Source organism: Nuphar pumila, chromosome 6, assembly GCF_984573655.1.
Source record: "Nuphar pumila chromosome 6, dmNupPumi1.hap1.1, whole genome shotgun sequence".
Classification (NCBI taxonomy): domain Eukaryota; kingdom Viridiplantae; phylum Streptophyta; class Magnoliopsida; order Nymphaeales; family Nymphaeaceae; genus Nuphar; species Nuphar pumila.
Window position 1 is genome coordinate 93,613,390 of NC_143254.1, and position 59,968 is coordinate 93,673,357.

Sequence of the window (59,968 nt, forward strand, 5' to 3'; positions counted from 1 at the left end):
ACAATCACTGCTTCACTCCAACTATGCATCATACTTTACATGCATTACCTGTCTCCCATAAAATGGGGTCAGACTCGCTGAAGTCTGATAAAGCAACCCAAACTCAAGCTGGAAGAAAACATATCAAGCTTCTAAAGGTAAAGACATGATATATTATTCATGAATCGTTAAGTGATAGACAAGGAAACAATGTTCTATGAGTGATAAATTTCAAGCATTCAAACATAAAGCATTTAAAAGCATTTCATCACTTAATATTGTATTCAACCTTAACTCACATAATAAAGCAAAATCTATATGCATTCAAGTCACAGAGGTCATCGCATATATATATATATACATCTAAGATATTCAGATCATTGCATCATTTTTATATGCATTTGTAATTCTTATAAACAATATGTCAAATGATATTTGACCATTCCAGCATGAAACACACGTACATACCTTCTAACAAATTTAGTTAGATATTTATAATTCACATCAATCATGATACATAGGTGTGATATATTCACTCAGAAAATCATAACGCTATCATTGACAATGAAACTATATGGGTGTGATGTAGCATTCACTTAATAAGTCAAAACTAGTCATTTGTAGGCATGATGTGTCATTCACTTATACGCTAACATAAACGTCATAATCATAACCTCATATCAAGATATAAAATCAATAAGGATTTGACTCTCACATCTGAGTTGAGTATATAATTCTGCTACAAAGAAAAGTCAAATCTATAGATTCATAATTGTCTATCTCAGTCAACTCAGAAGATCATCACAATTCATCATAACAATTTATTTAATTATATAAATATTCACAAGATCTATGTCGGATCACCTGTTCTAGGAAATATACAACCTCACAAGGAGTTACAGTCCTAGATGAATGGTCTACTTGTTCTTGGACAATGCACTTTATCACAGGAATATATCAAATTCGCGGGCTACCTGTTCTTGGACCATGCACTTCCTCACAGAGACTTACCGCTCTAGCCGGAATATCTGGTCATGTGCACCCTCATAGAGAATCTTGTGGGAACAGTTTCTCAATAGGTACCATATCCAGTAAAAAATATTTTTATACATTCATCAATATAATTAACTACTCTCAAGGTTTATAGCCACCAACAAGGGCACAAACCTGTATACAATCAAAATGCTTCGCATCGCACCGTACATCACTTTATAGGGCATCTAAATTATAAGATCACACATTTAATCCATAAGGTTCTATGAACCATAGTTCACTATTAAACTTCAACATTTATCGCACGTATTCATAATTTTTATATCATGTGGCATTTAAATCATATCATACAGAAGAGTATTATCCTACGCATCATATCATCAGCAGAAGGAATATTGTATTTCATAAATTGAACATCGAAGCATGTGTAAACAAACATAAGTTCTATGCATTCATACGTGAACATGCACATTTCATAATACGAAGGATTCAATGCACACTAGTTTATAGTCGTTTTGATACTTAGCATAAGTATCATGTTTTTGGTATATCCTGCACTCAAATCAGTTAAACATATCGGGCAACATTTGTATACATAAGAACCCTAGATATCGACAACTAGGTACGATGTGTGCGTATAACTTGTATTTGCAATTCATTTAAATATTTAGTGCAACAATATCATACTGACACAATTAATGCCTAAGCATGCTTTCTACGAAGTTCAGTTAAGGTATCTTATGTGAATAGTGTGAAGAACAATAATTCAAAACCTAAATGATAGAAGAGTTTCAAAGTCCGTAAAAACCGCTACCCAAGAAATACAATGAATCCTTTATGTGTGATCGCAAATGCCAAAAACACTAAAAAAGTCAATTATACTAAGATTAGCCAAAAATGACAAATTACCCTATAAACCATTAGCAAGATCCACATAATACACGAATACGGTTTAATAATTTATAAACTCCATCAAAAATATATTTAAATATAATATATATAGTGATTTATAGCTAAAAATAGTTTTATAAATGCAAATTATACCCTGATTGGCCATAAATGAACAAATAAATATGTAATATATCAAAAAATAAAAAGCTAAAAGCTAAAAATACATTTATAATTTGTTGACAAAAAATAAGATATTTATTTATTAATAATCCTTAAAAAATAGGTTTCTCCAATTATCTTCAAAAAATAAAAAAACATCTTCAGTTTTTTCAGATTTGAAACACCCAAGTCTTTTTTGAAAATTATATACATAGAAATCTTTTTCAAGAAGGTACTTCCACCATTAAGTTACCCGATCCTGCCTTAGAGTTTCAAACTAAAAAGATACTTAGGCTCTGGTTGAAAAATGGTTGTTCGAGGAAGTCTATGCATTTGGAAAATTGGTAGCTGCCAAATCCATTGCTTGGTGCAAATATAAAGGAGAGATAGTCTCATTTCTTCTCCCAAATGCAGAAATTCCCATCCCAGCAACGGGTTTCCACACACCCACCACCAAGGTGGTTTGACCATGTATTTACCAAATCCATAAAGTCCCATCCCAGGTGCCACTTACCAAACAGATTAATTTGACTTGCAAATCCTACCCAAAACCATATATGTGATTCTTCAAATTAAACACCCTTGGGTGCCTTTGAGAACCTCCGATCTCTGATCTGATGATCCGATGTAGGGTGAGGAGCAACTGATACGACACGGGGCACATGCTTAGATTTTTGTTTTGTTTTTTTATTTACGGGGAGAAATCACCCCCAGGATGAGAGACCTAGCCGGACTGGCTCTGTCTAGATCATATAGACATATCGAACTCTGGACTAGCTTTGATCGTATTGACTGTTTTTTAACTTCGATTAACTTTGTATTATTTGGCATTCAATACCATCTAGTGGTAGAAAGTTAAACAAAACTTAGGTCAGCTTACGTGACTGGGTTTAGACTCAAAATTGTTGTTTTGTGTTATCGAACTCTTTTTTTATAATAATTTTAGTTCTAATTATTTTATTCTTAAAATGTAAATGACGATTTTTTTTGTGGTGACTAATCATGATTTTTCAAAGAATCTAAATGATGAGGATGGTCGAGGCTGATTAATCACTATTTGCCAATTAAAGCACTTACTGGGGAATTACGGGCCAATTAAATCCAACAACTTCCAAGGTGTCATGGGATCCAGAATGAAGATCCAATCCACGACCCAACCTATAACAAATCGGTTTTCACCTCCTGTCTTTCATATCCAAACAAAGAGAGTCGTCCGTAACAAATGAAAACATCAATTTTTGTGTAAAAAATTCAAATAAGATTAAACGATTTTACAATAAACATATAGAGACTCGAGACAAGTTTGGACACCTGAAGTTTTTGGCGAGGCGATTTTACAATAAACATAAACGATTTTACAATAAACTTATGGGTGTGCATCCATTTTGGCGAGGCGAGAACTGGATGTATTCCCTTGTGGGCAAGAGACACCTGAAGTTTTTTAACACCAGCAAGCTCTAGAGTTGGTACGGTGGGTGTAACGCCTCAAAAAATTTAACCTTAATTATTATTCAAATATTAAAATTTCGAGATCCTTTCTTTTAATAAGTATAAGTAAATCAAATCTTATTAAGCAAAAATAATTTTAAAAATAGTTAAACATTGGACGGAATTATACTAAAGATAATAATCCAATTAAAATGTACGGGATATATACATTTTAAACCATGTACAAAATAGGACTGAAATATGAAGAGTTTTAATTTCATTTCAAATAAGAGTATAAAAACAACAGTTCAATTTCTACATGATTAACTACTTTAAATGAAAAAATCATGTCTACCAAGATCGAAAGGTAAGAGTGGGTCCTCGAGGATGCAACACAATCAGTGCTTCACTCCAACTACGCATCATACTTTACATGCATTACCTGTCTCCCATAAAATGGGGTCAGATTCGCTGAAGTCTGATAAAGCAACCCAAACTCAAACTTAAAGAAAACATATCAAGCTTTTAAAGGTAAAGACATGATATATTATTCATGAATCGTTAAGTGATAGACAAGGAAACAATGTCCTATGAGTGATTCATTTCAAGCATTCAAACATAAAGCATTTAAAAGCATTTCATCACTTAATATTCTATTTAACCTTAACTCACATAATAAAGCAAAATCTATATGCATTCAAGTCATAGAGGTCATCGCATATATATATATATATATATATATATATATATATATATATATATATATATATATATATATATATATATATATATAAGATATTCAGATCATTGCATCATTTTTATATGCATTCGTAATTCTTATAAACAATATGTCAAATGATATTTGACCATTCCAGCATGAAACACACGTACATACCTTCTAACAAATTTAGTTAGATACTTATAATTCTCATCAATCATGATACATAGGTGTGATATATTCACTCAGAAAATCATAACGCTATCATTGACAATGAAACTATATGCGTGTGATGTAGCATTAACTTAATAAGTCAAAACTAGTCATTTGTAGGCATGATGTGTCATTCACTTATATGCTAACATAAACGTCATAATCATAACCTCATATCAAGATATAAAATCAATAAGGATTTGACTCTCACATCTGAGTTGAGTATATAATTATGCTACAAAGAAAATTCAAATCTATAGATTCATAATTGTCTATCTCAGTCAACTTAGAAGATCATCACAATTTATCATAACATTTCATTTAATTATATAAATATTCACAAGGTCTATGTCGGATCACCTGTTCTGGGAAATATACAACCTCACAAGGAGTTACCGTCTTAGATGAATGGTCTACTTGGTCTTGGACAATGCACTTTTTCACATAAAATATTACTTTTTGCTTTATATATAGTTATTTGACTATCACAATGCATAACTATCGAGGGTACAAACATATCTCCTAATGGCATCTGCATTAAGGGATTTTTTAGCCACTCAACTTTGATACAGGCTGATGCTAGTTCTATCAAATATATTTTTATTGTAGAATGTGTTATCAAAATTAGTTTCTTGAATCTCCAAGCAATTACTTTATATTTTTGGGTAAAAATCCAACCACCTGTGGATAATGATTTATTGAAATAAGAAATTCAATTTGTATCATTGTACCGATCGATCAAGTACAATGGGTTCTCTCTCATAAAATCTTTCATATTCTAAAGTTTCTCTTAAGTACTTCAGGACTCGATATATTGCATTTTAATGCGCTTGTCTTGAATTACTAGTATATCAACTCAGCTCACTCATGCTAAATGTTATGTTTTGTTTAGTTCTTAACACTAGGATCCACAACTTGCACATATGAGGCTGCCAATACTACTTGCATAATCTAACTGGGATATACTTTTTTCAGTATTAATCGACAACTTAACACTATGATCAATCAGAGTAGCAACATTATTATAATTATACTGATTATATTTTCTAATTATTTTCTCAAAATAGCGGGATTGAGTTAATCCATAATCATTTTCATGTCTAATAAGTTCAATACTAAGTATAACATCAGCTAAACTCATGTCAAACTTAGATGAAAAAAAAGCTTTGGATATTATTTATGCATTCTACATCATTACTCATGATTAACATACCATCCACATAGAGATAAATAATTATAACATTATTATATTTTATTTTTCTATATATGCATTTATCAAAGTCATGAATTTTAAAACCATATTAAATGATTACTTTATCAAATTTCTCATGTCATTGTTTAAGTGATTGTTTTAAACCATACAATGACCTTAAGAGATTGCAAACTTTCTTTTCTTGATCGGGTGTTATAAACGATTGTTTAGGTGATTATTTTAATCCATACAATGACCTTAAGAGATTGCAAACTTTCATTTTTTGACCTGGTGTTATATAACCTTCCAGTTGTTGCATATAAATTTTGTTCTTCTAAGACACCATTAAAAAAGGTAATTTTGACCTCCATTTGATGAATTTTAGAATTGTAAATTAACGCAAAAACAACCATTATTCTAACTCATGAAATCCTACTTCGAGGGGGTATAGGTGTCAAAATAATCAAATTCAGGTTTATGTTTGAAACCTTTAGCTACAAGTCTAGCATTAAAGTTTTTAATAGAGTCATTAGTTCAAATTTTTCTTTTGAAAATGCATTTGCGTCCCAAGGGTTTAAAACTAGTTGGTAAATCAACCAAAATTTGGGTTTTATCTGAATTAATCATAAATACCTCACTAACTACAGTCACCAAGTCGTCATCGAGTTTACTAGATTTATTCCTATAAAAATCCTTTCGGGGTCGGCATTTTCTTGCATAGTGACCCGATTTTTCATAAGTATATGAGAAAACATTTTTCTCTTTTTAGCATTGAATTTGAATTTCTTGTTCTTATCTCTAAGTCTGAGTTTGAACTTTAGTTGGCATTCAACCATGTTCATCTTAACAACACAACAAAATATGTAAACTGCAGTCTTTTCCCATTAATTTGCGGTAAATATCACAACAAAATCATGATATTTTGCTATGTGATAATATCATGATATTTTGAAAGTATTGTGTGATATTTTGACCATTTAAAATGTCCACCAAAATATGGCTACTTTCTCTGCTACATTTTTGAAGTATTAGGAATATTTGTCACTATGGGAAAACCTGATTTTATATGGTGATACCGGATCTTGTATTGAAAAAGTGATGGAAACAAGCAATTACGTAAAAACCTATGACATGGATAATATTCAATCTAAGAGTTGAATGGAGGTCAAATAAAAGGTTCAACCCAGTGGTACCACTTAAATCTGAACCCAAACTGACTCAACATTCAGTTTTTTTTTACTCAGAAAAACCACCCCAGGCGCATAGACCAAGCTGTGCTGGGTCAGCCTGCCATGCTTTTGGTCGCTGTCCTGCCAGTGTAAAACTAAGGGTTTACCACTCGACTCACAGAGTCGCCAAGCTTCGGCTTCCACAGGGGGTGACACCCATGGGGATTTGAACCTAGGCTGCCCGTCAAACGCAACATTGAGTTTTTATTTGAAGATATGTTTTAGAAAACTACATTAGATTTGGGTCGGATGTCCGACCCAATGCAATCCATCCGCACCTCTAACCTCATGAAAATGATGCAACACCTAAAATGAGCCAAAAAAAAAAAAAACATATCAAATGCAGCTCCATCTGGCAAGCTAAATAGATCTACAATATGACCATCATCTGATCATTGCATTTAACTTGAATTGCATACATCATGGTTCCGGGCAAGGGTTACCCATACGGGCAATACATACCTATCATCGTCATGTTTTTTGATGATGAGGAACGCTTGCCCAAGAGAGGAAAACCATGGGTGGGTGTTTTTGCTCGGTGGTAGAATATGAGACTTCGATTTTAGTCCCATATCGACTAATAGAGCGGAGTGAGAGGGGGTGAAGGGTGTATAAAGTGAGGTCGAGAGGAATGTTGAACTCATACCTTTCTCGGCCTTTTGGCTAAGATCAAGTGTAGTATCTGTTCTTATCAGTTTAATATCTGATATGTGGTCCATGTGACCACACGATATTAAATTAATTTCTTTTGGGGGAAGGTGCCACCACAGTAGCTTGCTACTGGGCCCTTCGAGCGTCGCCCTTGCGTTGCACTACTGCACGGGCCTGGCTCACCCCTACCAATCTCTAATGATGAAATTTTATTAGTTTATCGATTGTGGGGTTTCATTTTCAGTAATGGAAGACGTGAAAACCGGTTGGATTCATGTTGGGTCGTGGATCAGATCTCCACAATTTATTCTATAAAAACTTTGAAGATGTCTTGGATTGGTATGTGTCTTTTAGGATTGTGATATATGATCCTGTGATGGTTTAAACTCTTAAGGACTTCGATGGGAAAATAAAATTTGAAACTTGGTGGAACAACTTGTTCAACACACTTGCTGAAAATATTGACTAAAAGTCTAAAATACACAAAGTCTGATCTGATAAGAATGAATCTGATCCATAGATTGGATCTTGTTGCATGATCTGTATAAGAAATTCAGGCTGGAGGTCCAACCAAACCTGACCCATTCACTACTTGGACTGAAAGGGCTCGGCAATCGGCAAGATCCGCCTCAGCCCAATAAGTCCTGTGCCCAGCTCAAACCCTACAAGAGTCTGGTTGTCTTTTGCGAGGCTGAGACCGGGTCAGGCCTGTCAAGCCATAACAAGGCTTGGTCAAGCTAGGATGGGGTGACCCGATGTCCACCAAAGAATTCCAAGGATCATGTTCAGCAACACTTGAAACATTTATACCAACAGGCTCCGCTTGTCTGGTAGGAGCAACTAGTGCACCTCACCTTGTGTTGGGACGTTGCAGGTTCAAAACCCAATGGTATAATTGTATAACTGGTAGTGGTCTGCCTAACCACCCAGCTTGCCTTTCAAGAATAAAAATGAAACATTTTATGGTAATTTTCATTAAGCCATGTTACATGCATCATTACCGTGTGCATATTAGGTAAAAAAACTGTTTACAAAGTTATGGTGAAGGATATAAAACCAAATCTGTTTGCAACTGATCCGTTTTTGATACCCGGTGCAAACAGTTATACGCAATCTATACCCTAACCAACCAAAACCCAAATCCGATATGCACTTAAGCCCATTTTATACACAGGCAGAAATTATCTTATACAATCTGTACCTCAACCCAAACCTGTTTCATTTCTGACAACCCAGTACTGGACAAGTAAAATTCTGTTTACAAAGTTATTGTGAAAGGTATAGAAGCAAACATGTTTCGACCTGACCGTTTTATTGCCTGGTGCAAACAGTTCAAAGCAATCTATACCCCAAATGACTTAAACTGAAACCAGGTATGTACTTGAATCCAAATCCAAATCCAAATCCAGTCCTGGACATTCTGTAACCCGAACCCAATGCACAACATTTATGATAACTTTAATCATTTCATAGAAATATCATAGCACTAATCCAATTGGCTTCCTTTATGATAACTGGATTACTAGCTCTAAAAAGCAAAAAAAAAAAAAAAGTAATTGCATTAAATTATTGATTTTGATTCTTTCTAAATATGAACCAATATTTACAATATTTTCTTTTTTTTTAAATGGAAAATTTTCGTTTTAAATCGATAATTTGGTTAGTTTTCAATAATATTCTTTTTGTCTTCAATTTTTTTGCATACTTTATAATAGTGATCTTTAATATGCTTTACGAATTACAAGTGTTCATAAATATAATAAAGCTTTTTAATGTATAATCTTGTTTTTTTTAAGAGAATGCATTATCTTGTTAAAGGAGCAGCCAACTAAATTAAGAATGAGCTCGTGACAAACACAACCCATTTATACCCTAACCAGTCTATACTTGAATACATTAACCCCTACCGATCTACAATACTCGATCTTGAACCCAAACCCGAAACAAATGACGGCTAACCTGCTTTGTACTTGAACCGATTAACACATACGGGTCTAATTTTTATACCCAGTTAAAAAATGTGTCTACTTAAGACCTGGCCCATTTGCATCCCAACCCGCTAAAACCCATATGGGTCCACAATTTTCAGCCATACCCACACTGGACGAAAATCAAGCTGGATCGGTTCCAGATGTATTTAGATCCAATTAAAATAGGTTGACGACAGCTGAACTCCAATCCACCCCTTGATTTTTGGATATGGTCCAATAAATAATCGGTCTTGATATTCGTCTTGGCCAACCGTATTTTCAGATCATGCTGGATGGGTACAAGGATCTAATTAAGGCAGTATGTTCCAGTAGGATCCAGTTCCGGGTCCAGATGAAGGTAGCCCTGTTCATGAACTTGGCCTAGTTCCTGTTCGGACCTACTTACACCTTGAGTGCCGCACCTACTTGCTCCCCTATGTAAGGCATCAAGCCCTTGGGCTGCTCACGATGCCCAAACAAGCAGACCTCGAACATGTAAAACTAAAGACTGGGCTGTCCCAGTTTTAGGAGTAAACCTAGAAAGTGGAGCATGACCCGAACCATAGAAGCTCAGTTTCAGGTCCAAACCGAGCTCAACGATAGAGGCTCTGTTCCTGAGACCAATGTTACGCGGCTTAGACGAGCAACAGAGATGAAACCGCATACGAGGGAACGTTGTAGTCTGTTCTGTTGGGTGGTTTCAACAAATGAATGTGTTAGTCCCATATCGATCAGCGAGAGATGTTGGTGGCCAAGTCTCTTGTATATAAAGGGGTGGCATGCAACCGTTTACAATCACGCAGCCGCGTGGTGAGCACAGAGCGAACTATTCTTTCGCCTTTTACTAAAGAATACCGTGTGCTCGCCACTTAAAAACGGCATACGCCTATTTTTGGAGGGCGTTTCCCTCAAGGGAAAACCCTAGCAATGTTCTTGATTTAAATTCTTTGCTTCGATGGGGCTATGGTTTTTTGTCATGTTTTATCGTGTCCAAACTTGTCTCGAGTCTCTATATGTTTATTGTAAAATCGTTTAATCTTATTTGAATTTTTTACACAAAAATTAATGTTTTCATTTGTTACGGACGACTCTCTTTGTTTGGATATGAAAGACAGGAGGTGAAAACCGATTTGTTATAGGTTGGGTCGTGGATTGGATCTTCATTCTGGATCCCATGACACCTTGGAAGTTGTTGGATTTAATTGGCCCGTAATTCCCCAGTAAGTGCTTTAATTGGCAAATAGTGATTAATCAGCCTCGACCATCCTCATCATTTAGATTCTTTGAAAAATCATGATTAGTCACCACAAAAAAAATCGTCATTTACATTTTAAGAATAAAATAATTAGAACTAAAATTATTATAAAAAAAGAGTTCGATAACACAAAACAACAATTTTGAGTCTAAACCCAGTCACGTAAGCTGACCTAAGTTTTGTTTAACTTTCTACCACTAGATGGTATTGAATGCCAAATAATACAAAGTTAATCGAAGTTAAAAAACAGTCAATACGATCAAAGCTAGTCCAGAGTTCGATATGTCTATATGATCTAGACAGAGCCAGTCCGGCTAGGTCTCTCATCCTGGGGGTGATTTCTCCCCGTAAATAAAAAAACAAAACAAAAATCTAAGCATGTGCCCCGTGTCGTATCAGTTGCTCCTCACCCTACATCGGATCATCAGATCAGAGATCGGAGGTTCTCAAAGGCACCCAAGGGTGTTTAATTTGAAGAATCACATATATGGTTTTGGGTAGGATTTGCAAGTCAAATTAATCTGTTTGGTAAGTGGCACCTGGGATGGGACTTTATGGATTTGGTAAATACATGGTCAAACCACCTTGGTGGTGGGTGTGTGGAAACCCGTTGCTGGGATGGGAATTTCTGCATTTGGGAGAAGAAATGAGACTATCTCTCCTTTATATTTGCACCAAGCAATGGATTTGGCAGCTACCAATTTTCCAAATGCATAGACTTCCTCGAACAACCATTTTTCAACCAGAGCCTAAGTATCTTTTTAGTTTGAAACTCTAAGGCAGGATCGGGTAACTTAATGGTGGAAGTACCTTCTTGAAAAAGATTTCTATGTATATAATTTTCAAAAAAGACTTGGGTGTTTCAAATCTGAAAAAACTGAAGATGTTTTTTTATTTTTTGAAGATAATTGGAGAAACCTATTTTTTAAGGATTATTAATAAATAAATATCTTATTTTTTGTCAACAAATTATAAATGTATTTTTAGCTTTTAGCTTTTTATTTTTTGATATATTACATATTTATTTGTTCATTTATGGCCAATCAGGGTATAATTTGCATTTATAAAACTATTTTTAGCTATAAATCACTATATTTATTATATTTAAATATATTTTTGATGGTGTTTATAAATTATTAAACCGTATTCGTGTATTATGTGGATCTTGCTAATGGTTTATAGGGTAATTTGTCATTTTTGGCTAATCTTAGCATAATTGACTTTTTTAGTGTTTTTGGCATTTGCGATCACACATAAAGGATTCATTGTATTTCTTGGGTAGCGGTTTTTACGGACTTTGAAACTCTTCTATCATTTAGGTTTTGAATTATTGTTCTTCACACTATTCACATAAGATACCTTAACTGAACTTCGTAGAAAGCATGCTTAGGCATTAATTGTGTCAGTATGATATTGTTGCACTAAATATTTAAATGAATTGCAAATACAAGTTATACACACACATCGTACCTAGTTGTCGATATCTAGGGTTCTTATGTATACAAATGTTGCCCGATATGTTTAACTGATTTGAGTGCAGGATATACCAAAAACATGATACTTATGCTAAGTATCAAAACGACTATAAACTAGTGTGCATTGAATCCTTCGTATTATGAAATGTGCATGTTCACGTATGAATGCATAGAACTTATGTTTGTTTACACATGCTTCGATGTTCAATTTATGAAATACAATATTCCTTCTGCTGATGATATGATGCGTAGGATAATACTCTTCTGTATGATATGATTTAAATGCCACATGATATAAAAATTATGAATACGTGCGATAAATGTTGAAGTTTAATAGTGAACTATGGTTCATAGAACCTTATGGATTAAATGTGTGATCTTATAATTTAGATGCCCTATAAAGTGATGTACGGTGCGATGCGAAGCATTTTGATTGTATACAGGTTTGTGCCCTTGTTGGTGGCTATAAACCTTGAGAGTAGTTAATTATATTGATGAATGTATAAAAATATTTTTTACTGGATATGGTACCTATTGAGAAACTGTTCCCACAAGATTCTCTATGAGGGTGCACATGACCAGATATTCCGGCTAGAGCGGTAAGTCTCTGTGAGGAAGTGCATGGTCCAAGAACAGGTAGCCCGCGAATTTGATATATTCCTGTGATAAAGTGCATTGTCCAAGAACAAGTAGACCATTCATCTAGGACTGTAACTCCTTGTGAGGTTGTATATTTCCTAGAACAGGTGATCCGACATAGATCTTGTGAATATTTATATAATTAAATGAATTGTTATGATGAATTGTGATGATCTTCTTAGTTGAATGAGATAGACAATTATGAATCTATAGATTTGACTTTTCTTTGTAGCAGAATTATATACTCAACTCAGATGTGAGAGTCAAATCCTTATTGATTTTATATCTTGATATGAGGTTATGATTATGACGTTTATGTTAGCGTATAAGTGAATGACACATCATGCCTACAAATGACTAGTTTTGACTTATTAAGTGAATGCTACATCACACCCATATAGTTTCATTGTCAATGATAGCGTTATGATTTTCTGAGTGAATATATCACACCTATGTATCATGATTGATGTGAATTATAAATATCTAACTAAATTTGTTAGAAGGTATGTACGTGTGTTTCATGCTGGAATGGTCAAATATCATTTGACATATTGTTTATAAGAATTACAAATGCATATAAAAATGATGCAATGATCTGAATATCTTAGATGTATATATATATATATATATATGCGATGACCTCTGTGACTTGAATGCGTATAGATTTTGCTTTATTATGTGAGTTAAGGTTGAATACAATATTAAGTGATGAAATGCTTTTAAATGCTTTATGTTTGAATGCTTGAAATTTATCACTCATAGAACATTGTTTCCTTGTCTATCACTTAACGATTCATGAATAATATATCATGTCTTTACCTTTAGAAGCTTGATATGTTTTCTTCCAGCTTGAGTTTGGGTTGCTTTATCAGACTTCAGCGAGTCTGACCCCATTTTATGGGAGACAGGTAATGCATGTAAAGTATGATGCATAGTTGGAGTGAAGCAGTGATTGTGTTGCATCCTCGAGGACCCACCCTTACCTTTCGATCTTGGTAGACACGATCTTTTCATTTAAAGTAGTTAATCATGTAGAAATTGAACTGTTGTTTTTATACTCTTATTTGAAATGAAATTAAAACTCTTCATATTTCAGTCCTATATTGTACATGGTTTAAAATGTATATATCCCGTACATTTTAATTTGATTGTTATCTTTAGTATAATTTCGTCCAATGTTTAACTATTTTTAAAATTATTTTCGCTTAATAAGATTTGATTTACTTATACTTATAAAAAAAAGGATCTCAAAATTTTAATATTTGAATAATAATTAAGGTTAAAAATTTTGAGGCGTTACACCCACCGTACCAACTCTGGAGCTTGCTGGTGTAAAAAAACTTTAGGTGTCTCTTGCCCACAAGGGAATACATCCAGTTCTCGCCTCGCCAAAAAGGATACACACCCATAAGTTTCAAACTCGTGATGTCCTTTCAACTTGGACTTGTTCAAGAGTCACCCCTACCAAATGAGTGGAACCCTCATGAGTGCCTTCTCAACAAAATAAAGAACGATAAGTTTGTCTCTTGAATATGGGGCCTAGTCCGCTAGGGAGTCAGTTTCAGTTCAAATCTTATGGGCGTCACTCTTTGCGCAAGCTAAAGCGTGACAACTCTCTTGGGGGCGAGGGGTAAGCCCTCCCATGGAGTTTTACGTTGCTAAGATAGCGACTGTAAGTATGGCAGGCAAAGTTAATGCAGCTAAGTCTTTGTTCTAGAGGATGGTTACGAGGTGTAAATTTCAAAAAAACCTTGTGAGATAGACAAAATTGTTGGATAGATAAAGATGTCTGTAAAAAATTGGCCCCTTACCAAAAGCCTTTACCCTTAAATTTTTTCATGGTTCATGCCTACATATATGTATATATTAGACAACGAGAGCATTCTCTTTCAATGGTTAATCTTTAATGTAAACTTTAGAAAAATTTGCAAAAATACACCTAACTCTTGGCCTATTTACAAACACATGTTTAACTTTTGAAATATTACAACTACATGTAAAACTTTTGAGATTTGCTTTTTTTAACTCAGCATGTATTTATAATATTTCAAAAGATAAGCGTGTTCAAAATAAGCCAAAAATTAGACTTTTTTTATAATTTTCCTATAATTTATTAGGTCTGTATTTTAGATTTGCTTTCAGTAACCTCCGCCCCCTTTTAGAACATATCAGGTCCAAGTGACCTTGTACGGAAAACCATTCATGACACCTTGGATGCCCTCCATCAAGAAAATGAACAGAACTCAAAAATGCACTAACTCCTCTTTTTTTTTATGAATTTTAGCCCTTCATTTTAGTGTACTCCATGGCATTCATCTATGAAATGAATGGCACCAAAAATTTTTGTGTGGACCATCCATATGAACACCATCTTATTTGATGAGTTTTGGGTACTGTTCTTCATTTTGATGGACAACATCTAAGGTTCCTTGGACGATTTTCTGTCAAGGGCCCTTTGGACCTGATATGCTCTCGCCCTTTTTTTTATTTCTAACGTGTATATTTTGGGTGAGTTGTCATTTCTTCAAGATTTAAACTTTTTTTGATATATACATGCATAAATCGTCGTCATGATCAGAGACTTAGTCACATTGGTTTTGCCTATCGTACTTACTATTGTTGTCCTCTGAGAGTAAAAAACTGTGGGCTTACCAGTCTTTTCTTCAAGCTTCTAGCTTAGTAGGCCATTGTAATTGGAGTAAGTACGTACAATCCTAACAAAATGTTAGGAAGGGTAGTTATGCCATTCTCATCCTAGATAAGAAAATGAGGCAACAAGTGAGGGTATGCCCTATATTAGCCATAAGGAAAGGTTGTTTGATTTGAACTGTCCTCACTAAATTATCATGTTTCACGTACAAGGTTCTTTCTTTTGTGTGCATAGGATTTTACTTGGGTCGGGTTTACCCGGACCCAATCCGTGCCAAACCCTATAAAATCCGGTATGGTGATAAATAAGACGGCCTAATTAAGACTCAGGTCTGGACCCGAAAGTCCAATTAATACATGGATCTGGGTATCGAGGATTAAGACCCTTAATTTTTCAATGTAAAAATGATAAAAAATAGTATTTTATTGGGTATGGCTTGGGTCTGGTTCATGTAGTTTTTATCGGGTCCATGTATGGTTTCTCTTACGGTGAGTCTGACGGGTGTGAACACAATATCATACTTGAAAATCGAGGCAAAGTCTGGTTTCACCGGGGTTTGAACCAACCCGATCTATTGACACTCCTAAGTACGAGGATCCTTGTGAGTTGAGTGAGGTGCCTACAAAGTTTTACGTTGCCAAACAATGACCTGACACACACTCCAGCTTAGGGGCGTGAATCATTATGGGCTTCTTGTAAGCATTATGGAACATCGATTCTGCAATTATTACCAACGGGGGGCTATGCTTGTTTGGCAAGACCAGTTAGTGCACTTTACCTTGTGTTGGGACATTTAAAATCCCCTTATGTAGGGACGTTGCAAGTGTTGAAGCTTATGGAAAGTTATCTCAAGCATATCGTATGATCTGTTATGAGATCACGATAATCAAGGAAGATGATATTCTGTAAATCTTACCAAGGATATCATATATTCTATTGTGAGAAACAACGATAATCAAAGTCGCCATTTGAATATATCGTGAATCAGATGCAGAGATTTAAGGAAATATTTTGAATGTTATCGATGATCTTTATCCAGAATCTGCCTTTGTACAAGTATATATATTAGCTTTGTAAACGTATTTTATTTATTCAATACACAAAATTCTTTTTTCTTCCTCTGCGTACTCTACATGGTATCAGAGCAGTCAACTTGGGTTTATATCTTTAGTGCATATCAAAATTAAAGCATGTCTGCAAGGCCTTTTGAATTTGTTCATTTTTTTAATAGGCTCATCTTCTGTGGGATTTGGTCAGCACGTCTCCTATTTTTTTGCCTGCTGACGCTCTCTGTTGCTCACCAATACTCACCATTTTTTTGGTCTAGCAGAGCAATTTTGTCCCACCTGTTGTCCGAACAGGTTAGCTGCAAATTTTTTTTTATCACCGTATGATACTGTCACCTACATCAAGACTATGTCATCATCTGAAGCACATCATGTTACTGGTAGCATCATGTCAACTGATGCTAACACAAACAGTCCTTACTACCTTCACCACTCCGACAATCCGAGACTTGTATTGGTTTCAAATCTCCTTACAGGAGATAACCATGCTTCCTGGACTCGGGCTATGACGATTGCCCTCACTGCCAAAAACAAAATGGCATTTGTTGATGGAAGTCTTCCTGCACCAGATGCGTCTTCCCCAAATGCCATGGCATGGGTTAGATGTAATAACATGGTTCTATCTTGGCTTTTCAATTCTCTCACCAAGGAGGGCGCAGATAGTGTTCTGTATGCTCAAACGGCAGCTGAAGTTTGGTGTGAACTTCATGCGTGCTTTGCCCAAGTTAGTGGACCCTATATATTTCAATTGCAAAGGTCCATCATAACGTTCCATCAAGATAACTTATCAGTTTCTGCATATTATACAAAACTGAAAATGTATTGGGACGAGCTTAATGCTCAACTTGCCTTGCCGTCTTGTTCGTGTGGGGTGGCTAAAGCATTGTTTGATTATAGGCAAAACGAAAAGTTAATTCAATTTCTCATGGGATTGAATGAGTCATATGCGGGGGTTAGAACCAATATTCTTGTTATGGATCCTCTATCGACAATTAACAAAGCCTATAATCTTCTTTTTCAAGAAGAGCATCAAAGAGATGTTCGTATCCCCTCATTTATGGAAGGAAACATTGTTGCGTTTGCTAAAAGAAATATTAGATTTCAAAAAGGTCAGTATGAGAGTAGATTCAAAGGAAAAGAGAGGCCAAAATGTGATCATTGTGACAAAATGGGACACATGAAAGACAAATGTTACAATTTGCATGGGTTCCCACCACGCCTTAATAATCAGCTTGCCGCCAAATGCATCTCTTACGAATTCATCCACAAAGGAATCCATGCCTGTTTCTCCTCAGTTAACCATGGATCAGTACAACCAACTTTTATATCTTCTGACGACAGGTAAAGAAAGTCTGATGGTGAACATGACAGGTAATGACGTCTCATGCTTTTCTTCCTTTTATTCTACTAGTTGGATTTTGGATACTGAAGCAACCAATCATATGTGTTGCTCTTTATCTTTGATGACTAATGTCAAAAAGTATACTGATTTCAAGCCCATTAAACTTCTAAATGGAACGACCGCCTCCATATCTCACATTGGTCAAGTCATGTTGTCCTCAAAACTTACTCTTTATAATGTATTGTTTGTTCCATCCTTCAAGTTAAATCTCATATCTGTATCTAAACTCTCTCAATTTTACAACTATAATGTCTTTTTCTCCCCTTCTTCATGCCAAATACAGGATCTGGAGACGTAGGAGACGATTGGATCAGGTAGAAAGTGCATGGGACTTTATATTCTTGATGATGGTGGAAGTATGGTCGTTGCCACCTTCATGAATAAAGATCAGATGAACATTTAGAACATGCATTTGGGTCATGCTTCTGATTTACGTTTAAAATATTTATTTCAAAATTTTGGTTTGATACAAAATAAACAAACTCTACGTGAAATTTGTCCCCTTGCCAAATTCACACGGTTGCCCTTTCCTATTAGTGCAAGTCAATCTCAAGGTCTTTTTGCACTTGTTTATTTTGATATTTGGGGAGCTTATAATGCGACATCTTTTACTGGAGTTCATTTTTTTCTAACCGTTGTTGATGATTTTAGCAAAGCAACATGGATTTATTTAATGAGATATAAATCCCAGACACAAGAAATCTTGAGAAATTTCATTAAAATGGTCAAAATTCAATTTAACAAACGTGTGAAACAAATTCGATCCGACAATGGAGCAAATTTTTTTTCACATGAAATTCAAAATTTCTTGCAAGCAAATGGGATTTTACATCAACGCTCTAGCGTCAGGACTCCCCAACAAAATGACATTGTTGAAAGAAAGCACCGACACTTATTAGAAGTCGCCCGCGCAATTAAATTTCAAGCCAACATGCCAACAAAATTTTGGGGAGAATGTATTCTCACCACTGCATATTTAATCAATCGAACTCCCACCATTACCTCTTCTAACAACCACATACCACATGAACTTCTTTATGGCATCAAAGGAAAATATGACCATCTCAAGGTTTTTGGTTGTCTTTGTTTTGCGTGTTATAGTTCTAAAAATAAATTTGATACTCGTGCCAAGAAATGTGTTTTTGTAGGATATCCTTTTAGACAAAAAGGGTACAAGGTGTTCGATTTGGAAACAAACACTATTTTTGTTATCCAGGACATAGTATTTCATGAAACCATATTTCCCTTTAGGGAAGCACACTTTTTTGAAACATTCTCCAAACAGTTCTCTGAAGTCATTTTACCCAATCCCGTTGCGTACATGTTCCATTCAAACTGTCCTCTTGAAAATGTTTTTCAAAATCAGCATTCATGCCCAATCTCAAGTGACAATAGTCATCCAGATCCTAATTCTAATTTGGATATTCGCTGGCCTGAATGGATCCGATCCAGACCCACTTATCTATCAGATTATGAATGTTACCAAGCACTTTTTTATGGCCATTCGTCACCTACCTCCAAAACATCTACTTCTCATCCCATGTCCTCTTGTCTAGATTTTTCCAAACTCTCCAATTCCTATCGTGTTTTCTTGACCTCCATTTCTACCCATGAAGAACCTAAGGACTATCTTATTGCCATGAGGGATGAAAGTTGGAAGGCTGCCATGGATGCTGAGGTACGGACCCTTAAAGCAAATAACACATGGACCCTTATGACTTTACTCCCAAGGAAGCATGCTATAGGGTCAAAATGGGTCTACAAGATTAAATACAAATCAGATTGGAGTATAGAGCATTACAAGGCTCGATTAGCGACGCAAGGTTATACTCAACAAGATGGATTGGATTATAATGACACATTTGCTCAAGTTGCCAAGTTAGTTACTATGGGATGCCTTTTATCCATTATCGCCCACCACAATTGGTCCCTTCATCAATTAGATGTTAATAATGCATTTTTGCATGGGAACCTTGACGAAGAAATTTATATGCAGTTGCCACCCGGGTATCATCGACAGGGGGAAAGCCGAGTATGTCGACTTAACAAATCTCTATATGGGCTCAAACAAGCTTCCAGACAATGGTTTACAAAGTTTTCCAATACTCTCATCAAGTTCGGTTTCACACAATCTCAAGCAGATTACTCACTCTTTTTTAAGAGACAAGTTGGACATGAAATATTTATTTTGGTTTATGTAGATGATGTTATTATAACAGGCAACGATGATGTGGCCATTGAGAAGCTAAAAGAGCTTCTTGACAAAACATTTCACATCAAAAATATGGGAAAATTAAGATACTTTCTAGGTATAGATGTGGCACGATCAAGACAAGGGATATTTCTTAATAAAAAAAGTACGTTCTAGATTTATTAAAGGAAGTAGGATTTCTAGGATCAAAACCATCAGCTATACCCATGGAGTCTCAAAAGAAATTTGATCATAGTGGAAACATGGTCACAAATGCAGCCGGTTTTAGGAGGTTAATTGGTAGACTCATTTATCTGACCATTACAAGGCCGGATATCACATTCACCGTGCATATTCTCAGTCAATTCATGCATGAACCACAAGAACAACATTGGGAGGCAGCCACCAAATTATTGAGATATCTAAAGGGAACACCTGGGCATGGTATCATGTTAAAAGCAAATAATGAACTCAAATTAAGTTGTTATGTGGACTTTGACTGGGCAAGTTGTCCAATAACAAAAAGGTCTACATCGGGTTATTGTACCTTTCTAGGTGACAATATCATATCTTGGAAAACGAAGAAACAGGCAGTTGTTTCTAGATCATCAGCAGAAGCTGAATTTAGAAGTATGGCGACAGGAACAAGTGAAGTTGCATGGTTAACATATCTTCTTGAAGACCTTGGTTATAAGCAAGATCGCCCAGCAGTCTTATTCTGTGACAAACAAGCCGCAATGCATATAGCGGCTAATCTGGTGTTCCACGAACGAACAAGACATATTGAGTTAGATTGTTACTTTGTTCGAGAAAAAATAGAGGCAGGAGTAATTCGTACCGTGTACTTTCGAAGTAAAGATCAAAGAGCGGACATACTAAACAAAGCATTAAGTAAAGAAAGTTTCAGGTATCTGGTGAACAAGTTGAACCTGCTAAACATAGAGGCACCAACTTGAGGGGGAATGTTAAAGCTTATGGAAAGTTATCCCAAGCATATCGTATGATCTGTTATGAGATCACGATAATCAAGGAAGAGGATATCTTGTAAATCTTACCAAGGATATCATATATTCTATTGTGAGAAACAACGATAATCAAGGTCGCCATTTGAATATATCGTGAATCAGATACAGAGATTTAAGAAAATATTTTAAATGTTATTGATGATCTTTATCCAGAATCTGCCATTGTACAAGTATATATATTAGCTTTGTAAATGTATTGTATTCATTCAATACACAAAATTCTTTTCTCTTCCTCTGCGTACTTTAGAGCAAGTTTGAATCCCAATGGTATATGGTTATATAACCAGTAGGGGTCCGTCTAACTTTAGCTTTCTCTGTCCCCCCCCCCCCGCTACCCCAAAAAAAAAAAAGATTCTGCACAATCATTGCTACTAGTTGGGGCCAATACTTTATGTTCACTACACGCACCTTTTAGCGGTTGCAAATATTTTTTTAGCAAGAATGTAAGGATTGCAGGCCAATCAAATTCTAAAAAAGGTATTTGATGCCTAAACAATATAATAAACAACGAATCTCATAATTATCATAAAAATAGGAAACAATTCAAGACAAATTTCAATGGTGAAGCTGAGCCACTTGGATACCTAGTTACATACATACATATTTAAAAAAATATGTAATTTTCAAATTTCTCCCAAAGGGTCACTGCTCCGCTTGTTATGCATTGAACAGTGGATCTAAGGATCGATGTATTCATGTAGAGCCTTACTAAATCCAGAACATTTCATGCCCAGATATTTGTATCTTTGTGAGGTCTGTCAGCATGATTGCTTTTTATTGCACTCTGGATTTGAAGATGCAAATCATATAGTGCCTTGCTAAATCCAAAACGTTCCATATCTAGATCCGAGCAATGCAGGTCCAATCCATTTTCAGCCTTTTGTTCAAAAATTTGTATATCTTTTCTTTGCTTCCTTCTCTCTCTAATTTCATTATTTTCTCTCCCACTTAAATTCGGTAATATCTCTAAGACTATTCAGCCTATCCTCAATCCTTGATCACTGCAGTTGTCAGTCCAAATTCCATGAAAACATTGCCAAGCACAAAAATAGAGATGTGGACACGACTTGACTTATGACTCGAGTTTGATATACCATTTAGCAAATTTTCTGAAATATAGGATAAGGTGATACATGCTTTAAATGTTTTATTATGAAAAAAAGTTATTTTTTGGTAAGAAAATATTTAATCATTTGTTTTTATTGAAATATAACTAAAAGTTAAAATAGTGTTTAACAAATTAACTAAAATAATGTCCATACATGTTGGAGTCATGTCCTCACTCATGACGCAACATATAAATGGTGTGTCCCAGTGACATGGATCGACATAGTCCCAAAAATAAATAAACAAATTGTATTTTATTACTAATAAAACAAGAACTTAAAGGCTGTGTTTGAATGCATCGGCTCTTAGGATTTGAAATCCTCAGATTTGAGAACCATGGATCTCTAACCCAACCATACAAAGGGGGCCCACACACCTCGCTAGGTGGGTCAGCTTAAGGCTTTCAAGTTGAAGGAGGTGGATCAACTTAAGGCTTTCAATGTTTGTCATTAACTGCTGGGAATTTGGTTTATTAACCAAACCGTTGTACCAAAGCTTCTACCCAATATATTACAGGGACCTTAGAGTGAAAAATAATTAATATTCCCAACTCTACTACGGTCCTCTGTCTTCTCTCAGTTAGCCCATTTTGCTCAAGGGTATTAGGGCATGAAATATTATGCTTGATTTCATTCTGTTTTAGAAACAATTTTAGTAGACATATTCCTCGCCACCATCTGATTGAATAACCTTTATTTTCTTTCCAATGTAGGTTTTAATAAAATTATGAAAAATCTCAAAACATTCCACCAACTCTGATAGTTGCTTCCAAGGTAGAACTAAGTATAACAGGAGTGATCATCCAAAAAAAAATACACAATAGTGAAACCCTTGATTAGAAATTATAGGAGACGGACCCATAAATCTTAATGAACCTTATCAAAAGGCTTATTATATGAATAACCAGAATCATAAAATGACACTCGACACTATTTGGTCATTGCACAACTGGTGCAACTTTTATTCAACTTATGCAAAAAACTATTAATTATCATTTTTATTCTTCTTCAAGAAATTCACAACCTCCATTTGTGGGTGCTTGAGCCTTTGATGCCAAATGTTGTCGTGCACTACTCAATAACGAGTAGCAAAGCGAGTTTTATTCTATTCTTTCTTGGATCAAGAAAATAGAGATCTCCACTTCTATGCCCCACTGCTACTCCCGACTTGCTTGCCCTGTCCTTTAAGATAAACCCATCAAAGTAAAATTTGACAACCAGTGGTTGTTCCAAAGTCAATTGACTAACATAAATTAAATTTCTTCTTATTTTTGGAGTGAGCAAAACATTGTCAGGACATCCGATCGACCATAATCTTCCCAGATGCTTCATACTTAACTAAGTTGTGAAGTTTACCTGAATCAAAAGACATATGAGACAATGCACTAGTGTCAGAGAACTAGGCATGATCCTAGTTTTTCCAAATTGTCATAACAGGTACGTATTACTAAATGTCTTTTGCTTGATATGTTTGATTTAAACAATGCCAGCATTTGAGAGTCATGTGGTTTGGCTTGAAGCAAATCTGGCATAGCCCATCGGTTTTTGTGCTTGATGTTTGATTTTGAGTTTGGCCTCCTTGCTATAGCTGATTATTATTTTGTTCACCTCTTCTATTTGAACCTTGATTATTGGCCTCCTTGATCTATTGGCTGACTCTTGGGCGAATTCTCTCCTCTTTGATGTGAAATTTCCAGGACTTCTCCCTTACATAGTGACAAAAGTTAAATTGAAACGGCAAATCATTGGCAACTAAAAATTTGTAAGAGTTTTTTTTTTTGAAAATCTCACATTTTTGGCAAAATTATGACAATAAAAAATTAAAATATAAATTTTATAAGAAAATATACATAAAAATATTTAAAATTAAAAATACATATTTTTTCATGATAAATAGATGTTTAAAACATAAATATCATGTTTAAAATACGATATTTATGTTTTTGATGAAAAACTCATGAGAAATTGAAAATATCTTGAGAATTTACTCATTTTAATTTTTGGATAATTTCTCACAATAATTTTGTGAGATTTTCATAAATCTCAGAAGATTTGTCACTATGCTCCGTTGAGGGTGACCAAAGAAGGCAACATTGTAATTGACAAGGATTGATAGTTTGCCTACATGAAAGCTCTTTATAGTTAATGTCCTTGAAGCATTGGGACAATCTCTTTGAACGTTTAAGTAGGAGGTTTTGACATTGTTGCCACTAAGTACTCATATCTAGGTCTGAGTCTGTTCAACAACATAGAAACCTTGGTATGAACGTTGATTGGTTTCTCGATTGCTGCCAAATCATCACAAACATTTTTAAAATTAAGATAATCAAACACAAACAACTTTCTTTTGTGAATCATTTGCAACTCTAGCAAGAGATGGCACTCTCTTTCTTGAGAGTCCAATGTGAATGTTACTGAAACTTTTAAGACTAAATCATCGTAAACGTGTTGTTTTTTAAGCAATAGTTGCTCTACTTAGAATCAAGTCATCAGAGTAATGAGTACTCGTGTAACTATGCTCTCAAGATACAACCGAGCTTTTGAATGATCGGACCATGCCCTACATTGGGTGAGCCCAACAACCTCGACACAGACCCCCCTTGAACAACCTATTGACTAATGTTGAATCAGGTATAGATTTTGAGTATGGATATGAGTATGAATCTGGATCCTATAACAACTTGGCTATGGATCACAACTGGATCTAGGCTAACTCGATTAGGACAAAAAGAATTTGGGCTAACTGAATCTAGGTTAACCGGATCGAGATAGAAATTGAACCTGGATTCGAATAGTAACTGAATCCAAACTTCGAACTTTGAAAACCAAAAGAGGAAAGAGAAAGAAAAACTCAAGGAGAATATAGTGAGCAGAGTGCACTCGTGAGAGAAAGAGGAGAGAAGAGAATGAGATGCTTAGAATGGGAGAGGGTTGGGGTTTATATAGGCCCTAGCCCAACAATTAACAATTAAGGTCATAAAGGGCTTTGAATAGGCCCAAACGATCAGAAATAAATGAACCACGGTCGGCTAAACGGTGAGCCATGAATGCCCAAATGGCTGGAAAGAGAGGGCACCCATTTTGGGTCCAAAATAATCATGGAAGTGTCAAAGTCAACAAATACTGGGTCAATAATAGAAGGTCAATAAGTTTGGATGGCTATGGACCGTTTGGACCTTTAATGCCCATGCAAAAATGTTGGGCAAGGCCCAAACAGATTCTGGTCAGTGTCCAAAAAGATTCAAATAGTTTTAATGGAAAGTCAAAATCGATTTAATGGTTGGTCAAAGGTGACAAATATACTTGAGGATTAAAATAGTCGTAAGTACTAAAAAAAAGTCAAAGACGAAACCAAACCGAGTCAGGTCGAGTCTAGGTCTGTAATCCACAAACCCAAATCTAAATCTAAATCTAAATCTACATATATATTATTTATGATCCAAGATCCAATTGTGGGTTTATAGGTTTGTTCAAGCCCAAAATCTAATGCCCTTGAGGGCAATGCACTCTAAGGCACCACCCTTCTATACAAAGTCAATGAAAGTTCCTACGACTTCCAAGACCAAACTTTTGTAGAAAACTCAAAACCCACAGCTTAATCAAATAAAGAAAAATAAGTAGGAAACTTAGGTAGTTTTAAGATATAATCCCAATAATCCCCATGTGGATTAAAACTATAAGAAGAGATCTCAAGAGGCAATTCGCAAAGTGTATAATTGAGGGTACCTTTTGGATTTAAACCCCTATGTTAGTGTTACTTAGTTTGAGATCTCAATGACGTTAGTTTTGAATTGAGAATCCTAATTGACTTTCTAGACACTGTAACAAACACTTTCACTTTAGGTGGTCAAAAGTGTGTTTATCAATATATAAAAGCCGCACATTAAGGGTCATGTGTTGTATCCCAGTTTTATGAGTGCTTTAAAGACAAAGTTCAAAGTCTCATATTAGGCAACCCCCACCTTTATACTCACATAGATAAGTCCATCAAGGGTGTAAACTTGTTCGAAACAAACCCAACTATAAGGCATATGGATCTTATTAAGAGTTCAACACGAATCAAGCTATGTACGCAAGTTTCAAGCACTTGACATCAAGAATGAAAAAATTATTAAGTGTTCAATTTAGTTACTAAGAGACTTGTTCTTTCATTAAACCACTCGACATATTTTGACCATTATCATGTGGTTGTGTTCCTATCAATGATGGTTGCCTTTATAGACTTTAGCGCAATTTTTCTTGATGTCTTAAATACAATATCTCGAGAAAATTATTTTGTCGACGGATCTGATAAGTTTTTACAAGATTTTACATATTCAATTGAGAATACTTTTTGCTTGAGTAAATTATTCACATAATTATGCTTTAGACTTATATGCCTAACTTTTTCACATAAAATAGTACTTTTTGCTTTATATATAGTTGTTTGACTATCACAATGCATAACTATCGAGGGTACAAACTTATCTCCTAATGGCATCTTCATTAAGGGATTTTTTAGCCACTCAGCTTTGATACAGGCTGATGCTAGTTCTATCAATTCTATTTTCATTGTACAATGTGTTATCAAAATTAGTTTCTTGAATCTCCAAGCAATTACTTTATATTTTTGGGTAAAAATCCAACCACCTGTGGATAATGATTTATTGAAATAAGAAATTCAATTTGTATCATTGTACCGATCGATCAAGTACAATGGGTTCTCTCTCATAAAATCTTTCATATTCTAAAGTTTCTCTTAAGTACTTCAGGACTCGATATATTGCATTTCAATGCGCTTGTCCTGAATTACTAGTATATCAACTCAGCTCACTCATGCTAAATGTTATGTTTTGTTTAGTTCTTAACACTAGGATCCACAACTTGCACATATGAGGCTGCCAATAATACTTGCATAATCTAACTGGGATATACTTTTTTCAGTATTAATCGACAACTTAACACTATGATCAATCGGAGTAGCAACATTATTATAATTATACTGATTATATTTTCTAATTATTTTCTCAAAATAGCGGGATTGAGTTAATCCATAATCATTTTCATGTCTAATAAGTTCAATACCAAGTATAACATCAGCTAAACTCATGTCGAACTTAGATGAAATAAAGCTTTGGATATTATTTATGCATTCTACATCATTACTCATGATTAACATACCATCCACATAGAGATAAATAATTATAACATTATTATCTTTTATTTTGCTATATATGCATTTATTAAAGTCATGAATTTTAAAACCATATTAAATGATTACTTTATCAAATTTCTCATGTCATTGTTTAAGTGATTGTTTTAAACCATACAATGACCTTAAGAGATTGCAAACTTTCTTTTCTTGATCAGGTGTTATAAACGATTGTTTAGGTGATTATTTTAATCCATACAATGACCTTAAGAGATTGCAAACTTTCATTTTTTGACCTGGTGTTATATAACCTTCCAGTTGTTGCATATAAATTTTGTTCTTCTAAGACACCATTAAAAAAGGTAATTTTGACCTCCATTTGATGAATTTTAGAATTGTAAATTAATGCAAAAACAACCATTATTCTAACTCATGAAATCCTACTTCGAGGGGGTATAGGTGTCAAAATAATCAAATTCAGGTTTATGTTTGAAACCTTTAGCTACAAGTCTAGCATTAAAGTTTTTAATAGAGTCATTAGTTCAAATTTTTCTTTTGAAAATGCATTTGCGTCCCAAGGGTTTAAAACTAGTTGGTAAATCAACCAAAATTTGGGTTTTATCTGAATTAATCATAAATACCTCACTAACTACAGTCACCAAGTCGTCATCGAGTTTACTAGATTTATTGCTATAAAAATCCTTTCGGGGTCGGCATTTTCTTGCATAGTGACCCGATTTTTCATAAGTATAGGAGAAAACATTTTTCTCTTTTTAGCATTGAATTTGAATTTCTTGTTCTTATCTCTAAGTCTGAGTTTGAACTTTAGTTGGCATTCAACCATGTTCATCTTAACATCACAACAAAATATGTAAACTGCAGTCTTTTCCCATTAATTTGCGGTAAATATCACAACAAAATCATGATATTTTGCTATGTGATAATATCATGATATTTTGAAAGTATTGTGTGATATTTTGACCATTTAAAATGTCCACCAAAATATGGCTACTTTCTCTGCTACATTTTTGAAGTATTAGGAATATTTGTCACTATGGGAAAACCTGATTTTATATGGTGATACCGGATCTTGTATTGAAAAAGTGATGGAAACAAGCAATTACGTAAAAACCTATGACATGGATAATATTCAATCTAAGAGTTGAATGGAGGTCAAATAAAAGGTTCAACCCAGTGGTACCACTTAAATCTGAACCCAAACTGACTCAACATTCAGTTTTTTTTTACTCAGAAAAACCACCCCAGGCGCATAGACCAAGCTGTGCTGGGTCAGCCTGCCATGCTTTTGGTCGCTGTCCTGCCAGTGTAAAACTAAGGGTTTACCACTCGACTCACAGAGTCGCCAAGCTTCGGCTTCCACAGGGGGTGACACCCATGGGGATTTGAACCTAGGCTGCCCGTCAAACGCAACATTGAGTTTTTATTTGAAGATATGTTTTAGAAAACTACATTAGATTTGGGTCGGATGTCCGACCCAATGCAATCCATCCGCACCTCTAACCTCATGAAAATGATGCAACACCTAAAATGAGCCAAAAAAAAAAAAAAACATATCAAATGCAGCTCCATCTGGCAAGCTAAATAGATCTACAATATGACCATCATCTGATCATTGCATTTAACTTGAATTGCATACATCATGGTTCCGGGCAAGGGTTACCCATACGGGCAATACATACCTATCATCGTCATGTTTTTTGATGATGAGGAACGCTTGCCCAAGAGAGGAAAACCATGGGTGGGTGTTTTTGCTCGGTGGTAGAATATGAGACTTCGATTTTAGTCCCATATCGACTAATAGAGCGGAGTGAGAGGGGGTGAAGGGTGTATAAAGTGAGGTCGAGAGGAATGTTGAACTCATGCCTTTCTCGGCCTTTTGGCTAAGATCAAGTGTAGTATCTGTTCTTATCAGTTTAATATCTGATATGTGGTCCATGTGACCACACGATATTAAATTAATTTCTTTTGGGGGAAGGTGCCACCACAGTAGCTTGCTACTGGGCCCTTCGAGCGTTGCACTACTGCACGGGCCTGGCGCACCCCTACCAATCTCTAATGATGAAATTTTATTAGTTTATCGATTGTGGGGTTTCATTTTCAGTAATGGAAGACGTGAAAACCGGTTGGATTCATGCTGGGTCGTGGATCAGATCTCCACAATTTATTCTATAAAAACTTTGAAGATGTCTTGGATTGGTATGTGTCTTTTAGGATTGTGATATATGATCCTGTGATGGTTTAAACTCTTAAGGACTTCGATGGGAAAATAAAATTTGAAACTTGGTGGAACAACTTGTTCAACACACTTGCTGAAAATATTGACTAAAAGTCTAAAATACACAAAGTCTGATCTGATAAGAATGAATCTGATCCATAGATTGGATCTTGTTGCATGATCTGTATAAGAAATTCAGGCTGGAGGTCCAACCAAACCTGACCCATTCACTACTTGGACTGAAAGGGCTCGGCAATCGGCAAGATCCGCCTCAGCCCAATAAGTCCTGTGCCCAGCTCAAACCCTACAAGAGTCTGGTTGTCTTTTGCGAGGCTGAGACCGGGTCAGGCCTGTCAAGCCATAACAAGGCTTGGTCAAGCTAGGATGGGGTGACCCGATGTCCACCAAAGAATTCCAAGGATCATGTTCAGCAACACTTGAAACATTTATACCAACAGGCTCCGCTTGTCTGGTAGGAGCAACTAGTGCACCTCACCTTGTGTTGGGACGTTGCAGGTTCAAAACCCAATGGTATAATTGTATAACTGGTAGTGGTCTACCTAACCACCCAGCTTGCCTTTCAAGAATAAAAATGAAACATTTTATGGTAATTTTCATTAAGCCATGTTACATGCATCATTACCGTGTGCATATTAGGTAAAAAAACTGTTTACAAAGTTATGGTGAAGGATATAAAACCAAATCTGTTTGCAACTGATCCGTTTTTGATACCCGGTGCAAACAGTTATACGCAATCTATACCCTAACCAACCAAAACCCAAATCCGATATGCACTTAAGCCCATTTTATACACAGGCAGAAATTATCTTATACAATCTGTACCTCAACCCAAACCTGTTTCATTTCTGACAACCCAGTACTGGACAAGTAAAATTCTGTTTACAAAGTTATTGTGAAAGGTATAGAAGCAAACATGTTTCGACCTGACCGTTTTATTGCCTGGTGCAAACAGTTCAAAGCAATCTATACCCCAAATGACTTAAACTGAAACCAGGTATGTACTTGAATCCAAATCCAAATCCAAATCCAGTCCTGGACATTCTGTAACCCGAACCCAATGCACAACATTTATGATAACTTTAATCATTTCATAGAAATATCATAGCACTAATCCAATTGGCTTCCTTTATGATAACTGGATTACTAGCTCTAAAAAGCAAAAAAAAAAAAAAAAGTAATTGCATTAAATTATTGATTTTGATTCTTTCTAAATATGAACCAATATTTACAATATTTTCTTTTTTTTTAAATGGAAAATTTTCGTTTTAAATCGATAATTTGGTTAGTTTTCAATAATATTCTTTTTGTCTTCAATTTTTTTGCATACTTTATAATAGTGATCTTTAATATGCTTTACGAATTACAAGTGTTCATAAATATAATAAAGCTTTTTAATGTATAATCTTGTTTTTTTTAAGAGAATGCATTATCTTGTTAAAGGAGCAGCCAACTAAATTAAGAATGAGCTCGTGACAAACACAACCCATTTATACCCTAACCAGTCTATACTTGAATACATTAACCCCTACCGATCTACAATACTCGATCTTGAACCCAAACCCGAAACAAATGACGGCTAACCTGCTTTGTACTTGAACCGATTAACACATACGGGTCTAATTTTTATACCCAGTTAAAAAATGTGTCTACTTAAGACCTGGCCCATTTGCATCCCAACCCGCTAAAACCCATATGGGTCCACAATTTTCAGCCATACCCACACTGGACGAAAATCAAGCTGGATCGGTTCCAGATGTATTTAGATCCAATTAAAATAGGTTGACGACAGCTGAACTCCAATCCACCCCTTGATTTTTGGATATGGTCCAATAAATAATCGGTCTTGATATTCGTCTTGGCCAACCGTATTTTCAGATCATGCTGGATGGGTACAAGGATCTAATTAAGGCAGTATGTTCCAGTAGGATCCAGTTCCGGGTCCAGATGAAGGTAGCCCTGTTCATGAACTTGGCCTAGTTCCTGTTCGGACCTACTTACACCTTGAGTGCCGCACCTACTTGCTCCCCTATGTAAGGCATCAAGCCCTTGGGCTGCTCACGATGCCCAAACAAGCAGACCTCGAACATGTAAAACTAAAGACTGGGCTGTCCCAGTTTTAGGAGTAAACCTAGAAAGTGGAGCATGACCCGAACCATAGAAGCTCAGTTTCAGGTCCAAACCGAGCTCAACGATAGAGGCTCTGTTCCTGAGACCAATGTTACGCGGCTTAGACGAGCAACAGAGATGAAACCGCATACGAGGGAACGTTGTAGTCTGTTCTGTTGGGTGGTTTCAACAAATGAATGTGTTAGTCCCATATCGATCAGCGAGAGATGTTGGTGGCCAAGTCTCTTGTATATAAAGGGGTGGCATGCAACCGTTTACAATCACGCAGCCGCGTGGTGAGCACAGAGCGAACTATTCTTTCGCCTTTTACTAAAGAATACCGTGTGCTCGCCACTTAAAAACGGCATACGCCTATTTTTGGAGGGCGTTTCCCTCAAGGGAAAACCCTAGCAATGTTCTTGATTTAAATTCTTTGCTTCGATGGGGCTATGGTTTTTTGTCATGTTTTATCGTGTCCAAACTTGTCTCGAGTCTCTATATGTTTATTGTAAAATCGTTTAATCTTATTTGAATTTTTTACACAAAAATTAATGTTTTCATTTGTTACGGACGACTCTCTTTGTTTGGATATGAAAGACAGGAGGTGAAAACCGATTTGTTATAGGTTGGGTCGTGGATTGGATCTTCATTCTGGATCCCATGACACCTTGGAAGTTGTTGGATTTAATTGGCCCGTAATTCCCCAGTAAGTGCTTTAATTGGCAAATAGTGATTAATCAGCCTCGACCATCCTCATCATTTAGATTCTTTGAAAAATCATGATTAGTCACCACAAAAAAAATCGTCATTTACATTTTAAGAATAAAATAATTAGAACTAAAATTATTATAAAAAAAGAGTTCGATAACACAAAACAACAATTTTGAGTCTAAACCCAGTCACGTAAGCTGACCTAAGTTTTGTTTAACTTTCTACCACTAGATGGTATTGAATGCCAAATAATACAAAGTTAATCGAAGTTAAAAAACAGTCAATACGATCAAAGCTAGTCCAGAGTTCGATATGTCTATATGATCTAGGCTGAGCCAGTCCGGCTAGGTCTCTCATCCTGGGGGTGATTTCTCCCCGTAAATAAAAAAACAAAACAAAAATCTAAGCATGTGCCCCGTGTCGTATCAGTTGCTCCTCACCCTACATCGGATCATCAGATCAGAGATCGGAGGTTCTCAATGGCACCCAAGGGTGTATCCTGTTTAATTTGAAGAATCACATAACATAGCTTGATTCGAGTTGAACTCTTAAGAAGATCCATATGCCTTATAGTTGGGTTTGTTTCGAACAAGTTTACACACTTGATGGACTTATCTATGTGAGTATAAAGGTGGGGGTTGCCTAATATGAGACTTTGAACTTTGTCTTTAAAGCACTCATAAAACTGGGATACAACACATGATCCTTAATGTGCGGCTTTTATATATTGATAGACACACTTTTGACCACCTAAAGTGAAAGTGTTTGTTACAGTGTTTAGAAAGTCAATTAGGATTCTCAATTCAAAACTAACGTCATTGAGATCTCAAACTAAGTAACACTAACATAGGGGTTTAAATCCAAAAGGTACCCTCAATTACACACTTTGCGAATTGCCTCTTGAGATCTCTTCTTATAGTTTTAATCCACATGGGGATTATTGGGATTATATCTTAAAACTACCTAAGTTTCCTACTTATTTTTCTTCATTTGCTTAAGTTGTGGGTTTTGAGTTTTCTACAAAAGTTTGATCTTGGAAGGCGTAGGAACCTTCATTGACTTTGTATAGAAGGGTGGTGCTTTAGAGTGCATTGCCCTCAAGGGCATTGAACAAACCTATAAACCCACAATTGGATCTTGGATCATAAATAATATATATTTAGATTTAGATTTAGATTTGGGTTTGTGGATTACAGAACTAGACTCGACCTGACTCAGTTTGGTTTCGTCTTTGACTTTTTTTTAGTACTTATGACTATTTTAATCCTCAAGTATATTTTTCACCTTTGACCAACCATTAAATCGATTTTGACTTTCCATTAAAACTATTTGAATCTTTTTGGACACTGACCAAAATCCGTTTGGGCCTTGCCCAACATTTTTGCATGAGCATTAATGGTCCTAACGGTCCATAGCCATCCAGACATATTAACCTTCTATTATTTACCCAATATTGGTTGACTTTGACCCTTCCATGATTATTTTGGACCCAAAATTGGTGCCCTCTCTTTCCAGCTATTTGGGCATTCATGGCTGACCGTTTAGCCGACCGTGGTCCATTTATTTCTGATCGTTTGGGCCTATTCAAAGCCCTTTATGACCTTAATTGATAATTGTTGGGCTAGGGCCTATATAAACCCCAACCTTCTCCAATTCGAAGCATTTCATTCTCTTCTCTCCTTTTTCTCTCATGAGTGCACTATGCTCACTATATTCTCCTTGAGTTTTGCTTTCTCTTTCCTCTTTTGGTTTTCAAAGTTTGAAGTTCGGATTCAGTTACTATTCGAATCCAGGTTCAATTGCTATCTCGATCCGGTTAACCCAGATTCAGTTAGCCCAAATTCTTTTGGTCCTAATCGAGTTAGCCTAGATCCAGTTGTGATCCATAGCCAAGTTGTTATAGGATCCAGATTCATACTCGTATCCATACTCAGAATCTATACCCGATTCAACACTAGTCAATAGGTTGTTCAAGGGGGGGGTCTGTGTCGAGGTTGTTGGGCTCACCCAGTGTTGGGCATGGTCTGATCACTCAAAAAGCTTGGTTGTATCTTGAGAGCATAGTTACACGAGTACTCATTACTCTGATGACTTGATTCTAAGTAGAGCAACTATTGCTTAAAAAACAACACGTTTACGATGATTCAGTCTTAAAAGTTTCAATAGCATTCACATTGGACTCTCAAGAAAGAGAGTGTCATATCTTGCTAAAGTTGCAAATGATTCACAAAAGAAAGTTGTTTGTGTTCAATTATCTTAATTTTAAAACTATTTGAATCTTTTTGGACACTGACCAAAATCCGTTTGGGCCTTGCCCAACATTTTTGCATGGGCATTAATGGTCCTAACGGTCCATAGCCATCCAGACATATTAACCTTCTATTATTTACCCAATATTGGTTGACTTTGACCCTTCCATGATTATTTTGGACCCAAAATTGGTGCCCTCTCTTTCCAGCTATTTGGGCATTCATGGCTGACCGTTTAGCCGACCGTGGTCCATTTATTTCTGATCGTTTGGGCCTATTCAAAGCCCTTTATGACCTTAATTGATAATTGTTGGGCTAGGGCCTATATAAACCCCAACCTTCTCCAATTCGAAGCATTTCATTCTCTTCTCTCCTTTTTCTCTCATGAGTGCACTATGCTCACTATATTCTCCTTGAGTTTTGCTTTCTCTTTCCTCTTTTGGTTTTCAAAGTTTGAAGTTCGGATTCAGTTACTATTCGAATCCAGGTTCAATTGCTATCTCGATCCGGTTAACCCAGATTCAGTTAGCCCAAATTCTTTTGGTCCTAATCGAGTTAGCCTAGATCCAGTTGTGATCCATAGCCAAGTTGTTATAGGATCCAGATTCATACTCGTATCCATACTCAGAATCTATACCCGATTCAACACTAGTCAATAGGTTGTTCAAGGGGGGGGTCTGTGTCGAGGTTGTTGGGCTCACCCAGTGTTGGGCATGGTCTGATCACTCAAAAAGCTTGGTTGTATCTTGAGAGCATAGTTACACGAGTACTCATTACTCTGATGACTTGATTCTAAGTAGAGCAACTATTGCTTAAAAAACAACACGTTTACGATGATTCAGTCTTAAAAGTTTCAATAGCATTCACATTGGACTCTCAAGAAAGAGAGTGTCATATCTTGCTAAAGTTGCAAATGATTCACAAAAGAAAGTTGTTTGTGTTCAATTATCTTAATTTTAAAACTATTTGAATCTTTTTGGACACTGACCAAAATCCGTTTGGGCCTTGCCCAACATTTTTGCATGGGCATTAATGGTCCTAACGGTCCATAGCCATCCAGACATATTAACCTTCTATTATTTACCCAATATTGGTTGACTTTGACCCTTCCATGATTATTTTGGACCCAAAATTGGTGCCCTCTCTTTCCAGCTATTTGGGCATTCATGGCTGACCGTTTAGCCGACCGTGGTCCATTTATTTCTGATTGTTTGGGCCTATTCAAAGCCCTTTATGACCTTAATTGATAATTGTTGGGCTAGGGCCTATATAAACCCCAACCTTCTCCAATTCGAAGCATTTCATTCTCTTCTCTCCTTTTTCTCTCATGAGTGCACTATGCTCACTATATTCTCCTTGAGTTTTGCTTTCTCTTTCCTCTTTTGGTTTTCAAAGTTTGAAGTTCGGATTCAGTTACTATTCGAATCCAGGTTCAATTGCTATCTCGATCCGGTTAACCCAGATTCAGTTAGCCCAAATTCTTTTGGTCCTAATCGAGTTAGCCTAGATCCAGTTGTGATCCATAGCCAAGTTGTTATAGGATCCAGATTCATACTCGTATCCATACTCAGAATCTATACCCGATTCAACACTAGTCAATAGGTTGTTCAAGGGGGGGGTCTGTGTCGAGGTTGTTGGGCTCACCCAGTGTTGGGCATGGTCTGATCACTCAAAAAGCTTGGTTGTATCTTGAGAGCATAGTTACACGAGTACTCATTACTCTGATGACTTGATTCTAAGTAGAGCAACTATTGCTTAAAAAACAACACGTTTACGATGATTCAGTCTTAAAAGTTTCAATAGCATTCACATTGGACTCTCAAGAAAGAGAGTGTCATATCTTGCTAAAGTTGCAAATGATTCACAAAAGAAAGTTGTTTGTGTTCAATTATCTTAATTTTAAAACTATTTGAATCTTTTTGGACACTGACCAAAATCCGTTTGGGCCTTGCCCAACATTTTTGCATGGGCATTAATGGTCCTAACGGTCCATAGCCATCCAGACATATTAACCTTCTATTATTTACCCAATATTGGTTGACTTTGACCCTTCCATGATTATTTTGGACCCAAAATTGGTGCCCTCTCTTTCCAGCTATTTGGGCATTCATGGCTGACCGTTTAGCCGACCGTGGTCCATTTATTTCTGATCGTTTGGGCCTATTCAAAGCCCTTTATGACCTTAATTGATAATTGTTGGGCTAGGGCCTATATAAACCCCAACCTTCTCCGATTCGAAGCATTTCATTCTCTTCTCTCCTTTTTCTCTCATGAGTGCACTATGCTCACTATATTCTCCTTGAGTTTTGCTTTCTCTTTCCTCTTTTGGTTTTCAAAGTTTGAAGTTCGGATTCAGTTACTATTCGAATCCAGGTTCAATTGCTATCTCGATCCGGTTAACCCAGATTCAGTTAGCCCAAATTCTTTTGGTCCTAATCGAGTTAGCCTAGATCCAGTTGTGATCCATAGCCAAGTTGTTATAGGATCCAGATTCATACTCGTATCCATACTCAGAATCTATACCCGATTCAACACTAGTCAATAGGTTGTTCAAGGGGGGGGTCTATGTCGAGGTTGTTGGGCTCACCCAGTGTTGGGCATGGTCTGATCACTCAAAAAGCTTGGTTGTATCTTGAGAGCATAGTTACACGAGTACTCATTACTCTGATGACTTGATTCTAAGTAGAGCAACTATTGCTTAAAAAACAACACGTTTACGATGATTCAGTCTTAAAAGTTTCAATAGCATTCACATTGGACTCTCAAGAAAGAGAGTGTCATATCTTGCTAAAGTTGCAAATGATTCACAAAAGAAAGTTGTTTGTGTTCAATTATCTCAATTTTAAAACTATTTGAATCTTTTTGGACACTGACCAAAATCCGTTTGGGCCTTGCCCAACATTTTTGCATGGGCATTAATGGTCCTAACGGTCCATAGCCATCCAGACATATTAACCTTCTATTATTTACCCAATATTGGTTGACTTTGACCCTTCCATGATTATTTTGGACCCAAAATTGGTGCCCTCTCTTTCCAGCTATTTGGGCATTCATGGCTGACCGTTTAGCCGACCGTGGTCCATTTATTTCTGATCGTTTGGGCCTATTCAAAGCCCTTTATGACCTTAATTGATAATTGTTGGGCTAGGGCCTATATAAACCCCAACCTTCTCCAATTCGAAGCATTTCATTCTCTTCTCTCCTTTTTCTCTCATGAGTGCACTATGCTCACTATATTCTCCTTGAGTTTTGCTTTCTCTTTCCTCTTTTGGTTTTCAAAGTTTGAAGTTCGGATTCAGTTACTATTCGAATCCAGGTTCAATTGCTATCTCGATCCGGTTAACCCAGATTCAGTTAGCCCAAATTCTTTTGGTCCTAATCGAGTTAGCCTAGATCCAGTTGTGATCCATAGCCAAGTTGTTATAGGATCCAGATTCATACTCGTATCCATACTCAGAATCTATACCCGATTCAACACTAGTCAATAGGTTGTTCAAGGGGGGGGTCTGTGTCGAGGTTGTTGGGCTCACCCAGTGTTGGGCATGGTCTGATCACTCAAAAAGCTTGGTTGTATCTTGAGAGCATAGTTACACGAGTACTCATTACTCTGATGACTTGATTCTAAGTAGAGCAACTATTGCTTAAAAAACAACACGTTTACGATGATTCAGTCTTAAAAGTTTCAATAGCATTCACATTGGACTCTCAAGAAAGAGAGTGTCATATCTTGCTAAAGTTGCAAATGATTCACAAAAGAAAGTTGTTTGTGTTCAATTATCTTAATTTTAAAAATGTTTGTGATGAATTGGCAGCAATCGAGAAACCAATCAATGTTCATACCAAGGTTTCTATGTTGTTGAACAGACTCAGACCTAGATATGAGTACTTAGTGGCAACAATGTCAAAACCTCCTACTTTGACGTTCAAAGAGATTGTCTCAATGCTTCAAGGACATTAAACTATGAAGAGCTTTCATGTAGGCAAACTATCAATCCTTGTCAATTACAATGTTGCCTTCTTTGGCCACCCTCAACAGAGCATAGTGACAAATCTCCTGAGATTTATGAAAATCTCACAAAATTATCGTGAGAAATTATCCAAAAATGAAAATGAGTTAATTCTCAAGATATTTTCAATTTCTCATGAGTTTTTCATCAAAAACATAAATATCGTATTTTAAACATGATATTTTTAATTTTAAATATTTTTATGTATATTTTCTTATAAAAAATATATTTTAATTTTTTATTGTCATAATTTTGCCAAAAATGTGAGATTTTAAAAAAAAACCTCTCACAAATTTTTAGATGCCAATGATTTGCCGTTTCAATTTAACTTTCGTCACTATGTAAGGGAGAAGTCCTGGAAATTTCACATCAAAGACGGAGAGGATTCTTCCAAGAGTCAGCCAATAGATCAAGGAGGCCAATAATCAAGGTTCAAATAGAAGAGGTGAACAAAATAATAATCAGCTATTGCAAGGAGGCCAAACTCAAAATCAGACATCAAGCGCAAAAACCGATGGGCTATGCCAGATCTGCTTCAAGCCAAACCACATGACTCTCAAATGCTGGAATTGTTTAAATCAAACATATCAAGCGAAAGACATTTAGTAATACGTCCTGTTATGACAATTTGGAACTAGGATCATGCCTAGTTCTCTGACACTAGTGCATTGTCTCATATGTCTTTTGATTCAGGTAAACTTCACAACTTAGTTAAGTATGAAGCACCTGGGAAGATTATGGTCGATCGGATGTCCTGACAATGTTTTACTCACTCCAAAAATAAGAAGAAATTTAATTTATGTTAGCCAATTGACTTTGGAACAACCACTGGCTGTCAAATTTTACTCTGATGGGTTTATCTTAAAGGATAGAGCAAGCAAGTCGGGAGTAGCAGTGGGGCATAGAAGTGGAGATCTCTATATTCTTGATCCAAGAAAGAATAGAATAAAACTCGCTTTGCTACTCGTTATTGAGTAGTGCATGACAACATTTGGCATCAAAGGCTCAGGCACCCACAAATGGAGGTCGTGAATTTCTTGAAGAAGAATAAAAATGATTATCTAATAGTTTTTTGCATAAGTTGAATAAAAGTTGCACCAGTTGTGCAATGACCAAGTAGTGTCGAGTGTCGTTTTATGATTCTGGTTATTCATATAATAAGCCTTTTGATAAGGTTCATTAAGATTTATGGGTTCGTCTCCTATAACTTCTAATCAAGGGTTTCACTATTGTGTATTTTTTTTTTGGATGATCACTCTCGTTATACTTAGTTCTACCTTTGAAGCAACTATCAGAGTTGGTGGAATGTTTTGAGATTTTTCATAATTTTATTAAAACCCAAATTGGAAATAAAATAAAGGTTATTCAATCAGATGGTGGCGGGGAATACGTCTACTAAAATTATTTCTAAAACAGAATGAAATCAAGCATAATATTTCATGCCCTAAGACCCTTGAGCAAAATGGGCTAGCTGAGAGAAGACAAAGGACCATAGTAGAGTTGGGAATATTAATTATTTTTCACTCTAAGGTCTCTGTAATATATTGGGTAGAAGCTTTGGTACAACGGTTTGGTTAATAAACCAAATTCCCAGCAGTCAATGACAAACATTGAAAGCCTTAAGCTGATCCACCTCCTTCAACTTGAAAGCCTTAAGCTGACCCACCTAGCGAGGTGTGTGGGCCCCCTCTGTATGGTTGGGTTAGAGATCCATGGTTCTCAAATATGAGGATTTCAAATCCCAAGAGCCGATGCATTCAAACACAACCTTTAAGTTCTTGTTTTATTAGTAATAAAATACAATTTGTTTATTTATTTTTGGGACTATGTCGATCCATGTTACTGGGACACACCATTTATATGTTGCGTCATGAGTGAGGACATGACTCCAACATGTATGGACATTATTTTATTTAATTTGTTAAACACTATTTTAACTTTTAGTAATATTTCAATAAAAACAAATGATTATATATTTTCATACTAAAAAAAACAAATGATTATATATCACACCTATGTATCATGATTGATGTGAATTATAAATATCTAACTAAATTTGTTAGAAGGTATGTGCGTGTGTTTCATGCTGGAATGGTCAAATATCATTTGACATATTGTTTATAAGAATTACGAATGCATATAAAAATGATGCAATGATCTGAATATCTTAGATGTATCTATATATATATATATATATATATATATATATATATATATATATATATGCGATGACCTCTATGACTTGAATGCATATAGATTTTGCTTTATTATGTGAGTTAAGGTTGAATAGAATATTAAGTGATGAAATGTTTTTAAATGCTTTATGTTTGAATGCTTGAAATGAATCACTCATAGGACATTGTTTTCTTGTCTATCACTTAACGATTCATGAATAATATATCATGTCTTTACCTTTAGAAGCTTGATATGTTTTCTTTAAGTTTGAGTTGGTTTATCAGACTTCAACGAGTTTGACCCCATTTTATGGGAGACAGATAATGCATGTAAAGTATGATGCGTAGTTGGAGTGAAGCACTGATTGTGTTGCATCCTCGGGGACCCACTCTTACCTTTCGATCTTGGTAGACACGATCTTTTCATTTAAAGTAGTTAATCATGTAGAAATTGAACTGTTGTTTTTATACTCTTATTTGAAATGAAATTAAAACTCTTCATATTTCAGTTCTATATTATATATGGTTTAAAATGTATATATCCCGTACATTTTAATTTGATTATTATCTTTAGTATAATTTCGTCCAATGTTTAACTATTTTTAAAATTATTTTCGCTTAATAAGATTTGATTTACTTATACTTATAAAAAAAAGGATCTCAAAATTTTAATATTTGAATAATATTTAAGGTTAAAATTTTTTATTTACATCTTCAAATCCAGAGTTCAATAAAAAGCAATCATGCTGACAGACCTCACAAAGATACAAATATTTGGGCATGAAATGTTCTAGATTTAGTAAGGCTCTACATGAATACATCGATCCTTAGATCCACTGTTCAATGCACATCAAGCAGAGTAGTGACCCTCTGGGAGAAATTTGAAAATTACATATTTTTTTAAATATGTATGTATGTAACTAGGCATCCCAGTGGCTCAACTTCACCAATTAAAAATTGTCCTGAATTGTTTCCTATTTTTATGATAATTATGAAATTTGTTGTTTATTATATTGTTTAGGCATCAAATACCTTTTTTAGAATTTGATTGGCCTGCAATCCTTACATTCATGCTAAAAAAATATTTGCAACCACTAAAAGGTACGTGTAGTGAACATAAAGTATTGGCCCCAACTAGTAGCAATGATTGTGCAGAATCTTTTTTTTGGGGGAGTGGGGTGGGGGTAGGGGGGGGGGGAGAAAGCTGGAGTTAGACGGACCCCTACTGGTTATACAACCATATACCATTGGGATTCAAACTTGCTCTAAAGTACGCAGAGGAAGAGAAAAGAATTTTTTTTATTGAATAAATACAATACGTTTACAAAGCTAATATATATACTTGTACAATGGCAGATTTTGGATAAAGATCATCAATAACATTTAAAATATTTTCTTAAATCTCTACATCTGATTCACGATATATTAATATGGCGACCTTGATTATCGTTGTTTCTCATAATAGAATATATGATATCCTTGGTAAGATTTACAGGATATCCTCTTCCTTGTTTATCATGATCTCATAACAGATCATACGATATGCTTGGGATAACTTTCCATAAGCTTTAACATTCCCCCTCAAGTTGGTGCCTCTATGTTTAGCAGACCCAACTTGTTCACCAGATACCTCAAACTTTCTTTACTTAATGCTTTGGTAAGTATGTCCGCTCTTTGATCTCTACTTCAAACGTACTCGGTACGAATTACTCCTGCCTCTATTTTTTCTTGAACAAAGTAACAATCTAACTCAATATGTTTTGTTCGTTCGTGGAACACCGGATTAGTCGGTATATGCATTGCGGCTTGGTTGTCACAGAATAAGACTGTTGGGCTATCTTGCTTACAACCAAGGTCTTCAAGAAGATATGTTAACCATGCAACTTCACTTATTCCTGTCGCCATGCTTCTAAATTCAGCTTCTGCTGATGATCTAGAAACAACTATTTGTTTCTTCGTTTTCCAAGATATGATATTGTCACCTAGAAAGGTACAATAACCCGATGTAGACCTTTTTGTTATTGGACAACTTGCCCAGTCAAAGTCCACATAACAACTCAATTTGAGTTCATTATTTGCTTTTAGCATGATACCTCGCCCAGGTGTTCCCTTTAGATATCTCAATAATTTGGTGGCAGCCTCCCAATGTTGTTCTCGTGTTTCATGCATGAATTGGCTGAGAATATGCACGGTGAATGTGATATCCGGCCTTGTAATGGTCAGATAAATGAGTCGACCAATTAACCTCCTAAAATCGGCTGCATTTGTGACCATGTTTCCACTATGATCAAATTTCTTTTGAGACTCCATGTGTATAGCTGATGGTTTTGATCCTAGAAATCCTACTTCCTTTAATAAATCTAGAACGTACTTTTTATATTAAGAAATATCCCTTGTCTTGATCGTGCCACATCTATACCTAGAAAGTATCTTAATTTTCCCAGATTTTTGATGTGAAATGTTTTGTCAAGAAGCTCTTTTAGCTTCTCAATGGTCACATCATCGTTGCCTGTTATAATAACATCATCTACATAAACCAAAATAAATATTTCATGTCCAACTTGTCTCTTAAAAAAGAGTGAGTAATCTTCTCGAGATTGTGTGAAACCGAACTTGATGAGAGTATTGGAAAACTTTGTAAACCATTGTCTGGAAGCTTGTTTGAGCCCATATAGAGATTTGTTAAGTCGACATACTCGGCTTTCCCCCTGTCGACAATACCCGGGTGGCAACTGCATATAAATTTCTTCGTCAAGGTCCCCATGCAAAAATGCATTATTAACATCTAATTGATGAAGGGACCAATTGTGGTGGGCGACAATGGATAATAGGCATCTCATAGTAACTAACTTGGCAACTGGAGAAAATGTGTCATGATAATCCAATTCATCTTGTTGAGTATAATCTTGTGTCGCTAATCGAGCCTTGTAACGCTCTATACTCCCATCTGATTTGTATTTAATCTTATAGACCCATTTTGACCCTATAGCATGCTTCCCAGGGGGTAAAGTCATAAGGGTCCATGTGTTATTTGCTTTAAGGGCCCGTACCTCAGCATCCATGGCAGCCTTCCAACTTTCATCTCTCATGGCAGTAAGATAGTCCTTAGGTTCTTCATGGGCAGAAATTGAGGCCAAGAAAACACGATAGGAATTGGGGAGTTTGGAAAAATCTAGACAAGAGGACATGGGATGAGAAGTAGATGTTTTGAAGGTAGGTGACGAATGGCCATAAAGAAGTGCTTGGTTAACATTCATAATCTGATAGATAACTGGGTCTGGATCGGATCCATTCAGGCCAGCGAATATCCAAATTAGAATTAGGATCTGGATGACTATTGTCACATGAGATTGGGCATGAATGCTGATTTTGAAAAACATTTTCAAGAGGACAGTTTGAATGGAACATGTACGCAACGGGATTGGGTAAAATGACTTCAGAGAACTGTTTGGAGAATGTTTCAAAAAAGTGTGCTTCCCTAAAGGGAAATATGGTTTCATGAAATACTATGTCCTGGATAACAAAAATAGTGTTTGTTTCCAAATCGAACACCTTGTACCCTTTTTGTCTAAAAGGATATCCTACAAAAACACATTTCTTGGCACGAGTATCAAATTTATTTTTAGAACTATAACACGCAAAACAAAGACAACCAAAAACCTTGAGATGGTCATATTTTCCTTTGATGCCATAAAGAAGTTCATGTGGTATGTGGTTGTTAGAAGAGGTAATGGTGGGAGTTCGATTGATTAAATATGCAGTGGTGAGAATACATTCTCCCCAAAATTTTGTTGGCATGTTGGCTTGAAATTTAATTGCGCGGGCGACTTCTAATAAGTGTCGGTGCTTTCTTTCAACAATGTCATTTTGTTGGGGAGTCCTGACACTAGAGCGTTGATGTAAAATCCCATTTGCTTGCAAGAAATTTTGAATTTCATGTGAAAAAAAATTTGCTCCATTGTCGGATCGAATTTGTTTCACACGTTTGTTAAATTGAATTTTGACCATTTTAATGAAATTTCTCAAGATTTCTTGTGTCTGGGATTTATATCTCATTAAATAAATCCATGTTGCTTTGCTAAAATCATCAACAACGGTTAGAAAAAAATGAACTCCAGTAAAAGATGTCGCATTATAAGCTCCCCAAATATCAAAATAAACAAGTGCAAAAAGACCTTGAGATTGACTTGCACTAATAGGAAAGGGCAACCGTGTGAATTTGGCAAGGGGACAAATTTCACGTAGAGTTTGTTTATTTTGTATCAAACCAAAATTTTGAAATAAGTATTTTAAACGTAAATCAGAAGCATGATCCAAATGCATGTTCTAAATGTTCATCTGATCTTTATTCATGAAGATGGCAATGACCATACTTCCACCATCATCAAGAATATAAAGTCCCATGCACTCTCTACCTTATCCAATCGTCTTCTACGTCTCCAGGTCCTGTATTTGGCATGAAGAATGGGAGAAAATGACATTATAGTTGTAAAATTGAGAGAGTTTAGATACAGATATGAGATTTAACTTGAAGGATGGAACAAACAATACATTATAAAGAGTAAGTTTTGGGGACAACATGACTTGACCAATGTGAGATATGGAGGTGGTCGTTCCATTTAGAAGTTTAATGAGCTTGAAATCGGTATACTTTTTGACATTAGTCATCAAAGATAAAGAGCAACACACACACACATATATATATATATATATATATAGAGAGAGAGAGAGAGAGAGAGATTCACCACAGGCTAGGAGCAGCAAACCATGCAGGATGGGGAGCAGAATTAGGCTTCTAAGGCCCTGTTTGGAATCTGGTAGCTGGGATGGGTGTTTATGCATTTGGTGTTTTGGGGTAAAATCATGGTCAAACTACCTTGGTGGTCCCATTTGAAATCTGGTAGTTGGGATGGACGTTTAGACATTTGGGATGGTGAGGCCCTTTGGCCTTTGTATTTACATTAAAAAATGGATTTGGCAGCTACCACCAAAGATTTGGCAGCTGCCACTTCTTCAAATGCATAAAGGCACATGATTGCACCCCATCTACCAGATTCCTTGAAGATGCATATAGGAAGAGAAAATGATTCACTCGGATCCAATAGAGATATTTAACTCGGTCATTCAAGGCGAGCTGGAGTTAGGCATACCCCTACTAGTTTATTGAGAGCGTATGTTTAAGTGTAAAATTAACTATTATGTAGGAAGCCAATCGAGGGGTTGGTTAACTCATTGGCGTTCCTCACCCGCAAGTGCAAGGTGAGCTAACATGTGAGCCATGTAATTTACATGACCATGAACAAAGCTAATCTTAATGCCTTGATTTTCCTGAGCAAGGCTAATAATTTTAGGGCCTATGTCATCACTGTGACCCCGGCCCTCCAATTATCTCTTTAGGTCGCGATTGGATGCTATTGAATATGAGGTTTTTATGTGAAAACCTTTGGAAATGTTAGCTTAACTATCATTTAGGTTTTGAATTATTGTTCTTCACACTATTCACATAAGCTACCTTAACTGAACTTCGTAGAAAGCATGCTTAGGCATTAATTGTGTCAGTATGATATTGTTGCACTAAATATTTAAATGAATTGCAAATACAAGTTATACGCACACATCGTACCTAGTTGTCGATATCTAGGGTTCTTATGTATACAAATGTTGCCCGATATGTTTAACTGATTTGAGTGCAGGATATACCAAAAACATGATACTTATGCTAAGTATCAAAACGACTATAAACTAGTGTGCATTGAATCCTTCGTATTATGAAATGTGCATGTTCACGTATGAATGCATAGAACTTATGTTTGTTTACACATGCTTCGATGTTCAATTTATGAAATACAATATTCCTTCTGCTGATGATATGATGCGTAGGATAATACTCTTTTGTATGATATGATTTAAATGCCACATGATATAAAAATTATGAATACGTGCGATAAATGTTGAAGTTTAATAGTGAACTATGGTTCATAGAACCTTATGGATTAAATGTGTGATCTTATAATTTAGATGCCCTATAAAGTGATGTACGGTGCGATGCGAAGCATTTTGATTGTATACAGGTTTGTGCCCTTGTTGGTGGCTATAAACCTTGAGAGTAGTTAATTATATTGATGAATGTATAAAAATAATTTTTACTGGATATGGTACCTATTGAGAAACTGTTCCCACAAGATTCTCTATGAGGGTGCACATGACCAGATATTCCGGCTAGAGCGGTAAGTCTCTGTGAGGAAGTGCATGGTCCAAGAATAGGTAGCCCGCGAATTTGATATATTCCTGTGATAAAGTGCATTGTCCAAGAACAAGTAGACCATTCATCTAGGACTGTAACTCCTTGTGAGGCTGTATATTTCCTAGAACAGGTGATCCGACATAGATCTTGTGAATATTTATATAATTAAACGAATTGTTATGATGAATTGTGATGATCTTCTGAGTTGACTGAGATAGACAATTATGAATCTATAGATTTGACTTTTCTTTGTAGCATAATTATATACTCAACTCAGATGTGAGAGTCAAATCCTTATTGATTTTATATCTTAATATGAGGTTATGATTATGACGTTTATGTTAGCGTATAAGTGAATGACACATCATGCCTACAAATGACTAGTTTTGACTTATTAAGTGAATGCTACATCACACCCATATAGTTTCATTGTCAATGATAGCGTTATGATTTTCTGAGTGAATATATCACACCTATGTATCATGATTGATGTGAATTATAAATATCTAACTAAATTTGTTAGAAGGTATGTACGTGTGTTTCATGCTGGAATGGTCAAATATCATTTGACATATTGTTTATAAGAATTACAAATGCATATAAAAATGATGCAATGATCTGAATATCTTAGATGTGTATATATATATATATATATATATATATATATATATATATATATATATATATATATATATGCGATGACCTCTGTGACTTGAATGCATATAGATTTTGCTTTATTATGTGAGTTAAGGTTGAATACAATATTAAGTGATGAAATGCTTTTAAATGCTTTATGTTTGAATGCTTGAAATTTATCACTCATAGAACATTGTTTCCTTGTCTATCACTTAACGATTCATGAATAATATATCATGTCTTTACCTTTAGAAGCTTGATATGTTTTCTTCCAGTTTGAGTTTGGGTTGCTTTATCAGACTTCAGCGAGTCTGACCCCATTTTATGGGAGACAGGTAATGCATGTAAAGTATGATGCATAGTTGGAGTGAAGCAGTGATTGTGTTGCATCCTCGAGGACCCACTCTTACCTTTCGATCTTGGTAGACACGATCTTTTCATTTAAAGTAGTTAATCATGTAGAAATTGAACTGTTGTTTTTATACTCTTATTTGAAATGAAATTAAAACTCTTCATATTTCAGTCCTATATTGTACATGGTTTAAAATGTATATATCCCGTACATTTTAATTTGATTGTTATCTTTAGTATAATTTCGTCCAATGTTTAACTATTTTTAAAATTATTTTCGCTTAATAAGATTTGATTTACTTATACTTATAAAAAAAAGGATCTCAAAATTTTAATATTTGAATAATAATTAAGGTTAAAAATTTTGAGGCGTTACACCCACCGTACCAACTCTGGAGCTTGCTGGTGTAAAAAAACTTTAGGTGTCTCTTGCCCACAAGGGAATACATCCAGTTCTCGCCTCGCCAAAAAGGATACACACCCATAAGTTTCAAACTCGTGATGTCCTTTCAACTTGGACTTGTTCAAGAGTCACCCCTACCAAATGAGTGGAACCCTCATGAGTGCCTTCTCAACAAAATAAAGAACGATAAGTTTGTCTCTTGAATATGGGACCTAGGTCTCTAGGGAGCCAGTGTCAGGTCAATTCTTATGGGCGTCACTCTTTGCACAAGCTAAAGCGTGACAACTCTCTTGGGGGCGAGGGGTAAGCCCTCCCATGGAGTTTTACGTTGCTAAGATAGTGACTGTAAGTATGGCAGGCAAAGTTAATGCAGCTAAGTCTCTGTTCTAGAGGATGGTTACGAGAAGTAAATTTCAAAAAAAGCTTGTGACATAGACAAAATTGTTGGATAGATAAAGATGTCTGTAAAAAATTGGCCCCTTACCAAAAGCCTTTACCCTTAAATTTTTTTATGGTTCATGCCTATATATATGTATATATTACAGAGTGAGAGCATTCTCTTTCAATGGTTAATCTTCAATGTAAACTTTAGAAAAATTTAGAAAAATACACCTAACTCATGGCCTATTTACAAATACATGTTTAACTTTTGAAATATTACAACTGCATGTAAAACTTTTGAGATTTGATTTTTTTAACTTAGCATGTATTTGTAATATTTCAAAAGATAAGCGTGTTCAAAATAAGCCAAAAAATAGACTTTTTTTTTTATAATTTTCCTATAATTTATTAGGTTTGTATTTTAGATTTTCTTTCAGTAACCTCCTTCCCCTTTTAGAACATATCAGATCCAAGTGACCTTGTACAAAAAACTATTCATGACACCTTGGATGCCCTCCATCAAGAAAATGAACAGAACCCATCCCAGCTACCAGATTCCAAACAGGGCCTTAGAAGCCTAATTCTGCTCCCCATCCTGCATGGTTTGCTGCTCCCCACAATTGGTCCCTTTATCATTTAGATGTTAATAATGCATTTTTGCATGGGGACCTTGACGAAAAAATTTATATGCAGTTGCCACCCGGGTATCGTCAATAGGGAGAAAGCCGAGTATGTCGACTTAACAAATCTCTATATGGGCTCAAACAAGCTTCCAGACAATGGTTTACAAAGTTTTCCAATACTGTCATCAAGTTCGGTTTCACACAATCTCGAGCAGATTACTCACTCTTTTTTAAGAGACATGTTGGACACAAAATATTTATTTTGGTTTATGTAGATGATGTTATTATAACAGGCAACGATGATGTGGCCATTGAGAAGCTAAAAGAGCTTCTTGACAAAACATTTCACATCAAAAATCTGGGAAAATTAAGATACTTTCTAGGTATAGATGTGGCACGATCAAGACAAGGGATATTTCTTAATCAAAGAAAGTACATTCTTGATTTATTAAAGGAAGTAGGATTTCTAGGATCAAAACCATCAGCTATACTCATGGAGTCTCAAAAGAAATTTGATCATAGTGGAAACATGGTCACAAATGCAGCCGGTTTTAGGAGGTTAATTGGTAGACTCATTTATCTGACCATTACAAGGCCGGATATCACATTCACCATGCATATTCTCAGCCAATTTATGCATGAACCACGAGAACAACATTGGGAGGCAGCCACCAAATTATTGAGATATCTAAACGGAACACCTGTGTGAGGTATCATGTTAAAAGAAAATAATGAACTCAAATTAAGTTGTTATGTGGACTTTGACTGGGCAAGTTGTCCAATAACAAAAAGGTCTACATCGGGTTATTGTACCTTTCTAGGTGATAATATCATATCTTGGAAAACGAAGAAACAGACAGTTGTTTCTAGATCATCAGCAGAAGCTGAATTTAGAAGCATGGCGACAGGAACAAGTAAAGTTGCATGGTTAACATATCTTCTTGAAGACCTTGGTTGTAAGCAAGATAGCCCAGCAGTCTTATTCTTTGACAACCAAGCCACAATGCATATAGCGGCTAATCTGGTGTTCCACGAATGAATTCTTCTGATTAAATACCGCTAACACTCAGGCAATCATAACGCTATCATTGACATTGAAACTATATGGGTGTGATGTAGCATTCACTTAATAAGTCAAAACTAGTTATTTGTAGGCATGATGTGTCATTCACTTATACGCTAACATAAACGTCATAAGAAAAATTAGACCTATATGTGTTAATCGGTTCAAGTACAAAGCAGATTAGCCATCATTTGTTTCGGGTTTGGGTTCAAGATCGAGTATTGTAGATCAGTAGGGGTTAATGTATTCAAGTATAGACTGGTTAGGGTATAAATGGGTTGTGTTTGTCACCAGCTCATTCTTAATTTAGTTGGTTGCTTCTTTAACAAGATAATGCATTCTCTTAAAAAAAACAAGATTATACATTAAAAAGCCTTATTATATTTATGAACACTTGTAATTCGTAAAGCATATTAAAGATCACTATTATAAAGTATGCTTAAAAATTGAAGACAAAAAGAATATTATTGAAAACTAACCAAATTATCGATTTAAAACGAAAATTTTCCATTTAAAAAAAGAAAATATTGTAAATATTAGTTCATATTTAGAAAGAATCAAAATCAATAATTTAATGCAATTACTTTTTTTTTTGCTTTTTAGAGCTAGTAATCCAGTTATCATAAAGGAAGCCAATTGGATTAGTGCTATGATATTTCTATAAAATGATTAAAGTTATCATAAATGTTGTGCATTGGGTTCGGGTTACATAATGTCCAGGACTGGATTTGGATCAGGTTCGGGTTCAAGTACATACCTGGTTTCAGTTGAAGTCATTTGAGGTATAGATTGCTTTGAACTGTTTGCACCAGGCAATAAAACGGTCAGGTCGAAACATGTTTGCTTCTATACCTTTCACAATAACTTTGTAAACAGAATTTTACTTGTCCAGTACTGGGTCGTTAGAAATGAAACAGGTTTGGGTTGAGGTACAGATTGTATAAAATAATTTTTGTATGTGTATAAAATGGGCTTAAGTGCATATCGGATTTGGGTTTTGGTTGGTTAGGGTATAGATTGTTTATAATTGTTTGCACCGGGTATCAAAAACAGATTTGGTTTTATATCCTTCACCATAACTTTGTAAATAGTTTTTTTACCTGATATGCACACGGTAATGATGCATCACTACAAGAAAACTCTAAATAGCGACGGATATTGGTGATGAATTTTTTCCGTCGCCCATTAGCGACGACTTAGCGAGAGCAAAATATCTGTCGCTACCATTCGAATTATTTATGAAATTAGCGATAAAAATTAGTTTGATGCTCATCTGTTTCTACGTAACAACGGATTAACGACATACAAATTTTGTCGCTACTCCATCACACAGTTGCTACGGAATAGGCGATGGCATTTGGCCATCGCTAATCCATCGCTAAATTTCCCCTAAATCCCTAATTTGAGCCACTTTTTCCTTTCTTTTCTTTGTTGTCGGTCGTCGAGCTCCCGTCGCCCGTCCGCCCACCCGTCGGTTGTCCGCCGCTCCGCATCCTCTCGTCGCCCACGCGCCTGCCGTCATCCTCTCATCCGACAACCAGAGGTGACCCCACACCCCTCTTCTTCACCTTCTTCTTGGTCCCGCCCCCCTCACTCTCTTTCAGGTTGTCAGAGGGCCAGCAACCCTTGTCGTGCCCTCCCCTCTCTCTGTTTTGGGTTGTCGAAGGGCCGACAACCCCTGTTGTGCCCTCCCCTCTCTCTGTTTCATTGTCGGGAGGCCAACAGGAAACCGGTGGCCCCCTGTTGCATCTCTCGCCACCCTTTCTCTCTTTCGGGTTTTCAGATGGCCAGCAACCCCTGTCGTGCCCTGCTCTCTCTTCTTTTTGGGTTGTCGTAGGGCCGACAACCCCTATCGTGCCCTCCCATCTCTATGTTTCATTATTAGGAGGCCGGCATGAGGCCGGTGAACCCCTTCCACGTCTCTCGACCCCCTCTCTCTCTCTTTCGGGTTTTCGGAGGGGCGACAACCCCTGTCATGCCCTACCCTCTCTCTGTTTGGGGTTACCGGAGGGCCGGCAACCCTTGTTGTGCCCTCCCCTCTCTCTGTTTCAGATTGTCGGCCCTCCGACAACCCCTGTCGTGCCCTTCCCCCTCTTTGTTTCGTTGTCGGGAGGCCAACAGGAGGTCGGTGGCCTCTTGCCGCGTCTCTCGCCCCCCTCTCTCTCTTTCGGGTTTTCGGAGGGCCGACAACCCATGTCATGTTCTCCTTTCTCTCTGTTTCGGGATGCCGGAGGGCCGGCAACCCATGTGGTGCCCTCCCCTTTCTCTGTTTTGGGTTGCCGGAGGGCCCACAATCCCTGTTGTGCCCTCCCCTCTCTCTGTTTTGTTGCCGGGAGGCCGGCAAGAGGTCGGTGGCCCCTTGTCGCATCTCTCTCCCCCTCTCTCTCTTTCAGATTCTGGGAGGCCGACAGGAGGTAGGAGGCAGAAGGCCACTTGGCCCCCTCTTTTTCTTTTTCTTTTTTGCAAGGGAGGGGTCAAGCCTCCTCCCTGTTATTTTTTTTTGCCATGGAGGGGTCGAACATCCTCCCTGTATTGTTTTGTATATTTGTTCTTTGCAGGTACGTTGCTGAGCAAATTGTGCGATGCTTATTGCTTAGCATCACATGCTGTAAAAAATACAATGCAAAAAGAAATAAGAAAAAAATTGAAAGGCAAAAGCAATTCAAATCGGGTAAATACCTGTGGTGAGTAAGTGATGAAAGTGCATCACATGTTATTTTTTTTTTTATGCAACACTTTTTTGTTCACATACTTACTTAGTTGTTGATATCTAAGACTATTTTGATGGAGTTTGGAGATCATGCTGAGCATGATTTTAATATATGTGAATAGAAGTGCTCTTATTTTTGGAGTACGGATTTCATGCTAAGTATGGTAGTAGTTAGCAGGATAATGGAGTGTGTTTGTTGCAGGTACATGTTTGACTTTTTTTATATAAATGATTTGGATGTATTGCAGTGTTTAATGTGATTGTATCCATGCTTGCATGTAGTTACTTTCAATTTGATTATAACTTTCATGTGAAATTGTATAATGAAAGCATGCTTCAAATAAATGTATCATATTATGAATAGTTTGCATATGAAAATATTAAGTTATCAATGCATGCATCATAGTCCTTGTGATTGCATAACATTATATATATATATATATATATATATATATATATATGTGTGTGTGTGTGTGTGTGTGAGTGTGATATATATCAAATATATAACATGCATCATATATTGCATGATAAATTTGATATTTTCTTCACCATAGCATTCTGATGATTCTCTTTTAATTAGTTAGGATACTATTCGTAACTTCATACGATAAAATGACTACAAACTGTGAATGGATGTATCATAGGAAAGTTGGCAATGATGTATCGCATGAATATATAGATGGTGTTGAAAGTTTTATTGAATTTGCAACAACAAGTGTCAATACCGTGGATCCCACAGGTCGGATTAGGTGTCCCTGTAAGATTTGTAAGAACAATCAATTTGTAGAACCTCTTGACGTTAGACATCACCTATACATGAAGAGTTTTGTGAGTGATTATCAGAATTTAACATTTTATGGTAAAGAATTTAGGAACAATTTTGATGCACGGGTGGATGTGGTGCATGATAATACATATATGGATTTGATGTTTGATACCGCAAGAATAGAACTAAGTTCTACTATGGGTTCTAATGATATAACAATTGGGGTAGAGGAAGAAGCACCAAACGATGCAGCTAGTAGATTTTATAATTTACTTAGAGATACTGATGAACCACTTTGGAATGGTTGCGAGAGTCACACTATCTTGTTTGCAGTTCTTCAACTACTGAATTTGAAGTCCGAGTGTAATTTGAGTCAATCATGTTTTAACCGTTTGTGCATGATAGTGAAGAGTATGTTGCCCAAAGATGAGAAATTACCAAAAAATTTCTATCGTGGGAAGGTTATGGTCAACGCTCTAGGTATAAGGTATCAAAAGACAGATGCTTGTCCAAATTACTACATGTTTATTTTAAGGATCTGAAAAACAACATATCATGCCCATCATGTGGGCATCCTCGGTTCAAGCCAAAGACAATAGGCAATGGTAGCACGAGATCAAAAGAAGTTTCATACAAGTCGCTCTGCTACTTTCCTATCACCCCTAGATTGCAACGATTGTATATGTCTTCAAGGACAGCTAAACACATGAGATGACATGCAAATAAAGTTCGACATGATGAAGACAATATCACGGATTCTGTTGACACGAAAGCTTAGAAGCACTTTGATCGTACTCAACAAAACTTCGCAATGGAAGTGAAAAATGTTAGACTCAGTCTATGTACAGATAGATTTAATCCATTTAGGGGTAGATCAACTCTATACTTATGTCGGCCAGTATTTGTAACTCCATACAACCTTCCACCAAGTTGGTGTATGAAGTGTCAGAATCTTTTCTTGTCTCTATTGATCCCTGGTCCGACCTCACCTGGCCAAAATCTTGTTGTATATTTAAGGCCATTAATTGATGAACTAAAAGTATTGTGGGATGATAGTGTTATCACGTACGATGCCCACAAAAAATAAAATTTTAATATGAAGGTCATTGTTTCATGAACAATCAATGACTTCCTTACATATGGTATGTTATCTGATTGGAGCACACATGGGAGGTTGGCATGTCCGCATTGTATGGAGGATATAAAATCATTTAGATTGACGCATGGAAGAAAGCAGTGCCGGTTTGAGTGTCATCATCGATTTATATCCAGCGACCATCTGTTCCGAAGACAAAATAAAATATTTCGAGCAGGCATAACTGAAATGGAAGGTCCACTGACAAGATTGTCTGACATAGAGATTTTAAGAAGATTGTGATACTTTCCAGATGTATTAACAGATGCTCGTAGTTCGATGCCCTTCCTTGGATTTGGGAAGAATCACAATTGGACAAAGAACTCTATATTTTTAGAACTACCATATTGGCCGAACTTATTGATACGACATAATTTGGATGTGATGCATGTGAAGAAAAATATGTTTGATAATTTGTTCAATACAATAATGAATGTTAAAGGAAAAATGAAGGATAATTTGAAGGCCCTTATGGATTTAAAAGTAATATGTAAAAGACCAAAATTTTAACTCAAAGAGTATAATGACAAAATACTGAAACCAAAGGCAAGATATGTGCTTCGATCTGATCAAATAAAGCAGGTATGTCAATGATTGAGACAGTTGAAATTTCCAGATGGATACGTCTCTAACATTGCTCGGGTTGTAAAGATCGGCGATGAACAGTTATATGGGTTGAAGAGCCATGATTGTCATATTTTTATGCAACGATTGATACCCCTAGCATTCCATGATATGTTAGACAAACCTATATGGGGAGTATTATCTGAGTTGAGTAGATTTTTTAGAACATTGTGTGCATCGAAAGTCAAAGTATCTGAGTTAAAGAATCTCGAGAATTCTGTCGTCACTACTATTTGTCATCTAGAGAAGATATTTCCGTCATCATTTTTTGATGTTATAGAACATTTGATCATACATTTGCCATATGAATTAAGGGTTGGTGGTCCTGTGCAATATCGGTGGATGTATCCATTTGAAAGGTATATTTTTTCTTATATTTTTGTCTTCAATGACAGATATTTCAAATTTAAGATGTATATTTTTGACAGATGCATGTTTGACCTCAAAAAAAAAAGGTTCGGAATAAAGCAAGAGTAGAAGGTTCTATTTGTGAGGCGTACACTTTAGAAGAGATTTTAAATTCCTCATCTATGTACTTTGAACCTCACATTTCAACACGTTATACATGCTTACCTCGTAACGATGATGGAGAACAATTTACTATAGCTGACAAACTGTCGATATTTCAACCACTTGGGCATGCATTTGGTAGTTGCTGATCAAAACTCTTGGCAGATAGAGAGCAAGACGCAGCACAAATCTATATTCTTTTTAATTGCTCAATGATCGACCCATACATTGAGTAAGTACATGTACATACAAAACAAATCTAAATCCTTTTATGTTCTATATGTGCATACATGGTTCGGTAATATAAGTATTTGTTATGTACAAACGATTTGATCTGGAGTTGCGAAGAGAAGTTTCGCATCTCACTGATGCAGAAGTGCAAAAAGAACGTGAAACTAAGTTTATGAAGTGGTTGAAAGAGTTGGTAAGGACGATGACATAAATTGTCTATGTGTAAACAACACTAAGTTACTTAATCGGTTGTGATCATAAATTGTCTTCTTCATTATTTATGTTTGTAGGTTCGTCGTGGTGATGTTAAAGATCAAGGAATATGTGATTTACAAAATGGTCTGACCAAAGTTGTGCAATGTTACAACGGGTACATCGTAAATGGTTATCGATTCCATACAAAAGACTACGGTATAAATAAATCAATGATGAATAGTGGTTTGTGTGTCAAGGGTAGCAGTTACGGTAAAAATAAACATGATTACTATAATGTTATAGAGGAAATAATGGAGTTGACTTAGGCATAAATAATAGGGTAATTTTATTCAAGTGTCATTGGTTTGATCCAACTGCAACAAGAGTTGACAAAGCCTTAGGCATTGTGGAGGTGAATCATAAATCAAGGTTTGAAACATGTGAACCATTCATATTAGCCTCGTAAGCTCAACAAGTTTACTATACTTCATGTCCGAGTACAAAGAAGTCAGATAGAAATGAATGGTGGGCAGTTTGCAAGTTGAAGTCCAAACTATACCCTGAGTATGATCAGTTACAGGAAGACAAGTTAACTGAAGAGAGTGATTACTATCAAATAGATGATATCTATTACTTTTCTTATGGTAACGATGTCGCGCATGATATGATGTCATATCTCCATTGGTCGATACTCCATTCATGAAAGATTGTGATCCAAATGATATACCAAGTGAATGGGCATACAATGAAGAAGAAGATGAAGAAGAAGAAGAATATGAAAGTCAAACAAGTAATGAAGAAGAATTCTCGAGCTAGTGAGCAAAATCTTATAATACAAACCTCTATTGAATGTATTGTAACGTGTTTGAATGATTTGAATGTATTGCAATACTTGATGTGAATAATTTGAATAATTTGAATGTATTGAAATGTATTGCAATGATGTGAATGATTTGAAGGTATTCCAATGTTTGAATGTAATACAAAATCATTTTTTATTTTTTGATTATGTATCTTCGATATGTATTGAGTTATGATTTGAATGTATTGTAACGTGTTTGAATGATTTTAATGTATTGCAATACTTGATGTGAATGATTTTAAATTATTTGAATGTATTGCATGACATTTTTTATTTGTTAGAATATGGTTCGTGGAGGTTACAGTGGTCGTTTATCCAGTGTTAGCCAGTCTCAGCCTTCATCTTCATGGGCTGCTTTGATAGGTATATCATTTAACTAATTGTATACTTGATTAGTTTAAATGCGTATTCTGAGAATTTATAATGCATTTTTCTACAAATGATGTTTCGCCTATACATGACCCACCTATACCAGTTGTTCATACAAGTCACGAAACAACGTAGGATGCAGAGTCTTTTCAGTCTGACACAAAAAGACTCATTCAAATAGTGTATATCGATAATCGACCATAAGTATTTCATTTTCACTTATTACTTATCTTATAAATATTGTATATTGATAGTTAATGTGTACCAATTCATGTGCAGCGCAAGGTTTGAGCCACAAGAAGTAATACGAGATGTTAGAAATTCACTACTTCAACATCTACCAGAATTAGACTCTCAATGGAAAGAGTACCCAAATGAGGTGTTGGACAGATTGTGGTCCTTATTCACGGTATATAATTGTTTCTTATAGTTAATGTGTTTCATATTTAATTTTTTGTTATAGTCATGTCTACTAACTTTCTGAAAATATTTGTAGGCTTCGAATCACTTCGCGACTACGATGGAGGAACATGATGCAAGAAAGGTGTGGCAGAAGGTGGTTGCCAATCGATTTGCAGATATGTTGCACAATATGAAGACTGCAGCAAGAAAAACATCTGGTAGGATAAATGATCCACTGCAATTGAAGGGCCATGGACCTCTTACTATTAAGTCAGTTGTTTGGGATGCAATGTGCAACAAGTGAGCGGGGCATGAATTTCGAAACTGCTCAGCGAAGGCTGCACAAAACCGAGCGACAATGCCTGATGTCCATCTACACATAGGTGGATTTAGGATTTTTGGGAGCTACCAGAAGAAAATGGTAATTCATCAATATATATAATGTCAATTTTATAAGTATTGTTGCAAACCTGTTAAATAATTCTTTTATCATTTAACTTCACAGGAAGCAGAAAAAGGATGCATTATGTCATACAAGGATGTGTTTGTAGAAACACATAAATGTAAGACCGCGAGAGAGTTCGTATCAGAGAAGGCGAGAACGACAACGATATGTATTTATTGTATTAATAATCATTGTAATATATAAGTTATCATAAACATTGCAATTCTTAATTATTAATTCATATTGTAATCATTACTTTGTAAGAGTCCTATGAGCAACAGATGGTAGAGCGATATGGCCATGACTTCACTCAGCATCCACATTTTGATCCTACAGCATGGGTGACTGCAACAGGTGACCCCAAAAAGGGTCGTGTGTTTGGGTTTGGGAGTAATATAAACACTTTACTAGTCGTTGCTTCCTCCAGTCACGGCTCACAGAGTTCTCCCGTCAGCATCAGCTCCAAGCATTCGACTGATCCGCCTAATTCTTGGGATGGTGTACGCCAGCTCGTTAAGGACAGAATGCATGACTACTTACATTAAGCAATTTTCGACCTTGTCCGTAATGAGTTGAGCGGGTTTTTTCAGAACAGGGGAACTTCATCTAAAGGTGAATCTCAGGTATGAAAGTTTCATGTTATGTATTGTATGTCGTTAGATTTCATGTCACTTTGATTGCCTTAACTTAGGTGCATTGCATATAATTTATTTCAGTATATTTTGTTTATCAATATTAAACTTTCTTTTCTCTTATAGGTTGCTGGCGCTAATCAGCATAGTGGAGCTGAAGGCGCAGATCGAGACAATGAAGAAGAGGACGCACAAAATCTTGGCGATGATTAGATTCATGTGTTGCATTTGTTGTACCTTCTTTTTGTTTAATAATTTTAAATGTTCAATTGTAAATAATTAAAACTTGTGAATTTTATAGTGGATCGATTAATTGTTTTAGTTTCCTTATATATGTTTTTGATGTGTACTTTGTATTTATTCACAGAAAATATAAATTGTACAGGAAAAACAAATTGTATTACGAGAATTTTTTCTCGATATTTATGTTTTAAACAATTTTTTTATTTTTTTTATTTTTTTGCGATGAATTAGCTACAGAAATATTTGTCGCTATTTGGTACCGCCATGTAATTTAG

The 59,968-nt window shown here is 35.9% G+C and overlaps 1 protein-coding gene, 3 non-coding genes and 1 pseudogene across 4 annotated transcripts; all 5 read left to right on the forward strand.

Annotated features, from left to right (window-relative positions):
* The first annotated feature begins 7,444 nt into the window (after nucleotides 1–7,444).
* LOC149835204 (U2 spliceosomal RNA) lies at nucleotides 7,445–7,641 on the forward strand. The gene has a single exon (XR_016432845.1). It is a non-coding gene; the product is annotated as a U2 spliceosomal RNA (small nuclear RNA).
* Nucleotides 7,642–10,224: 2,583 nt separating this feature from the next.
* On the forward strand, nucleotides 10,225–10,342 carry LOC149835205 (U5 spliceosomal RNA). The gene has a single exon (XR_016432925.1). It is a non-coding gene; the product is annotated as a U5 spliceosomal RNA (small nuclear RNA).
* A 6,516-nt stretch (nucleotides 10,343–16,858) lies between these two features.
* Nucleotides 16,859–21,058, forward strand: LOC149835206 (uncharacterized). The gene is made up of 4 exons (XM_090009537.1): nucleotides 16,859–17,205; nucleotides 17,741–17,880; nucleotides 19,468–19,589; nucleotides 20,687–21,058. Exons 1-4 carry the CDS (start codon nucleotides 16,859–16,861, stop codon nucleotides 21,056–21,058), a joined length of 981 nt encoding a protein of 326 aa, XP_089865663.1.
* Nucleotides 21,059–29,244: 8,186 nt separating this feature from the next.
* LOC149835207 (U2 spliceosomal RNA) lies at nucleotides 29,245–29,430 on the forward strand (annotated as a pseudogene).
* A 2,584-nt stretch (nucleotides 29,431–32,014) lies between these two features.
* Nucleotides 32,015–32,132, forward strand: LOC149835208 (U5 spliceosomal RNA). The gene has a single exon (XR_016432926.1). It is a non-coding gene; the product is annotated as a U5 spliceosomal RNA (small nuclear RNA).
* Nucleotides 32,133–59,968: the final 27,836 nt, after the last annotated feature.

Bases quoted from the DNA above. Each gene is read 5' to 3' on its own strand.
- LOC149835206 (XM_090009537.1), top strand. From the start codon at position 16,859: ATGTCATCATCTGAAGCACATCATGTTACTGGTAGCATCATGTCAACT. The intron at 17,206-17,740 runs GTGTGAACTTCA...CTTAATAATCAG, and splicing joins CAAACGGCAGCTGAAGTTTG to CTTGCCGCCAAATGCATCTC. The intron at 19,590-20,686 runs GTACGGACCCTT...TGGAAAACGAAG, and splicing joins AGGCTGCCATGGATGCTGAG to AAACAGGCAGTTGTTTCTAG.